Source organism: Coptis chinensis, chromosome 1 (assembly GCF_015680905.1).
Source record: "Coptis chinensis isolate HL-2020 chromosome 1, ASM1568090v1, whole genome shotgun sequence".
In the NCBI taxonomy this organism is placed as follows: Eukaryota; Viridiplantae; Streptophyta; class Magnoliopsida; order Ranunculales; family Ranunculaceae; genus Coptis; species Coptis chinensis.
The window spans coordinates 18,397,978-18,467,857 of NC_141456.1; the positions used below are offsets into that span (position 1 = coordinate 18,397,978).

Sequence of the window (69,880 nt, forward strand, 5' to 3'; positions counted from 1 at the left end):
TTTCATTTTCCACCCCCACCATCACCCTACCACCAACGAACCTTACCCACCATTAGTTTCATTAAACCACCACCACCACCACCCAAAAAAAAAATGTATGAAAATTTCTCAGTTAAATCCATAACAACTTCATTGTCAAATTTGTGCTATTGAAACAAAAATATGTGATCTACAAGACGATCTTCGAGATATTGATTTAGAGTATTATAAATCTCCTCACCATGATTACTATGATCGTTTATGGCATGAAAAAAACTATCTTGATTGTTCTTACAAGTTGTCTTGCTGAAAAGCTGCTCATAAAAAATATTCTTAAGCACTTCAAGATTATGAATTTCGTTGCCAAAAAAGTAGTAGACAACAACAATATAATTTGATGCACAAAGAGTTGTTGAAGAGAATTATCGTCGATTGCAACAAGAAAAAGAAGAGAATCATTGTAGATTGCAAAAAAAAAAAAAAAAAAAAAACAAACAAGAGGAACAAAGACAATGGCTTTTTGAATTGATCACAAAAGTAAAAGAGTGATTTTTGAAAGTCAAACTTCTGTTAGTTACTAAGAAGTTATCTCCATCTCTACCACCAAGTGAAAATGTATTTTCTCATCTACTCTTGAAGTTTGTGACTGTATAGTGCATTCTACTCCCTAGAAAGATGAAGTTCAAGTGCTTACAATTGTTCTAGTATCAAATCAAATTGTGGAGAATGAACAAACTATAGATATTTATTTTGAGGATGAGAAAAATATTCAAGAAAAGGTTAATGTTGCTAAAGTTTTAAGAGATGGTCTTGATTTGCATGAGATAATGTCATTTGTTACTAAAGAGATTGTCAATGCTTCTTGTTGAACACAAACTCAAGGACGAGTTAATTATTAAAGAGGAGGAGAATATGGTATATGTTGGTTATTTTAAAATATGAAAATCAGTTTTGGTTTGTTTTGAAACAAAAGAAACGTTTTGCTTTGACTGTAAACCTATAACTGAGACATTATTGTTGGAACGTTACTTTTTAACAATAACGTTGAGAGTTAACCAAACATTGAGAGGTAACGTTACACTCTCTCGAGCCTATATATACAAGGCTTTACAGCAGACCAAACACACCAGTTTTTCGCATATTCCCTCTCTTTAAGAAAAACTTCTCTCCCTTATAATGGCAGTAGACTATTAGTTCTTGTTCTCTTTTCCGGTTTTGGTTTTTGATGTGCAGTGATCATCAAGACATTTACAGAGGCTGTTGTATCCTGGAGGTTCCGTGTCTGTCTGCACTAGGAGGAACAGACCAACAATACCTTAAAGAGAGCGAGTCCGCGCCTCAGCTTCCAATTTCATTGTTAATCCTGTTTTTTGCATATTGTTTTCCAACAGTATATCTCAGTTTTCCAAAGAAATTTATTTTTGAAGACCGATACTTGAAGTTTTGTGAAAAATTGATTGATGTACATTCGTGTTTGCCTAAAAAAATTTGTGTCGGATTGTCAAAAGAAACGATAGAAGAATCAAGATATTGTGTTTACATCGCCTAGCTTGCTCCAATCAAAGAATTGTCATTCCTATGCATAACTCGAGAGCAAGTTATTTTAAAGAAGAGGAGAATGATATAGAACATAGAGCCTATGGTTATTGTCTAATTGTTTTTAGTAAATTCAAGTTTAATAAAAACAAATAATTTTCGTTTTTATTAGCCTAATTTAAAAGTGTCTAGAAGTCTAGTTTGTAAGTTATAGTAATCTTAGAAAGTTACTATTATAATATATATATATATTAGGAAAGTGTTTTTTAGTGTTTTAGTAGGTTTCTAAGATGATTTGATGAAGTTCTCTTTGTAAAAAACTTCATAAATGAAAATTGTAATCAACTATCAATAAACTTATGTTTCAATTTATTTCTTTAATGTTCTAATGAACTTTTAATATCGTTTCCGCTACCTCAGAAACCCTTCCTCGGTGTGTCAATTAACTTGTGTTTGTATGTGAAGTCAGCCTAAAAACACTGGCGTGCCTTGAGTCCTTGAGAGACATGCTGATGTTATGTGTCGGGCTAATGCGGCATACATAGCTAATGCGGCGCAGAACCATTTAAATTGGATTGTTTCTTTGAAATATTTTCTGACAGAATCCCCTGGATTTGATCATTTTACGTGATGGTTTGGTGTTCAATTAGTTTGTTAGAAACTTTTAGGAACATGAACATCTAACCTAGTAGAGAAATGAATGGGTAGGGCATAAGCAGCATGATAGACTGATAGTGGGCTCAAAGAATCTCAGAGTTAGCACTTCAGGTATTGGAGTCATTGAACACTCAGTGACATTATATCATCATTACCATGAGCCATGGCAGCTTTGTTGATCTATGATTACATCCAACACATCGCTATGTAATGCTTGAAGAGAATATTATGTGGAAGTGAACAGTGATTCATTTGAAGCTCAACCATCAAAAAAACGTTTACTCAATCACTATGCTGATTCACTCATAAGATACAAGGGAACCTTGGAACTAGACTGAAAATAGAAAGCCTTGAAGTACCAACATTATCATTAGCATATCTCAGATGCACAGAAACAATCTGATTCCTCATCAGTTAAGCGTGCCTGAAATATTCTTAATCTCTATGGTCTATACCCCTTAGTTACCACTCCTAATCATACCAATCTGAAATCTGAAATGCATGTGTATGGAATCAGAGACCCATTACGCATTGGGCCATTGCTTAATATTCTTTGTTGTGTAAGCTTATCTCAGCCATCAGACACTGGCTTTTGGGTCCATTACTGCAGACTGCTCAAATTGTAGATATATATATGATATAAAGAACCTGGTTTCTGACTCCCTTGGGGACTAATGAACCTTGTGGTGACTGGTGAGGGACCTGAAATGGTGTTGTGTATTTCTAAATTCACTATCTTTATTGAAAGTTATTAAAGAAGATAGAGATGGACGTAGCAGTTCTTTGAAGGTTTTCTAATCGCAGGCCCCCACCCTTTACTTCTTAAACCCTTGATAGTTATTGATCTGAAAATCAAGTTTTGAATGTGACACTATTTTCATTTTATACTTTCCACTGGAGAATGGACCGAGGGAGCGTTAACAACAATCATATAAAGATGAAATGAACCATTAAAAACTGAATTACTCACTAATCATACAAATATGGTTAACAATTTTTTGTTCTAGAATAAAATTGACAGGATTCACATTACATGAGTGTGTATCCATTATCACATCCAGGAGATGAATATGAACTTCAGGAACAAGTTCAATGCGCCCGGTAACACGCCCCTACCAATGTACGGTAGGGATATATATTATCAAATCATGCCCCACTAGGGTCATCTCTTTAGCTGCTAATATTGTTTAGAACATAGAGCTCCAATATTTCAACATTATCTGCTAACACTTTCATTGTCACTAGTGCACACATTTTGGCGGGACTAACATATTCAAAAGCATTTATTTAATTAACAATCCACTATTTTACTTAATCTTCCATTGAGCACAGCAAGAAGTTTCCACAAACCTAAATTTGACTGAACACATAAAGAGTATGTTAGCTTAATTATAAGATGTGCATTGGAGAGAATGTTATTGCATAGGATTCCTGCTATCTTTCTCTTTTACAAGAGCGTGTCACCAGTCGTGTATGAAAAAGAAAGGAGTGTTGTTGAACTGAAAAAAATCACCCATGTAAAGTTAGCTCAAATATCAAAAAATGTACCCACATGAATGTAGGAATCCCAAGTAAGAAGGAAGCCTAACACCTACATAAAGTTAAAAATCAGACAAAATTAAAATAGGGCGACCCCCCCTCATTTTCTCACACGTGGGGCCTTTAGTCATTGTCTTTTTATATGGAATCAAAGAATATTTCCGCACATAAAAATACCCATTAAAAACAAGCTTTTCATTTCAAAAGAGAAAAAGAAAGTAATAAAAGAAAAATGTAGGGCTACCTTTTAATTGGCTTTGTTTTACGTCAAGTTTTACCAAGCAAAAAAAAAAAAAAAAAAAAAGGACAAAGTTGTGTAACACACTTATACACTTGAGCTTTTAACAGTTCTTTCTCTAGCACGTCTTTCTTTTCAACATCCATATTAATTAAAACAAATCGAGTACCAAATTGCTAATCGAAACACGGATTGGAGCTTTTCAGAAAAGAAAAGTAAGGATTATTGTAGTGCCCAAACAACAAAACATGAACGAAAAATTATAATGTACTTACCAGGACAATTTTAAGTTGTATTCTCTCTCAGCTCGTAAAGTTGAACTTGTCCCAGACATTAATTTTCTTTTGAGATGATGTATATAATTGCATATATGATCCCTTTATTACTACATAACTTAAGGAAAAGTGATTGAAATTTATCCTATTCATGCATATTTTCAGATGATGTATATAATTGCATATATGATCCCTTTATTACTACATAACTTAAGGAAAAGTGATTGAAATTTATCTTATTCATGCATATTTTCAAATGTAACTATGTACGAACTTTTCTCTGATATGATCTATTCATATATTGAATTGAATGTCATTCTTTTTTCTTGTTCCGGCATCAAAATTTCACATCAACTATATATTCCAAATGGGACTGAAAATTGTCATGCTAGCTTGAACAAAGAAAATGTTTGCAAGAAGAATCTCGTTAGTGTTGTTTCATGTAACATTGCATACTACCTAGTCTATTATAACTTGAATTGCTTTCTTTAAATAAACGAGACTAGCTTATGGTGCTTCAAAACTCAAATATAGCTTGTCCATAATTACATAATTAGGGATGTAAAAAATACCCATGGGGACGGGCTTTATGGAGACCTGATTCTAATGGGGCGGGTATGTAGGGTGCTAAATGGGGATGGGAGCGGGTATAGGGAATCTCCGATTCTTTACAAGTGGGGATGGGGCGGGCTGGCCAACTGACTACTCGCATGTATGCATGGAAAACGATCTCTACCTGACCTGTCCCAATTAAGTTTGTTAAAATATTGTAAGAGTAAAAATCAAACAGAAGGCTTCATTTTTGAAACTATTATCATTTTTCCATTAAACTAATGCCAAATTCATAAAATGTCGTTAATATATAAATGAAAAATAGTTTAATTAGGTGATTATAAATAATAATTATTTTATAAAAAAATTGCTAATGAGGAGTGGGACGGGTCTGGGGAATAAATCGGGGATGAGGATGGCAAACCCGCCCCCGACCCCGACCCGCCCTATTTACATCTCTATCGACGATAATGAATGTGGACAATTTCAATGGTGCTCACATAAACTAACTTTTAGAATGGTGCCAAAAAGGTCAGTATGCAACTTACGTATTCCATAAAAATAGCCTATCCAAATTTGAGAGGCTTTCATATATATTTGTGCAAATGTGGTTCCTTCTGCTTTGTGGAGTCAGTAAGACAGTAACAAGCTATTAGAATACGCGACAATCTAGGTCGACATTTTGATTGGTTTTGGCCCATGATGCGTTGTAGGTGCAATATATATTATCGTAAACAAAGTATACGAAGTTTTTCTTAATTAAATCGTAACATCTACTTTGAGATCATGGTTTTTTAGTTTGAGTCTTTGAGACCACGAGAGTGTCAAGTTAAAGAAAAAAGGATTATTTGCTCATGAGAAACACCTTCAGAAAGCTCAGATACTAGTGCTTATTGGTGCTTATGTTCAAGGTATAGTAAAAAAAATTTAGTGGCTGCTGCTTATATGGTTTGATGGTTTCTTCTTACGTACTGTTCTCTTATTTTTGCTATTACCATAGGATCAGTTCACCGTTAAAATAAGCCTTTCTAGCAAGGTTGTTCGATTCAAAGAAGTTTTGCATTGGAGCTCATACCTGGAAAACGGAAAAATAACACGCACATTTCCACTTCTAGCTATACTTTCATTAATTGTATGAAAAAAGTTGATCTTAATCAGAATTTTTTTAACTTACAAAAATGTTCTAGAGCCCAACGAAACTTAGTCAAGGCCGGTATGAATCAAACTAGTGTAATATTTTCCTTCAACATATTTAATCACTTAATCATCACATTAAGCTTTTTGTTAAATTAAATTGTAGAAGGCCCATGTGTTGTTTTATAAGCACTAGTAGGAGCGTACACACTTGGCACTTGCCCATTTGTCTGGGGGTGGCTCGGCTGCAATTATGAGATTGAAGAAAAGAAGTGGCGTCAGCCCCACCACCCTGTGAATCTCTTTTGGAACTTGGGCCTCTCGAACTCCAACTTTGTTCTCCACTTGAGTGGTGGCTTAACAACTCAGTTCCGGCTTGATCTGAATTAATTAGCTATGCTGCCATCAAGTAATTGAATTTTCATTTCTTTGTAATGCATATGAAATCAAGGGATCGAGAGCATCCCAATAGAATACTAGATATGAGTACGTCAGAATTGCAGATATGCCATATTGCCATGTACATTATCAAGAGTGACACATTGCAATTTATAATAAATATGAAAGGAAGCATAATTGAGCCAAGCGAAGCCAAAGAAGAAGAGATGATTGTAAAGATGATTAGATCGACTTAATCAAAAGAGACAAGAAAATGACAAAATTAAGGCATAATGTGAGGGGGTAATTTTTCTTTGTTACGTTTTTTTAGACGAAATAATTTTCAAAAGGATACGTCTTTTACCTTGGGTTCCATCCGGGTCGGCCCTTTTAGAGGTTGCATTGCTGTTTGATGGCTGCTTGTGGGACAACAATATCACCGACCCCTTCCTTCCAACCAACCCTCTCTCTTTGTAACTTTTTAAGTAAGATTCTCTACACTTTTTCTCATCTATGTTCATTCGCCTCATTGTTTACTGATATGCTTCTTTCATAGTTTCATTCAAATTCTTTACAGTTCAGTGATCGATCAAAATATCCTCACTTATAAGGACAATTTTTTGGGCGGGAATTTGCTAACTGTACAAAAGTTGATAATGGAACAGTTGCCAATATTCCAATGGATCCCAAGTTGATTGCTACAGTTTTGATAAGATGTTTCGAGGGATTCTTGATGCCACTTGGGAGTAATTTACTTGTCCAAAGACTAGTGAACACTAGGTGATAGAGTTGATGATTGGTATAGGAGGATCTAGGTTTGGTAGGTACACTATTTCTCCATTCCTAGTTGTAGTAGTGAATTCAACCAGTCCATAGGAAGTATGAAAATGACATGTTCCTCATTCAAATGAACAATTTGAAAAGTAGATGGATAGACATTAATCTGAAGAAACGAAAATTTCGCTGGATCCAGGTATTTTTACACATCTCATCATGGTATACCGTATACCTAATTAAACCAATCAACGAAATTGGAATATTATGGCATGATTTACTTTGTGTGTGCTCGATTTCAAGTAAAACTTTATTTTGGTTTTAGGCGGTGACTCTTTCTAGCCAATTGCATTTTAGATGGATGCTCCAAAATATTAATGGTATCAAATCACCCTGATTAGATGTTGTATTGCCCAACCACTTTCGCTACATCTGGGCTGGTAACATAATCGAGCTACTCAGGCATGGCTTTGGAGTCTGATTAATTTTTGGTTTGCTCAAGTTCGCTAGCTAGTTTTATAAATTTACAGATATATGAGCTAAAGTATCTTTTGATTAATGAAAATGTCATTTATAATTAGGCGATTTAAGCGGAAATATAACATCCTACCTATAGTTTGATTGGCGGTACAACATTATACTAAAATTATAGAATTGCCAATGGAGTAGCTACTAAAATTAACTCCAGTTTTTCTGGAAAAATATACTAAAGGAGAAGGACATCTAACCAGATTACTACTGAGTGACGAATGACGATACCAGTAGTTTAATTTTCTTCAGTCCACTCGAAAGAAAACGCGTTGGGCACTGTATAGGTGCTCAAACAATTTTATACTGAAGTTCAATATGGCCATCATCTTGAATCTTGACCAAGAAAACATCTTCCCAAGAAATTAAAAATTCCAATAATTGGTCCTCCATACTATTTCTTTGATGCGATATTGCCATCACAAACATAACGGTCTACATATAGTATACTAGTAGTATCCACATTGCATCACCGCATTTCGAAAAGATACAATGGTAAACAAATGGAAAAACTGTTAAATTAGTACAGTTAGCTTTACATCACCTCGTGACTTCACTCATTCATCTAGAAATCCCAATTGACCGTTAATTATGTACTTTCAAAATCTGTGGTATCAACTGTAAATAAGCTTCCTCAACTGGTCTCATTTTCTGACAATTCTCTCCACAAACTCCACTTGTAATTTCGAATGGTTCTAGTGTTGATACACATGTCTATCCCTGGCTTATATAGTAGCATTCAGCATGGGTTCACAAAAAAATAATAGTGTATATATTTGGAATTAATTGACACCGGGTTAAACGTCCTACCGATCTTACATTTTTTGATGCAAGGATTTAAATATGTGTAATTAACTAAAATCCCCATTGGTGTCAAACCATGTTGAATGGACACGGTAACATTTCTGATCCAAATAATCCAAAACAGAATTCAAACTACACTGGAGTTTACCACACGTCCACACATATACACCAATATCAGAGAAATGGACAAGAGCGTGTATAAAATCAATGGGACCTCAGCAAAAGAATTTGCATAAACTGCTACGCTCCCAGTCTCCCACCAACATTAAATTTAGCAAAAAAAAATGCAGTAAAAGTTTTCACGAACAATGTCATCTCACGTTAAAAAATACAAACAAGATGATAATAAATCCTTCATTATTTCAAATATAGCTAGCTAGTGACAGAGAAACAAAGATAGTGACATTATTATCATCACTACTGCACTTAGTCTTCACTACTACTAATAACTTCTCTCGTGGATTTCAGTGTTTTCAAACTCACCATTCCCTTTAAACACGCGCTAAAACCAACCAACCTTCTCAAATCTCTCAAACTCTCTGTATTACTTTATATATATAGTGTTTCTAGTGTCTTCATGTATGTACAAAGCGTATATACAGATCTGTGAACAGTGAACTGTTCTGTTGTGGGTTGGTTTCGCCATAGAAAGTGAGTATCCAAGGTCATTGAGAGCAGTGGAGCTGATGTCGAGTTTCTGTAAAGATATAAAGATGTAGACCAGTTACCTTTTCTTTATAACCCTGAAAAGGAAGAGTTTACTTTAACATGCCGGTTAATGTTGATCATAAAGGAGTGAGGGTTGTTAAGAGAAGTAGTAGTAGTATAGAGAAAAAACATTATCAGATATGAAGTTTCATGATACTTCTAAGTCTATAGCTTTGAAGCAGAAAGAAAGACACATTGTTACTTGGACTCAACAGGTTTATTTTCTTCTTCCTATTTTTTTTTTTTTAAACTGTTTCATTTGGAATATTTTATTAATACATATGTGAGTGATTGTCTTTGGATTGATTACAGGAAGACGATATTCTTCGGGAGCAAATAGGCATCCATGGAACAGAAAAGTAAGAAGATTTGTTTATCTTTGTATGCTTAAATTGATTAAAAGAAACACCTTCCTTCAGAGATTAATTTTTGTTGTTTTTTTGGGCAGCTGGGCGATTATTGCGGCTCAATTCAAGGATAAAACAACCAGACAGTGCAGAAGAAGGTAGCTAGACAAATCCATTTTTTCTTGCATTGATTGAGAAGTTGTAGCCTACTTTTTGTAGTTTGGGTATAAGCTGATTATGATAATATTGCAGGTGGTATACATACTTGAATTCAGATTTCAAGAAAGGAGGTTGGTCACACGAAGAAGACATGATTTTGTGTGAGGTAATTTAGTGCTGAAACTGTATCAATATGAGAAGTCACTCTGCATTCAATCCATCATTAGAAACCTCAGCAAATGGGGATTTGTGCAGTGAATACTAATTGGTTTTCAATTCTCTTTTTCCCCTCTTTTGTGTTCTTCATTATGCATAAAGAATCCTGCCTTGTATTGCCATTCTTTGATAGATTATGTTCAAATGGAGATATCATCAGTTGTGTTTCTGTTTCCCAGAAGCAGAACATGTTTATTTTTCTTGGAACCCCTCTTTTGTAGCTTGATCATTCGATAAAGGATCATTTCGAACCTACTTTTGTTGATGAGAAATATTAGACATCCAGCAGTCTAATCACTTATAGGTAATATGCAGGCTCAGAAGATGTATGGTAACAGGTGGACTGAAATTGCAAAGGTGGTATCAGGCAGGTATAAAAGCATTTTCATTTTGTGGTTTATGAGATCTTATTTCTCTGATGAGTCTCAGTTCACAGCTTTACTTTCATGATTATTTTTGGAGTTTAATTGTTTAAATTGTATATAACATGTAATACAGAACGGACAATGCTGTAAAGAATAGATTTTCCACTCTGTGCAAGAAGCGAGCAAAGAATGAAGCTTTATCGAAGGAGAACAGCAAATTGTCATATATAAACCAAAACAGTAAGAGGACTATAATTGAAAATGCGTTTGTTACAAATGGAACATCTGATGCAGCTCCACCTCTCAAGAAGATGAGGTACAGTACATATCAATAGTTTGCATAGTTAAGAGAATCAAATATAACGTTTACATATTAACGCTCACTGTTGCATTTAGGACCCACATATTGGAAATGACAGAGAATTGCGACCTCAAAGGAAGATTACATATAAAGAGTGGAACTGTTGAAAATCACTCACTAAGACCTCCTTTCACTGTGTTGGTTGAAAACTCCCCCAATCTGAATGACTTGCCAGCTCAACTGAACTGCCAAAGCACCAGCATGATTTCAACTTCTGACAATGGTAATGCACATATCAGTAACTTGGTTTGAGATGTAACACCAACTAAACACTTCTATGCACCGAGGATGATAGAGACATAAGAAACATAGGTTGTCAGAGGAGAAAAATACTTCTTTCATTATTTTCTGTTACTAACATCATGTTGTTAAGTGCTCTGCTTGTGAAATGTCTAGGATTTTGATTCTTACATCTTCTCTACAACATACTCCAAAAGAAAGACTAACACTACTAATCCATTTAAACTTCAAGGAAATAACAAGACTCAAGGAACATTTATTAGAAGGGATGATCCGAGGATCACTTCTTTGATGCAACAAGCAGACCTACTCAGCTCACTTGCAATAAAAGTAAATACAGAGAAGAACAATCAGAGCCTTGAAAATGCATGGAAGGTGAGCCAATCTATCTTATATCTTCAACAAAAATACTTGTTAGCTAGTTTTCTATTGCTGAACATCTACCAAAACTAATCCAATGTGTGACATTGCGCAAGCATGGTACATGTCCCTTTTATTAATAACCTGTCTCCTTTGCCAAAAATCAATATATTTGCATTGATTTGGGCATGAGATGTACAGAGGGTGCCAATGTACATCAAATGAGGATTTTACCAATATATACTGCTGACACCTCACTTTTGACAAAAAACAACAACAACACTGAAAGAAATACAAGTGATATTCAAGTATGTTATTATCTAATTGCATCTTGTACTCAGGAACTCCAAAATTTCCTAAAGAGAAACAGTGAGAACGAACTTCTCACATCAGAGTCAGATTTTCCATTGGAAGATTTGTTGAACTACATAGAGGAGAGTAGTCACATGGAAAGTCTTCCATGTTGGAGGTATGGAGATTCCACCGACTACTAGTTGGACTTCTAACAGCTTTTATTCCTTTAACTGTACCTATAGGTGATGGCTTGTTTACCATATATATATAGGCAACCAAATCCATATGAATCTCCGGGAAGCTCTGGATGTAGTACAGGATCAAATCTCCAATCCCACACGGCAAATGATACAATAGAGAAGCCTCATGCAGAGAACTGTGCCCTAGAACAGGATGCCAGTGTTGCCCATCAGTCGGTACTATTTGAAGAGAATGGTGGCGGTGGTTGTGAAGCTGCATATGTTGGCTCAAGTGTTTCCTGTGTTGGGCCACAATCATTTCATACGGTAGAAAATGGCGGTGGCTGGTTAGATGGTTTTCACACTGGTGAGAGTGTTGCTCAAGGTGATCTAGACAATCTAGTATACTTGATATTCTTATGTATCTACTTGGACCTATTCTGATTGGATTTTCTACTAATTCTTATGGCAACCGGAATGGTTTTGTGGTTCCAGTGGAAGATATGCCGTTCTGTGAAGAATATAAGGAAAATGACATCATCTCTGCCTTGTCAAATACAGAGTTCCCATCTCCTGTTCAAGTAACTCCACTTTTCAAAACATTTGCAGCAGCCATTCCAAGCCCACAATTTTCAGAAAGCGTAAGTCATTTAATTTATCTAAACTTGAAATTCTTATATTCCTATGTTACATGGACACGCCATATTTTAGAAATAATCCGTGTCAGATATGTATCCATGTGTCATGGCTCTAAGTGTCAGAGACAAATCGGACACATATTGTATGTGATATGCCTCAACTTTTTATATTTCGCCGTGTCAAACACTTCGTATCCGTGTCAGATATGGACACACGTATCCGTGTCAATGTAACTTAATATTCTCATTTGTCAATTGCAAAAGGTCATGGCTCTAAGTGTTTGATAGAGTTCTATAGGGCACTTCCTCACGTTGCTTGCTGACAGTCCACACGTCACCCTCGATCCTTTTTTTTTTTGAATATTTAATTGTGTAAAACCATATTATTTTCTTATATGCAGGTGCATGAGAGAAGGCCGAAAATGATTTTGGCCGCATAGTCTTTTCTCTCTTCTTCTCCAGATTTTTGTCGAAAAAACAGAAAACGAAAAAGAAAATGTAGTGCTTTCCAAATGATTAAACCACTCTGAGATTGAGAAACATACACATAACAACACTACATGTGAATGCATACTGTAAACATGAACACCAGACTTTGGTCCATCCATATGGAAGTTGGGAAGGATAATTAGCAGTTCTATGATACAATGGTCAGCTGAAAGTAATTTAATCCAGTAGCTCACATCCTTACATATTAATGTATTCACTTAGTATTGTGCAAAGATCAAATATGCATTGTACCCAGAAAGTAATCCTGTCGGTCTTCCCGCCTCTGAGGTTAAGACTGCAGTATCTCAAGTTCTCAACTGATGCTCAAGAGCACAGAGTACGCCTAAAGGCCTAAGTAATCGTTCTCAAACATGGATGTCTGGTGCAAGTAATCATAATTTGTGGTTCATAATGTTCAGTAACCTTAAACCTTGGGATCTAATTATTTCACTTGTTTCTTTCCATCTTCCCTATTTGTCGACTTTACTTTACCCTCTGTTGCCAAAGTGAGACTAATTACTGTTTTGCAATTTGTTTTGCAGGAAAGAAACTTCTTGGTGAAAACACTTCTGGGATCCCCAATCCCGAACCCAAGCCACAACCCTTCCCAACCACCTCCCTGCAGAAGGGCCCTGCTGCACAGCCTCTAAGTATCAACTCCTACTATTACTCACAGAACTTGTTTTCTAAAAGTTCTAGCTCATCTTTACTTGCAACCTAGTTTTCATGGTTTGCGCAGGCCATATCGACCCAATTTTATCAAGAGGCGTTCTAAGTCTGCGCAGTTAACCTATTTTCTGTTCTACATTCTGCCAATCTCTGGCCGATCTTACTATGTGTGTGGCGGTTATTTTTTTATTATTTCCTCTGGTAAAGGTAGATTGACCAGTAGAAGTACTCGCATTGGATACTTCTTGTGTGTTGTTTGTCGAATTCCGACATTCTTTGATTTCTTTCCACCAACCATCTTCAGATAGAAGTGGTTTTGGTTTTTGTTTTAGGTCCAATTTGGGCTTGACTTGTCAGTTGTACATAGCCTGGAGTAAAACCCTAGTTTTCTTTTTGCAGAGTGTAACTATCTATACATAGACACCTCCCATACTCCACAAAAAACCACAAAAAAAAAAAAAAAAAAAACAAGGGAGGACCAACAAGGTGGAGTCCTATTGATTTTATTTTTGGTGTGCAGAGAGGGTATAGGATATAGAATAAGTTGTTACTTCTTAGTTTTTTTCAAAGTTGGTTTCTAGAGCAATGTAACTAAGATAATGAACTCATTATGAATGGAATGAGAATGTGATGTTGGTTTTGTGTGTTATGATACTTTTGTTGTCTATATCTCTCTTGGTCATACACTCATAATACTGTCACAACTTGACAAAGAATATACTAAACTAGAAAAGAGTGAACACATAGACTGGGAAAAGTGAGAAGGTATGAAATACTTACAGTGATCTGAATCTGTGGTTTTGAGATCTTCTCTCCATTCCCTTGGTGGAGATGAGAGTGTTCCGAGTAAGGAAAGAAATCTGGTTTGATCATGAGGAACCTTGGGCTTCCAGGGAAAAAGGTTTCTTGATGTTGTAGTGAGAGGGAAAGACAACACAAATTAAAGTACACAGCTAATTACTAGTTCGACCCCAGACAGTCGGTTAGTTGATTAACTTTGAGGGGTAATAGAGTCAAGTAGAAATCTCCTATTCTCCTTGCCTCCTCACACTTCCACTACCCCAGCATCACATTATTACTTACAAAGTTACAATCATGGACCATGCAAAATCTTTTGAAAAACCCTGTGAGGGAAATTCAGAGGATCCTGATATATACCCATTTGGTTGTGCATTTGAATATTTGATTAATCCTGAAAATTTGTTAATAAAGTCGACGATTCCCCACCAGAGTTCGTAAATTTTGATCCCGATGGGCGGGATAAAAATTTCTGGTATTCAACTATTTAATGTTGCAATGTCTTAAGAACCAAATGGAAAGCCTGTGAAATAGCTACCATAATGCTCATCAAAATTACATGTCCCTATCCCTGTGAAATAGCTTCTTATAGAAGTAGGTTGGGGTTGGCAACCAACCATGGAAAGGGACTGAATGATATGGTTTCTGGCGGAAAACCTCATTACATAGACCCAAGTACCAACACCCCCATCAAGTTAGGAAAGTAGGAATTTGCAACCAAGCATTTTTGTGCGCATGGTGATGCATCAAAGTATAGTACAACAAGAATCACTTATTGTTTCAAACCTACTCTTAAAATCAAATGATATTTTGGTGTTTACAACTAAGAGACACTGCTGAAATGTGAACAGATGCTTTACACTCCTTCAATTTACATAAATGATCGATTACATTTTACTCCACTCTGCAAAACTATCAAAACTGAACACTAAACCTTAAGGCTTAGACCCATCTATAATAATAGAAACAAAGAAGTACGATGAATTAATATCCTTCCTTACATGGATTTTCTTTTCTTCTGGAGCTTTCTCCACTTCAAATAAATCTGGTATGACAGACCGGAGAAGACCATTATGACACTACTCCACTGCTTTGCCGACAGGGGATTACCACTAAGCACTGAAGAAACCACAATGCTCACAAATTTCCGAGTAGTTGTGATGGTGGTGTTGGCAAGGGAGCCAAATCTGCTGATGGTCAAAAAGATAAAGTTCTGCCCAACTGCCCCGCACAAACAAAAGAGAAAAATATCCCATGCTGCCTCTGGATGATCTCTACAAAACTGGACTGCCTCAAATCCACTTCCACTTGGCCAGCTGAACATGTAGACGATGTTGTATATGGTACCCCATAAATTCATCCCCAGCATTATATCCCAAGCACTCGTTTTAGGGTACCTGTGTAACAGATTGCAAACTGGTTGAGCTGGGGAGCATGAAGTTATATATGCATTGATGTATTAAATGAATGTGTTTCGAGAGAGTAATTCACTGCATGAAAATCGATTTGCTAGTGATCTGTAACCCAGAGTTAGTAACTGTTTGTCATTACTTGTGAAATATCAAATTATATAAGTTTTTTTGCTTCATATAAAACATACTCATGCTCTTGTGAAGTGCAAACAGGAAGTGGGATTAAAAAGCGTTATCCTAAAATTTGTGCAAGTGCAAACATCAAAGGAGTGGTCTTTAAAAGGTTCAGGCTCAAACTTCATTTCAGTAAGTTCATAGATTGTCGTACAAGTACAATGGAGACTGAGATGAAGACCGGGTATTGCTTCACTGCCGGATGGGTAGGGCACATTAAGAACCTTCAATTCTCTCACCGTACAGGACTACACAACTAGGCATTTTCTTACGCATCACCTTTCAGGCTTGCAGTTGCTACTGAGGCTAAAATTTCCTGGCAGCCTGAGTATCAGCTACAATGGCACAAATTATGCATGATGGGCATTGGCAATGGTGATAACCACATTCTTAGTTATATCAATATATTAACAGGGGGAGGGGAGAAAATGGGGATGGGAGGGGGTGAGGTAAATGGAATTTACATAAATTGATATGCACAGAAGTGACTATCCAATTTCTGAACATTCATACCTTGCTGAAATTGAATCCTGAGTGGCATTTGTAAATCCGTCAAATGCTAAGTTCAGGAAACATAGCCCATATCCAAGAGGTGCATTTGGGTGAGCCAGCTTGCTTATGGTCTTTGAGCTCGTCTATTGTCAACAAAACAGAAGAAACAATATAATAGTTAAGAGAAAAGCTTATAAGTGCAACGCAAAGTTTATAAACTGTAATGGAACTTCATATGGATAGTTCTTCTACTCGTTAATTCCAACTCCAAGGACACAGTCGTCACCTTAGCAAGAGCAAATGCAGACACCCCTCCAGCAACAAGGAAAGTGCACAGGTACTCGGGAAAAGTATATTTAATGCCGTAAACTAGTGTACCCATCAACATAACTGCATGCAGGTCAGAGATCCATCAGTGAAGTTATAAAACGTGAACTACAAATCCTGGGTGAAAATACTAGTATTGTAACAAATTCATAAATGTATTCATACCTGGAATCATTTTTGAAGATTTAGCCAGGACCTGCAAAGGAATAATAGCAATGTGAGTAAAGTTATATGGACAGAAATGATGAAAGATTTTCAATAAAAGTATGACGTGCCTGGGCCGGGTAACTGATGTATTTTAAAGCTTGAATCCCCATGGCAGGACCAATTGTGTTTGTGATACCAGCAGTCCAATAACTCCAGCATGGAGCTCCACCACTGCTACTTCTGGACCATATCTTTAGCACTGCACAACAAAATAAGAGTAAACAAATTTGTTAAGAGTAAATGTGGAAAGGGAAGAATTAGTAAAGAAAACTTACTCATAAAAGACCAAATTAAACAAACTACATTTTGCGCAAGATTTAGGAATGAAAGATGCTCGAAGCGTTTCCCTTCAGGACCGAACCGCTTGGTTGATCTGAAACACAATATTATTATTATTATAATAAACACAGGTTTCAAAGATTGATTGCAATTAAGAAGACAAAAAAAAAAGCTTACATGGTCTCTTGAAGGACTCCTTGTGTGATATAAGCTGACCATATTCCAGCCATGCAGAATCCCAATAACAATACTCGCCCAACTCCACTCCCATGTCTTTCCATCCCCGCCTCGAATTTACACTTTTTTTTTCAGAATTGGAAAAAATGTTCGATTCTTCTTCGTTTCGACAAAGTTGAACTACAACTTATAAAGTACCCGCGAACAATCACACTGACACGTGGCGATGTTTCATTGCGTACTTGTCGTCACTCTCTGTTCTTATTGGTCGTTCACAAAATATGGGCCAGATGTCATATTGTTCATGCAACTCTTTGAATAAAAGGTTGCATATAAGCAATTCCCAAGGACAAAAAGCAGGTCCTTTCATACTGTTCTCTCTCGGCTCTCGCACACTGACTCCACAGTAAACAATGGCAGAAAAAGGAGGAAAGGGATTTTTAACGAAAAAATCATCACTTTCGTCATCAAAAGGAGGCAAAGGAAGCAGCACATTATTACCAAAGAAAAAAGTCCACTTCACCTCCTCCTCCTCATCAGGTTCAGATTCTGATGACAGCCTCCCTCCATCTTCAACCAAAGATTATGGAAAAGGAGGAAAGCCCAAACCTATAAACGACAAAGCAGGAACCCCCAACCCACCCAAAATCCCAATCTTTGACATCGAAAACGACCTTCCCAAAAACACCAAATGTTTAATGGACTGTGAAGCTGAAGCTATTTTAAGTAAGATACAGGAACAAATGGTCATACTTTCCGATGACCCAATGATTAAGTTACCAGTTTCTTTTCATAAGGGACTACAGTATGCGAAGTCGGGCTGTGGGTATAGTAATGTTGAGTCGGCCAGACGGGTACTTGAAACGCTTAAGGCCAATAATAAGGTTTCGGAGAGTGAGATTTGTTTGATTGGGAATATATGTCCTGATGGAGTTGATGAATTGTTTGCGTTAATGCCGAGTTTGAAGGGGAATAAAGGGAAGAATGAGAGAGCTGTTAAGGATGTGGTGGGTCTTTTGGCTAAGATGAAAGAGGTTTGAGTAAGTATGTTAGTTTCTGTAGATGGTTTTATGCTCACTTTAGTGCTTTTGGTAATGTATTATCCATGTTTTTGTTGTTGTTGGCTATTGTTAGTCTTTTTATAGTCTAGTGTGATGGTAAATGACCATTTACTTTGTTAATACATTCATAGCTCCTTGCGTGTTTCATAGTTTGGGCTATCATATGTTGTCACAGAATTTTATTACCATGGATAACACTATAACTAATATCTACAGTCTCGGTTTATCAACCGAGATTTGTCTTTAAGATGCTTTTGATTCATTAATTGTATCTTCATTGCGCCATATTGGATTTAGTGTCGAGTATATAATGTTTCTTTTTCAGGAGAAACAATAATTGACTCCTTTAAGAGTTTCTGTGTAGCATTCCTTCGTTGAGTAGGTTTGATCCTTAGACAGTGGCCGAGATCACATTAATATATACAGGTGATATGACATCTAGGTTACCAAGTGTCTGAACTTTTTACCAATTTCTGGTCAGAGTACAAGACCCGTGACTCGTGAGTTCCAATGGAAAATCTTCAAGGATATCAGTGGAGGTAGACTCCTGTCAAGTAGGAGTTGAGATATACATCTTGCATGGGTTGGTTGTGGATGGGGATTGTAACTTAAGCATGTGTGGGCCAACTTAGAAACAAGACGAACAGCTTGAAGATTCTCTTCATCTGTGGGTAGCAATAGGCGAGGATCTAAGAAGCAGCCAAGTATATATTTTAAGCCACTGTTTGTGATGCTAATTTTGAGATAAGCTCTCCTGTATTCTTCCTCGTCATTGTTTTCAGTGTTACCACCTACCCATAGCTATAAATATCACATCTTGGAGTTGCAACCATGTTGTAAGTGGGCCCTGCACAGAGACGTGAAATCTGATGTCTGTTACTTTTGAGTGAGAACCATGGTGCAAGCTCTCCTGATTATCTGTGGGAATAGAGAGGTAAGATTATGACCCGAGGTTGAAGGAATAGGACTGCTAAGCAGATTACCTCTTAGGTCTAACATCATTATGTATCTGAGAATCCCTATCTCTCAAGGTATTAAGCCTTTAGAATGGACTGGAGATAGGTACAAAGTAGTTAAGTCACTCATACGTATAGACTTTAGGACCACTGAGCCTGGTATCATTGAGGTCGAGCACAATTAGATTCAAGTTTTGCTAGGTTAGAAAGTATAAAATTATTTAACTGGTAATGTCTGAGGTTCAGTTAATTGGAGTTTCAGGAGCAGGCCAATTTCAGGTAGGATTCTCCTGGTGAGTTGCTCGTCCTTGATTTGAAAAGAAGTGAGTTTAGTACAACTGGCGAATAATTGAGGATTTAATTGACCGTGTATTTGTATTCAGAGACATTTAGATATCAACTATAGTGAGTGGAGTTTATAAGAATATTAGCTGAGGTTGAAGGAATAGGATGGCTAAGTAGATTACATCTTTGGTCTAACTCCAGTATGTATCTGAGATGCCCTCTCTCTGATAGGTACAAAGTAGTTAAGTCGCTCATACATATAGACAATTGGATAGGACCATTGAGTGTGGTATCATGGAGGTTGGGCAGAATCAGATTCAAGTTTTCTAGGTTAGAAAGTATTGAAGTATTGAACTGGTAATGTACCACTGAGGTTTGGATAATTGGAGTTTCAGGAGCAGGCCAATTTCAGGTAGGATTCTCCTGGTGAGTTGCTCGTCCTTGATTTGAAAGGAAGTGAGTTTAGTACAAGTGGCGAATAATTGAGGATTTAATTGACCGTGTATTTGTAGTCAAGGACATTTAGAGATCAACTATACTAGTAAGATATGCAAACGACAAAGGTATTACCAGCAAGATCATTGCCTGACATATCAAGGTGGGCGAGTTCAGATTACCAGCATATCTATACTGGAAGGGATGAATGCATAATGCATTGAACCAATTGTGAGCCAGGTTGTTCGCCAAGCTTACATTGGAATCTGCATGTTGCAAGTTTATCTTGGTACATGTTTGGCTTTGTTGCAAGGTATTCCTTACCAGATGCATGGGCTCAAAGTACTAGGTGTACAATTGTTTAGCATTACTTCTGGCATCTTCCCCCCTACGAAGAATAGTTGGCTGGTAAATGAGGTTGGCTTTCCATTTGGGTCAGAAATTATGGTTTTCTGTAATTTTTTAGAATGCAAGGACTCGGCATTGAGAGATTGCCAATTAAGTGGTAACCATGTTTAGTTGGAGGAACTGGGTCTTCTGTACATGTTTTAGATCTAAATTGTGCTCACATATTGCTTAGCATGACGATGAGCTTTTTGACTATTTCAGTGACAAACAGTGGTGTGGGATCGTACACTTATTGCTTTTTGACGATGAGTTTTCTGTAATTTTTTCGAATGCAAGGACTCGGCATTGAGAGATTGCCAATTAAGTGGTAATGCTAACAGCACAACGGAAAGGGTGTGGGAACCATGTTTAGTTGGAGGAACTGGGTCTTCTTTGCATGTTTTAGATCTAAATTGTGCTCACTTATTGCTTAGCATGACGATGAGCTTTTTGACTATTTCAGTGACAAACAGTAGTGTGGGATTGTATACTTGATTTCTATCTCCTTAGTGGGGAGACAAGAAAGACTTGGGAATTTGACACAATGTGCAAACTTTCTCTAAATTGTATGACACTTTGGGGGTAACAAGTTTTCGATATTTGACTACACAATTTGTCATCCCTTATTGCTTAGCATGATGATGAGCTTTTTGACGATTTTCCATGAGAAATAGGAGGGTGAGCTCGTGTACATGGTTTCTATCTGCTTATTGGGGAGACAAGAAAATCTTAGGTCGGAATTTGAAACTTTCACTAAACCGTGTGACACTTTAGGGATAACAACTTTTCGACATTGGACTGCAGCATCTGTTGTTGTAAGGTTAACAGTCTAACTAACATTTTCAACGTTCCCATGTTGTCTAACTAAAGTTTTCAAGCCTCTGCATTATTATTAGTAGCAACCATTAAGTATGTAGCAAAGTGAGTACTACTACCTAATGACCAAGTTTTCCCAAGTTATGATTGACATCGATGTACACTTATCTTTGTAAGAACTTGCATATGAGCATGAGATAAACCAATAACGACTACTGCCACTACTGAATTACTAGCTTCAGCCAAATGTTCCCCTTATTATTTTCTCTGATTTTACAAATAAGATTCTTTAATTCTCTTTAAGAACACTGCACCAGAGTACCAAATTAGGCCACATTACTTGCATTTAGCAGTGAACTCGATATTATTACATCTTGTAGGATCAATGACAGTACTGGGAGTTACACAGTAGACCATGGTTGTTAGGTTCCCATCCCTGTGTGAGTGGGTAGAGTAGCGGGAAAAGAGATGTAACTCAATGTTCCATAAGTAAGTTGTTATAGCGACGGTCACACAAAAAGGAGCACCTTGTCCAGTTGTCCTGGTAATAAGACTTTCAATCAATTTTGCTCTATGTTTTATGTTTACTTGAGAGTTGAGACTACTCCTTTCTTCTGGACGTTGAAGTCAACGGGTCCTGCCAAGCCCAACACAGAGTCCAATACACCCCTCACGAAAACACTCAACTTCATCTTCTTCTCCCCCGCTCAAACACTCAAGAATTAGTCTTCAAAATTGTGTTTCATATCATCCTCTCACTCTCACTCTCTCTCCTCACTTCTTGTTCTTGTTTTGCAACACCTCTTTTCTTCATTTTCTTCAATTGAATTTTTTTGAATCCCATGAACTAGTTTTTGAAACAAGGATGTCATCGAGTTTTTTAACATTAGCAGTGGCGGTGGTTAATCATTCAATTGGCTCAGTTTATGATGCAGGCGTGGGTATAAATGCACAAACTTTGCCATTACTCATTTTTCTATCTTTTGTGTTTCCATAGTTCAAAGATTGTTTCTTTGATGAAAAAAGTTAAGAGGTAGCCTAATTTTGGACTACTTTGAAGAATACCCTAGTTGTTAAAAATTTGAGTAATGGCTTCAATGGAAGACAAATGATAGACTTGGTGATGTCTATTGGACATTGGACCTTTTTTTTACCAAACGACCTGGTCCTACCGCTTTATATACTCTCAGACGACTTGGTGGTGTAGAATGGACCAAACGACTCGGTCATGTCTAGAGATGTCACTCTAGATCCCTACAAACGACCTGGTATGTCACTCTAGTGCCTTACCAGCGACACGACGCCGAATATTTATAATGGGTGACATTGATGTAATTGGGGGAGTGCCCAACACAAAACATGTAATGGCAAATTAAACTTGTAATAATTCTATATTTTTTGGGAGTGTGCCCAACTGCTGAACACAAAAGTGTTAACTAATGTTAAGTGAAAGCTCATTCCAGGTCACTGCCGAGTTCTACCAAAAGTTGGTAAATGGATGACTTGTTCAACATCTGGCATAACAAATTTGCTTAACCGTGAACTAATAATGCACATATGCCATAGATTTGAGTCAATGATATGTCGTGCTGAAACTTAGACGCTAATTCACTGGGAAGAAAAGAGAGTTCTTTGTTTCTGCGCGCTATTGAAACTCGAGGTTTCAGCATTAAGACATAGACAACTCTGCTTGGACCAAAGCTTGTCTTGGATGTTGCAGGATTCTTGGCAGGATTTTGACCTTCTAATCTTCTCTATGAAGATGAGTCCACTGTGATAGTGGTCGTCTTACCTTCGATCCAGGTAACCGTTATGGTCGTTCATTCATTGACCATCATAGTCACCCATTAACAATGCCAAAAGATTAAGCTGGCCAGCAGGATGCAAACATCTGTATTTCTGATGGCACAAATCAGTTAAGTAATGTGTTAGCTAGATGCTACGACATCAATAAATAAGTAAACAACAAACTAAGAGAACTTGGTTGCCTTAAAATGCATGCACGTTAATGTGGGCTAGGCGAGCTAGGAAGTTTCTCCTCAGTGTTTGGGCAATAAATCACCCAAACACACTAATAAATTTGTAAGGGGAGTCGTTTGTAATAGAGAAGAGACTCAACCATATTGATGGCTGCCCTACGTATCCAGAGTGTTCACTAGAATCAAGTCTCCATTTGAATAGTTCTTTGTAAATGAGGAATGATATTTATATATGAGTAAAGAAATTATATTTCTTATTGTTTAAAAAATATAATTTCCTTAAGAGTTGAAAAGTTTCTTTCATTGTTTAAAATCTTACCAAATTCTTTAAAAGGAAAAACATATTGCTATGTTTGTATCTAGATCAGATGGTCGATTATGTGGGTAATGTAAGTAGGTCACACTAGTGACAATGAAAATGGACCACACTAGTGGGTAGCGCAAGTATACAACCCTTGGTACCGAACGATAGTCGTTTGTAGGGGTACGAATATGGTGGTACATACATTCCCCATCTTTGTCGGATGAAATTTATTCCTTGCGGAAAGAATAAAAAATTATGTTTGATCCCCATATGTAATTAGGTTGTATGAAATTATTTTTGTCTGATGATTCACACTTTTTGGTATGGTATGACTTGTGATGCGTGGAATAAGGTGTTGCAAATGCAAACTCTACGATTTTTTATGCCTAGAGTAAAGTGTCGCAAACACAAATTTTAGAACTTTTGATATGTGGAATAAGGTGTCGCAAACGCAAACTCCACGAATTTTAATGCATTGAGCAAGGTATCGTAAACGCAAACTCCATGACTTGTGATGCATGAAGTAAGGTGTCGTAAATGCAAACTCCATAACTTTTGATGCATTAAGTAAGGTATCGCAAATGCAAACTCTATGACTTTTGATGTATAGAGTAAGGTATTGTCATCACAAACTCTACGACTTTTGATGCTTAAAATAAAGTATCGTAAACACAAACTCCACGACTTTTGATGCGAGTCAACTAAGAGTTTCTCTTTTTAGTGTAGATGGAAAAAGTTTGCATAAGAGAGGATCATCTCTATGCCAGAGAACTAGCTTACTTTTAAACTCCCTCACATGGTTGTTCGGTAGATATGGATGTTTAAATTGTTCTTGATGCTCTATATTTTGTATCATCAAAGAAAATCGTCTAACGACATCTTCATTTACAACTATTATTTCATTTGCACATTATTATTCTGTTAATGGTGTCTTTAATATGTTGATCAGTGTATGCAGCCCATGCAGCTTCGTGATTTTCGATGACTACTGGAGGAACTACTTGGTGTTGTGTCTCATTTAGTGGTCACCTCCAGTTGTTGCTTAACTTTAGAGTATGTTGGTTCCTTGAATTGCAAGACCTGAGTCTATAATACAGGCTATGATGTATAAGTTGGGAGTAGTTTCTCCGATGAGGTCGCATTCTGGGCATAGTCTTCAGTAAGTATTTTGTATTAGTTCTCTATATTCAAACCATCATGTTTAATTTTGTTTCCCCAAATTTTGAGTTGTTCATAAAGTACTAGTGAAACTTGAATTTTATTGTAATACAAACTTCTCGATATGTCTTCAGTTTTCTTCAAAAATGACTTCTTAACTGTGTCTTTGATTTGTTGGTCAGTGTAAACAAGTTAAGGTTCTCTACTGTTTTACGCCAGATTATACAACTTCTTGACATCGATTTCTTGCGGTCTCCCTCAGTTCTGCATTGTTGTCAGAGTACTACCTCTGAGGCTTTCATTGTAGGTCAATTTTAAGGCTATCAACTAGCTTCTAAGCTAGGCCAGTTGTCGAGACTTCCGGACTTGGAGTGTCTTCTTGAACAGGATAAATAATTCCTAATCGAGAGTAATTTAGACAATATTTTGGAATAAGCCTCACTTGTAAAAATCATTCAACACAGTGTTGCAATCGGTCAACACACATAGTTTTGGATTAAATTTAAAGGCTCTTCTTGTTTGGGTAGAGGCATTGTCTTTATCATCAGAGTTGTTTTCTTTGTTTAACCGCCGCTTTAAGTAGTTTATCAGTGCATGCACCTCTTATGCAATGTTGGTATCATATCCCTACATGAGTTGCTCTTCATTGTCATGTAGTAAGTCCATACACTAGGATTTGCACATTAAATTTCAAGGATCTTTTGTCCTCTAAAGTCAGGTTGTTGTTTCCATAAGATGCTTTGCATTTTCACTTCAATGTCGTGTGAGTTGTTCTTATGAGGTTGATGAGCTCTTGTCGCTTACTTCTATGTGATTGAGTAGCAATCATTGATGACACTTGGAGGTAATCGTGTGTTGTAGTCCACAACTTCCTATGAGCTCGTGCAGAGTGTAAAAAGGTGTCTTCGGTTAGACTCCATGTACTTTTGAAATAGTGGGCAAGTCGTGAGCCTGGAGCTCTATGTGAACCCATAGGGCATAGGAGTTGAGTTTTATGTGGTTAGACCCTCAGTGCTTCGACAACATAAGCGAGCACCATGTTAGCCTAGGGCGTAGAAGGTATCCTTGATTTCTCTTCTGCAACGTAGAGAAATGCAATGAAGATATGTGCTTAGAAGGCCAAGGCATGTCTTTTCTCTTTGTTCTGGTACTTGTTTGTAGCTAGAAATTCTTTGTATCTACTGCATGTCGCTTTTTATGGACTTGGAGTAGAACAGGAAGTTCTTTAGATCTCATAATGTTATCCACTAGTATTTACCCACTTCTGTTGCTCACTAGTGCTGCCTACTTTTGGTGCCTAGAAGTGTTGCTCACTAGTGCTGCCCATTTTTTATGCCTAGAAGTGTTGCTCACTAGTGCTTCAACTTCCCTAACCAAAAGTGTTGCTCACTAGTGCTGCCCACTTTTGGTGCCTATGAGATGGTGTCGTCTTCCGTCGTTCTGTTATTTGTTGTCTTGTATTCAGTCTATACGCTATGATTTACATTTAATATGATTATGTTATAGAAGTGGCAGCGTTGTTGTCATTGTCTATCTTGTGGTTGTTTCATTTGGTTTTACGCTGATAATATTGTAGTGTCTCCCTTATAACGATAGTATTGTCTTTAGGGCAGGGAATGGGTCGGGTATACCGAATCCGACCCGACCCGATTACTGAATATATCGGGTTCAGATGTATTTTTCGTATCCGTTTATTTATTCGGGTTCAGGTTCAGATAAAAATTTGGGCTTTTTTTGAATTTTTAGTGTTATCCAATCTGATCGGTCGAGTTCAGATATTAAATTTCGGTTTTATTCGGGTTCGGGTTCGGATATTATGAAACTATTCTAATTCGGATATAGCCATATCCGACCCGAACCCGACCCGATCCTTGCCCTAATTGTCTTGTGTGCAATTCTATTTTTCATCGTTGAAGCCTAAGGTATATATATACTAGTGAATGTCTGTGCCAGTCGGCACTCTAGACACAATATAGTAATGGGCACATTATATACGCCTATTTCATTTTGGGTACCCTTTCATTTTTCATAAACCAACTAACTTATACATTAATTAATTTAGCGCATATTTGATTTTCAAAGTTGGTGTTAATGTAGGCAAGTAGATATGAAACTAAAAGAGACTTTCAAATAGGGAAGAAATCAATTGAGAGTAGACATGGTAGCCTAAAGAAAGAAGGAACTAATTGGGTCGGAAAAGAAACTTCACAGATTCCATCATTCCAGGAGAAGTGGGGTGCTTTTAAAACATTCCAAATCTAATGCGTCAAGAGCAAGCATTATAGCCAGTGAATGAATTCTTACCACACTTTATACCATCTGTTTTTGGTAGACATTAAAATAGGCAAGACATCTGCAGTAAAAAAAATTGCTCAATCATATCAAAAGACCGCAAACTTATAAGGTTTAAAGTTGTCACATTTGGCTAGGCTCTGAACATACAATATGTGTCACGTAATATATATCATGTAATATTGTTGTTGATTAGTATATAGTTTAGTAGCCTTTTAACTTCGTTAATGAAAAACTCACAATTCATAGAAAGTGAAAGGAAGAGGATGGGAACACATAAAAACAAATAACATAATATTTGTTAATAATCGTATTATTTCATTTATTTTAATTCAATGTTAACATAAACACAAAGTGGTGGTTGAGGATAAATAATCTTATGTTAAAATGAATAAAGACTTATCATCATCAGCAAGTATAACAGCTACTTGGTTATTTAAAGAGATTGTGTCTACAGTGATTTGTGCCATTTTCTTCTTGGCCAACCATCTCTGGAAAAAGCTACAATAAAACAAAACAAAGACAACTCTTTTTAAGTTTCTACTGAGAAAGTTGAGCGCTACAAAGTAAGTTGTACCAAATTGGTCCGACACAATGATTATATTTACAACAAAATCAGCTTAAATATGGTTTTTTTTTCATAACATTATACTACACAAGATCAGAATTTCAGACAGAGACACTCATAGCAACCTTTAGGACCAATGTGGATTATCTCTTTCGAAAGTGGATTGATTCAAACTTCGGCTTGTAGTTAATTTTCTAATTTCTAAAATTGCAATAGAAAAAGAGATGTTGTAATACCTGAATTTGCATTAGAAAGCAATGACAAAGATTTGTCATCTAAGTCTACGACTTTAGCTGCTTCTTGCTAAATACTACCCCATTCTGATTATCCAAAAGACAAAGTATGATACTACCTTCACCTAAAATAACCTCACACTTAAAGGACATCAACAACACCATTAAATACCACATCAAATCAAATTCTTCACTTCTTAAAGTAAAATAGGAATACCCTACTAATAAAACAGACTATAATTTGTTAATATGTCATGATACATGTAACGCCCGTATTTTTAAAAGACATATTTAATGATTAATTAATTAATTAAAATTTTTTTCAAAATTGATTGTCGGGATACGTGGGCCCGGTTTTGATACGTGTTGGACTTGGGTTTGGACCCAAGAATGGAGAATAGAATAATTAAAAATCAACCTGGAGGCGTTAATGACGAATGGCTAGGAGGATTCATTACAAGTGAGTAGCTATTTTGCTATATCACGATTTATCGTTTTTCGATTATCCTTTCTAAGGTTTCTCTTTTTATTCATTATATTGTTTTTATTCGACGTCGTGTTTCGGCCGAATTGTTAAAACTCTAGTTAAACAATTAAAAAGTTAAACTGCGTGATACTATGAACTCAACCGTCCCGAAAAAGCTCGACCGGCGTCAATCAACGCTTTTCGCGGTTTCTGACAAAAATCGTTTTTGTCTTTCTTTTCTTTGCCTTGAGCGATTTTGGTTATTGTTGTTTGGGGTTGATGAATGGTGGTAGTTGGGTTGATGTTGGGTTGACAAACTATGGCGGCCCGGGCGATCCTCCGATAAATTGACTCTCCATTTTTTGGTTGATTGGTTAATGGATAATGGGTTTGATGAATGGTAGTGTGAGGGCTGCCCATGGTGGCGGTTGGAAGCTTGTAACAAGCTTTAATGGAGGTCGACATTTTTTGTAGATCTAGTTTTGGTGATTGTTTGATTTAATGATTTGAGGATTTGGTGTTTATTAAAGTTTGTTGGTTTTTTTTTTTTTGTCAAAAAATGAATGAGGGATGGTGGCGATTGTGGCCGGTCGATTTTTGGTGGTGGTGGAGGAGAGAAATGTTGGAGAAGAAGAAAAAGAAGGGAGAATCCATGCTACTTGGGCCTAAACCTTGGTTGGTTTCGGTTTGGGCCTTACCTTGTTTTGTATGTTGGGCCAAAAGCTCTAATTTTATGTGGCGAAATTTCAGTGGTAGGCTGGGCGAAATTTCAGTTTAATTTTCGGACCACATTAGTTATGTTAGGCGAGTTCTCTTTTTTTTATTTTTGGGCCAAATCCAATTATTTTTGGGACCGAACCAACCCTAATGCGAGGCGGTCCATAGGACTTAAAATAGATCAATTGGGTGGGTAGAATAAATAAGTGGACTTTTTAGACTTTCGGGTTTAGGTTTGGGCTTGGCGGTTAAACAAATGAGCCCACGAGCCATGCACTTTGACCTTAGCCATGAACCATGGCTATGACCATGAACTGTCGCGAACACAGTTTGACGGTTTGACTTTGACTAGGACGGTTTGACTTTGACCATGACATTTGACTTTGACGGTTGACTTTGACTACGGATTGACTTTGAACGGTTGACTTTCACCTTTGACTTTGACGAAACTTTGACTAATGACATGTTGAGTTTGACCTTGACCATGAGGTGTTGATCTTTTTTTGACCAGATTGACTTTGAATGTGAATGTTACTTTTCCAGTTTTCATATGTTTGTTTATATGGATATATATATAGTAATAAAATATTGTCGGATATTGTATGGCTTGATTTGGTAAATTATCTAATTTAGATTTGTATGAGTAGTGTGTAAAACATATTGGGCTTCAATTTGTTTATTTGTCTTACGTTTATGTGTATATTATATGGACAACATATAGTAACAAAATCTTTGTGGAAGCTAGTATATATTTGGTTGTCATTATCTAAGAAAGATTTGACATTGATGTATATTTTGACACGTGGCGATATTGAGATGTTAAGAGATATTATATTCTAATACATTATAATAAAATGTACGACATCGTTGAAGCATTGTGACATGATATAATATCTTTGGGATAGTTATATTAATGCCATATCTTGGAGAAATGTATATACACTCCATTATTTTATATGTGAGATGCTAATAAAAGTATTGGTGAATATTTTTTCAAGTGCAATAAGATAATGAAAGTATGAAATATGGTTATGAGATATATTGAGATATTTCTAGAGATTGTGGCTTAGTGCTTAATAAGGATGATATAGTAGAAATGTTTATGAGTCATAGATGTATGACACTGAATAAATTACGTAACGAAAATCCTAGAACCGACTACCACAACTCATGTGATTGGCCCTTCCGGCGCTTTTGAGTTAATGGCCTTGAACCCATTAACGGGCTATTTCATAATAGCTTGATGATTATTCCGTTAAGCAAAAATAGAGCGATGACCTTAATATTTTATAGGAATAGTGGCGGTGCTTACATAGATTTGGCTTCCGTGTGAGGATTTACGGTGTCGCGGCATCATTCCCAGGGTGGTTAAGCCTAAGTGGCTCATTATGTAAGGGAGGCATGTGGATGTACATGTTGGTTGGGTGGCGATTGTGGTAAGGGAAACTAGGTAAGACATAGATCTGACGTGATTTTAGGGACACACAAAGAAAACCGAAATAATCTAATTATGGTAATATGTTGGTAAATGATATATCTCTAGATAGATGATTTGTATATGGTTGGTGGTTATAGTTTAGTTAGAACCTAAAGGCCTCGATGGAGGAACTACATGCCTTATTTATTATGAGTATAGTTTGTTGTGTTTCGATTGGAGGAACTACCGCCTAGATTATTGTACTTAAGAATGTTTATTAGTCGTTGAAAGTTAAAAGCCTCGGTGGAGGAACTAAGCTGCCGTATGGATTGTATATATATATATGTATATTATATGTTGTATTTTAGGACTACTGCATTTTATAATCTTTGAATCCGATTTGCATGTTTGCTTATCGGGTGTGTTCATTCAATGAATATAGTTGATAAGTTTTTGAGTTTAGTGATGAAGAAGATTGGTTCTTTGCTTGTGGTTTTGCGTTAGGGAAGGATAAGTTTTGTTTTCCTTGAGGTGATATAGATTTTCAGTTGAGATAAAGATTATTTGCATTTTCATTTGTAAATTGTTTTGGTAATGAAGATGACTGTTATTTAAGTTAAAATTTTTATTGGTTTTAATTATCATATTTAAAACTGTTTATGGGTTTTGGGAGTTGAGAGTCGTCACACCCGGAGATCGAAAAGTCGGGGGACAAATAATGTTTTTTTAAGATCTTCCGAAATTAAAGGTGTGTGATTTGGTATCGAGCATTTGGTTAGCTTAGACTTAGGTGAGTCTAGGTGATTCTCGGATCGTAGTTTATGGGTAGTGTTTAAGGAGTATTATTTTCAAAACTATTTCCATTTAGTTGTTTTATTTGTTTTACAAAGAAAATGAAAGAGATATAAAAAATAAAGAGAGTCAATATTTTTCTTGATTTGATTGTATGTGTAAAGTGTATATTTATATTAGTTACTCTTGTGGAGTGCATGGGAGATGCTTTTATTTTTCCTTATCATTTGAGGAGTGGTTATTTGTGTAATATGTTAATTATTAATGGATTTGATCAAGATGAACGTTACAATATCGTTTTATTGTTGGTGTTCATTTTCACATGGATTAGGGATTAAGTGTGATAACATGTTTGTGAACTTTGTATTTGAGTGTTATGTTATTATTCAAGAAATAATAAGATATTTTAATTTATATGGAATGAGTTGTATTATCGATGGCTTAGTGGCGATCTTGAGTAAAGGAAACTAATTGCCTCGGTGTTGGAGGAACTATCTAAGCCTTCATCATACACGTTAATGGATGAATAGTATTTTAAAGTATAAGAGATTAATCTGTTAGAGGTGATTAGTTAGAAATAGATTGAATATAATAATAAAATACGTGTATTCTTTTTGAGATGTGTATACCTTTATACACGCGTGTATTCTTTGAGGCGTGTATACTTGCGTATACACGTATATTCTTTTGAGATGTATATATACTTGCGTATACACGTTGTTATATTATTGTATATAGGTGAACTATTACCGTGCGTATGTGATGATTAATATTGTTTTACCAAGAAAACATGCATGTGTAGGTTGATTTTCTTAAGGTCACGTTATTAATGATTAATTAATATAATGGTGATAATTGTTATTTTTAAACTATATTGGAATTTATGTAGAAGATGTCTTAATATAATGATGATCGTATTTCCACAACAAACGGATTTTTATTTTGTCTTATAAGTGTGTCGTGCCTATAAATTATGACATGATTGATTAATATCGTTAAATTAGTTTCACATGATTTTGGCATATTCGAGTATTTACTCTTAATTGTTTTGTTTCAGTCTATATGATTTCGATAGAGGAATATGAAAAATTATTTTTTTTGAATACGTGCTATATTTGATCCAGTTGCAAGCATGAATTAGGATTCAAGGGTGGTTTTAAAATTTAACTTTTCTGAGAGCATGACTAAAATAAATATAGAGTTTTATTGTAGTATCAATGACATGAGTGATTTTTATTTTTAAGTGTATCAGGACACTAATTTTCTTTTATACATGATAATGAAAACTCCATAATGTTTTATGAACTTTCTCCATATTATTGATTAGTTAAGTAGAATATTGATTTTTTTCGTAGAGTTTGCTACGTGTTAAGAAACCTGCATGCTAAAAAGATATGATATATTTGTCTTGTGTTTAAGTGACATGTAATAATTTGTTTTAATATAGACAGTTAAACTGTAATAGGTTTTGTAATGGCATGAGGATATATATTCGGGTATTATTTAAAAATAATTAATACCAATGTTATCTTGTTTAAGTTTAATCAACGTGCATTCTTGTATAGGTTCTAAGTTAATAACCAACGTTTCTGTTCGTATAGCTTTACTTCCGAATCTCGGGACGAGATTCTTTTGAGATGTGTATAGCTGTACGTAACGCCCGTATTTTTAAAAGACATATTTAATGATTAATTAATTAATTAAATTATTTATTTTCAAAATTGGCCGATTGGACTTCGGGGATACGTGGGCTGGTTTGGGCCCGAAGTGCGTGTTGGACTTGGGTTTAGGACCCAAGTATATAAACACTTTTTTCTAGAAAATAGGGTTCCCGGAGAATAGAATAATTAAAAATGGAAGAGAGAAGCCGGGTTTTTGATGACAATTTAATCGGGCTAGGAGGAGGATTCGCCGAGCCGTTCATACAAGTGAGTAGCTATTTTGCTATATCACCGGATTTATCGATTTTCGATTATCATTTATCTTGTCTAAGGTTTCTCTTTTGTCTTGTTCATTATATTGTTTTTATTCGACGTCGTGTTTTCGTCGAGTTGTTAAAACTCTAGTTAAACTGTTAAACTGTTAAAAGCTAATTTGATACTATGAACTCAAATGAAAAGCTTCGACCCGAAGGTCAATGGCGTTGTTTAACTTTTTGTGGTTACGAAAAATCGTTTTTGTCTTTCTTTTTCTTTGCCTTGAACGATTTTGGTTATTGTTGTTTGGGGTTGATGAATGGTGGTCATTTGGAAGCTTCGGAGGAGCATCAATAAGCCCGGACGGCCGATCCTCGATAAATTGACTCTTAACCGCTTTTGGTTGATTGGTTAATGGATAATGGGTTTGATGAATGGTAGTGTGAGGGCTGCCCATGGTGGCGGTTGGAAGCTTGTAACAAGCTTTAATGGAGGTCGACATTTTGTAGATCTAGTTTTGGTGATTGTTTGATTTAATGATTTGAGGATTTGGTGTTTATTAAAGTTTTGTTTTTTTTTTTTTGTGTCAAAACCGATTTGATGAAGTGAGGGATGGTGGCGATTGTGGGGCGGCCGATTTTGGTGGTGGTGGAGAGAAATGTTGGAGAAGAAGACCAGAGTGGTTGGGCCTTGGGCGAATCCACTTGCTACTGGGGCCTAAACCTTGGTTGGTTTCGGTTTGGGCCTTACCTTGTTTTGTATGTTGGGCCAAAAGCTCTAATTTTATGTGGCGAAATTTGATGGTAGTGGGCGGGCGAAATTTCGGTTTAATTTTGGACCACATTAGTTATGTTGGGCGGTTCTCTTTGTTTTTATTTTGGGCCAAATCCATTATTATTTTGGGCCGAACCACTTAACAATTTTTGGGCGGCCCAAGATTATAAGTTTTTGGCCCGCTTTTAATATTATGCGAGGCGGTCCATAGGACTTAAAATAGATCAATTAATTGGGGTAGAATAAATAAGTGGACTTTTTAGACTTTTCGGGTTCTAAGGTTTGGGCTTGGCGGTTGGGTCCGAACGGGATTTTAATGCACCTTTGACCTTAGCCATGAACCATGGCTATGACCATGAACTTTGTATGAACAAAAAAGCAGTTTGACTGTTAGGAGACGGTTTGACTTTGACCATCGACCGTTGACTTTGACGGTTGACTTTGACCTTTGACCATGGGCCGGTTGACTTTCACCTTTGACCATGGACGGTTGACTTTCACCTTTGACTTTGACGATGACAGTTTGACTTTGACCATGACATGTTGAGTTTGACCTTGACCATGAGGTGTTGATCTTTCCGATTGACCGTTGACATTGAATGTTCTTTTCCAAGTTTTCATATGTTTGTTTATATGGATATATATATAGTAATAAAATATATCGGATATTGTATAACTTGGTTGGTAAATTATCTAATTTAGATTTGGAAGTAGTGTGTAAAACATATTGGGCTTTCCGTGGATTTGTTTATTTGTCTTCGTTTTTATGTGTATATTATATGGACACATATAGTAACAAAATCTTTGTGGAAGCTAGTATATATTTGGTTGTCATTATCTAAGAAAGATTTGACATTGATGTTTGTATTTTTGACACGTGGACGATATTGAGATGTTAAGAGATATTATATTCCTAATACATTATAATAAAATGTATCACGATACGTTGAAGCATTGTGACATGATATAATATCTTTGGGATAGTTATATTAATGCCATATCTTGGAGAAATGTATATACACTCCATTATTTTTATATGTGAGATGCTAATAAAGTATTGGTGAATAACAATAAGATATTGGCACGTGTATGAAATATGGTTATGAGATATATTGAGATATTTCTAGAGATTGTGGCTTAGTGCAATAAGGTAATTGCAATGATATAGTAGAAATGTTTATGAGTCATAGATGTATGGAATAAATTAATAACGAAAAATACTACCACAACTCATGTGATTGGCCACCGGGCGTAGTTAATTTGAATGGCGACAGACTTCACGGCGTTTATGCTGAATGGCCTTTGGTACCGGAACGAATAGTGTCTTGATTATTCCGTTCGCAAAATAGAGCGATGACGTAATATTTTATGCCGAATAGTGGCGGTGCTTACATAGATTTGGCTTCCGTGTGAGGATTTACGGTGTGCGGCATCCCATTTGACACGGAGTGGCTCATTATGTAAAGGGAATGTGGATGTACATGTTCGGCGTTGGGTACATTGGTATGGGAAACTAGGTAAGACATAGTGACGTGATTTTAGGGACACACAAAGAAAGCCTGAAATAATCTAATTATGGTAATATGTTGGTAAATGATATATCTCTAGATAGATGATTTTATAGTTGGCTGGTTATAGTTTAGTTAGAACCTAAAGCCTCGATGGAGGAACTACATGCCTTATTTATTATGAGTATAGTTTGTTGTGTGGTTAGTGGGAAGTTAAAGCCTCGATTGGAGGAACTACCGCCTAGATTATTGTACTTAAGAATGTTGTATTAGTCGTTGAAAGTTAAAAGGCCTCGGTGGAGGAACTAATCATTATGGATTGTATATATATATGTATATTATATGTTGTATTTTAGGACTACTCATGGCATTTTTATAATCTTGACCCGATTTGCATGTTTGCTTATCGGGTGTGTTCATTCAATGAATATAGTTGATAAGTTTTGACGAGGTTTAGTGATGAAGAAGATTGGTTCTTTGCTTGTGGTTTCATTTTAGCATTGCATCTCGGGATAAGTTTTGTTTTCCCTTGAGGTGATATAGATTTTCGGTTGAGATAAAGATTATTTGCATTTTCATTTGTAAATTGTTTTGGTAATGAAGATGCTGTTATTTAAGTTAAAATTTTATTGGTTTTAATTATCCGCATATTTAAAACTGTTTATGGGTTTTGGGAGTTGGAACCCGGAGATCGAAGAGTCGGGGACAAATAATGTTTTTCCGAATTCTGTCGAAATTCGGGGTGTGACAATACATGTGAATGAGAAAGAAATTCAACCTATAACAGCATGGAGAGTCATTATTCTGAACACATAACCTTCACCTATTCATCATCTATGTCTTATGCAGTAATACAATTTTAAAACTTAACAATTAAAGTGTGCTACATAGTCAACTATGCAAAACTTTTGATCAATATAGTTGACAAACTATTAACGAAGCCTCCTTGTAAGCTATTGACTCCAATCCTGTAACTTGGAAGTAAAAAATAAAATTTAAGTTTCAAATATGATCCAAGCTTCAAAGCAATGAAGGGAGATATGCGTATTACGTTTTATGTAGCAAGCTACAACTTATCAACAATCTAACCCTAACTCTAACTCTGATTCAGGTCAAACAAACACTGCGACCATATAATATGTTATACAGTGCATTTTAACATACGAAACATTTTATTTCAACTAATGAATGCACCTTCCCCAAACCTAATGATCATATCCAACTATGATGCTTTTTGTGGAATATACCATAACGTGTTTCAATGCACCTTTTGTATTACCCCATACCAACAATCCCTATGTTCAATTATGTCAAATGAACCTCAAGTCTCCTTTCAAACGCAACAGTCAACAATACTACAAAAACTCTAAAAAGATAGTTCAAACGAACAAATGCAAAGGGCTGCGTTTAAGATTGGAGAAAGGATGCTTACATTTTTTCTCTTTTTTACCCATTAGGCTATTTCATCATCAAAGAACATAGGAAAAAGGAACTATAATTCAGTAATCTAGCCATCCCAAATTAAGCCTAAAACACTACTTTCATAAAGCTTTTATGAAGGCAACTCAATATATATACCATGAAAAACACATTTAATAGAAATTAAGGATTTGAGTTTTTGGGATTTGGGGATTTTGTTTCAGGAGTTTGTAGCGAGTGAAAAAAATTCAAAATTGATCACATTTCAAAACCACAGTGAGAAGATGGGAAACACCGGAACTAATGTTGTTTGGGCTCGAGCCCACGAACTGGTGTGAAAAAGCCCATAGAAATCAAATGGGAGTCGTTCCGTCAATGTCAGTTTTGCACAAAATCATTTGAACTCTATATCTTCCCTCAGCAACAGTTAGATCTTACTCAAAATGATCTGGACCGTCCTTTGTGTGTTATTTTGTCTTGTAGTGGGAAAAGAAACCCTAACTTATTATATATATATATATATATATATATATATATATATATATATATATATATATATATATATATATATATATATATAAAAAAAAATTAAACAAAGAAAAGAAAAAAAGAACAAATTTGAACTTTAGACTATAAAAGTCTAAAGTCTGGATCTGTATTATTGTGGTAATTAATTAAGGCAGTAGAGGATGCAAAAATTGAGCATTTTGGCTTATAGAGTCTCTTGATCCAGCGAGTTGTTGTGTTAGATTTATGAGCACTTGTTTGAATGTTTGTCTGAGATGAAGTAACAACTATTAATTGAACTTGAAAGTGGTAGATCTGTGGAAGCGAACACTTTTATAGAAACTACGACATATGAAACCACCTATGTTTGTGCGACGCAGTTTCTAGTTGAAACTTGAATGCTTGCTGAATTTCTTCATTTGGCTTTTCGCCATGATTTACTTTGGTGTTCTTATCAATAAGAGTTTGGGATTTGATAACGTCTTGGAGCACTTGTGGAGATTCTCTTGTGTTTTCGCCATTGTTGATAATTGACACATTTGTCTTACTTTGTTTCAAAATTTTAAGATCTAAAAACTTTCGGCAAGAAAAAGATAAAAAAAAATCTTTTTGTGGTTGTGGATCTCTATATTTTCTGGATCTGCCTCGTTTGGATTTGTAGCATCTTCAATCATGAATATAAGATGTTGGAGGCCGAGATCTACTTCTAGATCTGGGTTGTCATGGCACTTGCGGTTATAGATCTGGTGGTGCTTGTTGATCTAGTGGAACCTGATTTATTGGAACTTCACGATTCACTAAGTTGTCTTCATATTGTTGTTGTATATGTTCTTGTCTTCTTGCTTGCTTGAGACCTTACACTTGTTGCCATTAGTGGAACTTGAAGGAAAAACATGAAAGAGGGCATGTTGATAAGGATCTTGCAGACGGTGCCAATTATGTTTGGACAATAAATTACCGAAACACACTAATGGATCTGTAAGCAGGAGAGTGGTTTGTGGTAGAGAAGAGACTGAACCATGTTGATGGTTGCTTACATATCTAGAGTGTTCACTAGAATCAAACCTCCATGTGCATAGTTCTTTGTAAATGAGAAGTGATATATATATATATATATAAGGAAATTATTTAAGAAATCAAGTCTCCACTTTCCTTGTTCTTGAAGGAATATAATTTATTTAACAGTTGAAAAGTTTCCTTCATTGTCTAAAATCTTACCAAACTCTTTAAAAGGAAAAACATATTATCATGTTTGTATCTAGATGAGATGGCCGATTATGTATGCAATGAAAGTGGATCACACTAGTGGACAATAAAAGTAGATCACACTAGTGGACAATGCAAGTATGCAATCTTTGGTACCGAACAATGGTCGTTTGTGGGGCAACGAATAGGGTGGTACGTACACTAAGCACTCGACATACTAAGCCATTTGACACTTGTTTACCAAAATGCCGATATAAACTAAAACACATTGGATCGATTGAATGTGATTAACAGTTAATAAAATCTATCTGTATTTTAGTGACTTAGCTCGTGTAAAATGAAATTCGTGTTGTTAGAATTATGAGGGTCTTAAGAAAGTGTATGGCATATTGCTCATTGATAGAGGAAGAGTCTCCGAACTAGCGTGTTCTTTGTTAGAGGGGGCGCTTAGGAAATAGGATAACAGTTTCTAGCTCATTACTCGTGAATTACGGCATGGAACCCACAGAGAACCATGAAGGGTGTTCAAGAGTTTTTTCGGTACTTTTTGCCAATTGAGGTGGTCCATTTGATGACACACCAGGGAATCCATTTCTAGTCAACTGAATTGGAAGTTGGAGAGGACAGTGCGTCAAATCGTCAATGCCGATATGCCCATTGCCGGAATGTCGGTTGCCCAATAAAAAAGGTAAATCTGAAAATAGGCCTAGATGAATTAAGAAGTTTTTAGTTAATGAAAAGGTTTTCAGATTTGCAAAGCAAACAAGCAGAGTTAAGATTAATTTTGGTGGCTGGGTATCACTGTATCAGTGTATTACACAGTAATTTCCTGTTAAGAAGAAAATTAAAAGAGGTCAACAAGCATCATGGACTCCTTAAGATGATACTTTAGTATTACCAGCAATTGCACGCCACTACACAATGTTCATTATTAGTGGTTCCATTTAGTTTACGCTAATCCATTTGCCATTACATTTTTTTTTTGTTTTTTCAATAATTGACTTCCTTCCATTTCTTTAAAATCTCATAAGAAGAGTTACATACTCAAAAACCCAATTTGGAGGAGGTCTAATTCATGCATATCTTGCTGCCCACTTGGCCAGTTCATAGGCATCTCACTTGGCCACAAAATTACGTCTTATCCAAAAGAACTCAGTATTGAACTCATTATTACAAATTTGAAATAAATCTAAGATTTTCTTCATATGTCCCTCAACTTGCCAACACTTTCATCAACAAACGATTATCTCCCAAAACTATAAAAGACCCTAGTTTTAGCTTTTGAATTAGAGCAGTTGTGACTTCTGCTCCATGAGATTATGTCTGTATAACTGTTTGGCAATTGAATTTCATGTATGCTACTCCAAATAATTTACCATATGTGCATATTGTGCATCAAAGATATCTTGTCAGAGGTCAGAGGCAAGATCAACAATCACGTACTATTCAATTACGAGGAGATCATTGGAACGTACATTGGTGTTAAACCGGTACTCAACTATTACCCCATGCGTGTAAATGAAGAAAGCCATCTTGATTATGTCACCACTTAAACATTGACGTGTTCAAAGTTGAAACTAACTAACTCGTGGTCATTTTGGTAATAACAACACATAAGTCGTCAGTGTTACATCAAATATATTTCCGACAAATAACACACTTGTCGTTATTTGTTAACTTTCTACTTAGAAAAAAGCCGTCATTTTCCTCTTCCCTTTCACACCCTGTATTTTTTTCTTTCCCTTCACACCTTGTCAACTTGAGAAAGAAGTTCCCTTTCCTTTTCCTCTTTTTTGATGATGATGATGATGATTATTATTATTATCTCGAGGAGGTACGGTTAGTTCTAGAATCATCAAGAATGTAACTTTGTTCATCATTTCAACAACTACTACATCAGAGAATATATATACATATTCTTTTTTGGTTGTTGGAAGAAGCAGATAATAAGATGGGTAACTGTATGGACTCTTCTGCAAGAGTAGATACTGCTAAAAGCAGCTCTCAGCATACTAATTCAGGTAAAGCTACTGAATATAATTTTTGAGAATTGGGATTTGTTGTGGGCTTTGAATTGTGAAATATAGTCCGTTCAAATTGGGAAGAATAAAAAGGATCCTGTGATTTGTGATTTTTATATCTTATATAAATTTGGGTTTTAATTGGAAATGTTTGCAATTTAGATGTTGATGTTAACTAGTGATTATAATCTCTTACCAAGTTTGTGTTATTTTAACTTTTGAAATGTATTTGGAGTTGGGAATTTAGGATTTCAATGTCTATACTCTATACTCTATAATGGGTAAGCTTTGAAGTAGAAATTTGAGTTACTCATCAAGTTTTTCAAGTTCTTTTGGTGTTGTACATTCTATGTTAAATATAAAATTTTGATAAGATGGACATATGGTACTTCTTAATTAGTAATATTTAAGGATAAAATGAGATTATAGTTGTGACTTTTAGGGACTTGTATATGCCTACCCTTGTTGAAGTTCATGTTACCATGCTGAATGCAACAAAAAAGAAGCTAAGAAAGGTGTATGCCATCGCCTACCCGGCGATGCATTTTCTGTGTATTGATATGTCTGTGGAAAACTTACCCTAAATGAACTTTATGGGGTGTGTTAGACTTTTGGTAAGTTTTCCCCCATGAGGAATTTTGGGTCAAACTCTTGATTTTGTGGGAGCTCTTCACAACTATTTTGTAATTGAATATGCTGGTTAAAATTATATCTTGGAGTAGCTTGAATAAAATTAAAAAAAAACTATGTCCTAGATCCCTTGCATTCATATATTTGTTAATGTGCTCTATGTGAAGAGCTCCATTGATTTTGTCTATTGATAGAGCTTAATTAATCTTCTTCATTTTACTTGTTAATGCATGTCTCTGAGTACCGACTTCTAAATGAAATTCCGATGCTTGTTCCTGTGTTTTTTACTTATTAATTACGTAATCATTTTACACCGACTATTTTAATAGACATTCAAATACCAGCCGTAGCTCAGAATGTTTCCCTTAAATTCAGGGCAATCAAAACCTACTGGCAGAACAAGTCTATCATCTTCAGCTCCATCTAGTCTTACTCTCCCGTCTTTCAGTGGCAGCAGTACTTCTGGAAGTCTTCCTACCCCAAGAACTGAAGGTGAGATTTTGTCTTCTCCGAATCTGAAGGCCTTCACTTTTAGTGAGATGAAGAATGCCACTAGAAACTTCCGCCCGGACAGTCTTCTGGGAGAAGGAGGGTTTGGTTATGTTTTCAAAGGATGGCTCGATGAGCAAACCCTAACTGCCGCAAGGCCTGGTTCTGGGATGGTCATCGCTGTCAAGAAGCTTAAACCTGAAGGTTTCCAAGGTCACAAAGAGTGGCTGGTAGGCTTCATGTTTACTTTCTTCTCGATTCTATTTACCTTTATCAATTTGGTGATTTTTGTTTTCTTGTGACTTGATGGATTAACTCTTTTCTGATTGGTTGCAGACAGAAGTTAACTATCTTGGTCAACTTCATCATCCAAATCTGGTTAAACTAGTCGGGTACTGCTTGGAGGGTGAAAACCGGCTTTTGGTTTATGAATTCATGCCTAAAGGAAGTTTGGAGAATCATCTTTTTAGAAGTATGTACTCAATTTTCTTTTATATCATCTGTGTTGGTAAAACCTTAATTAAGAATTGTATACTCTCATCTGTTATTTATTTTTAAAATCATTAGACTGCAACTCATGGTCTGTTGATCAGCCTCTTTATGTTCTTCGACTTTAGTCCCATATGATTTTGGTCTGTTGATAAGCAGCTTTTCCATTATCCCAAGTGCAGCTTTAGACATTTGTCTTCTATTTACATTTCAGTTTGCGTAAGTTTTTTGGTTATTCCCTTACAAGTCTTTTAGGTGCCTATAAGGCTGTACATATCTATGTATGAGTTATCTTTGATAGCACCAAGTGCCCAACACTAACTCTCTTGCTTCCTTCAGCATCTAATATTTCCCCCTTCCTATGTCAAATGCACCATGAGTTAAAAGGATTCCTTGGGTGAAATTTGATCCAACGCTGTAACAGGAGACTGGGCAATGGTTTAAGTGCATCTCATAAATGTGTGCCTTTTAAAAGTATCACGAGATATGCTATATATGGTCCCCAATGCAAAAGGCATCACGACCAAACTTTACATGTCTATTTTATCTCTTTGTGAAACTTGTCTTACCGTCCTCCAACAATTATTACCACAGTAAACTGTCCAATGCTTCGTTATATATATAATAGGACATGGTGCATCTTAGGATCCATGTATAATCTGATCTAATGTATAATAATGTCACGTTCTTCAGGAGGTCCACAACCACTTCCATGGGAAATAAGGATCAAGGTTGCGATAGGTGCTGCTAGAGGTCTCTTTTTCTTACATGATGCACAAGTTATATATCGTGACTTCAAGGCATCTAACATCCTTCTAGATTCGGTATGTTGAATGAACAGACAGTTTTACCTTACTACTTTTTGTATGTGCTGTGGCTATTATTCTTCCGGATCTGTTGAAAAGCTTACATTTATTTTTTACTGATACAGGAGTATAATGCAAAGCTCTCTGACTTTGGATTGGCAAAAGCAGGACCTACAGGTGATAATACTCATGTTTCCACCCAAGTCATGGGTACTCAAGGCTATGCTGCTCCCGAGTATGTTGCGACAGGTAATTGCCATAATTAAAAATTAGAAAAAATGTTCTTACTGTAGTATTTAAACATGTGTATTGTTATATATCGTGAATCATAGAGTGCTAAATTACTTCCCAAAGGAGTGTTTACCTCATAGAGGAAAACAAGTATGATTTCAGAAGCATATACTGTCGAACCCCTTATATGACGCAAAATTCTGATGTCAATAGAAATAAGATCCGACGATTTCAAACTACCTCTTCCAAAAAGGATGGAGTTTGCATAGATGTTTCCCTAGGAGAGTAATGTCAATGACGCGTGCACCTTGGCAACCTACACTGATACTAATTTGTTAATATTTTGACAGGTCGGTTGTCTGCAAAGAGTGATGTTTACAGCTTTGGGGTTGTTTTGTTGGAACTACTATCTGGGCGCCGTGCCTTAGATAAATCAAAAATTGGTATTGAGCAGAATCTAGTGGACTGGGCGAAGCCTTATTTGAATGACAAGCGCAAATTATTTCGTGTTATGGACTCAAAGTTGGAGGGTCAATACCCTCAGAAAGGTGCCTACTTGGCTGCCAACCTTGCTCTACAGTGTATCACAAATGAAGGCAAAGCTCGACCGCCTATGTCTGAGGTTTTAGCAACTTTAGAGCAGCTCCAAACCCCAAAGAATGTGCCCAAACACTCCCACTTAGATCAGAAAAGATTATCCTATCCGGTGCGGAGATCGCCAATGAAAAATCAGCCTTCGCCTCTGAATTTGACCCCAGGTGGGTCTCCATTGGCATCCTACCGAAGATCACCACGAGCTCGATAGAAAGCGAGTGCATTTCCTCAGTCCCATATTCTCATGTAAATTACTTTCTCCCCTCTTCATCGTGGCAATTTACAGGAGCTAATACAGGTTTGTGTTTGGACAAAGTTGAGTCATGAAGGACAGAAGTCACAGAACCTTGGGACAAAGCACATCCTCCAAGTGACGGTTTCTGTCTATTTGTATTTATGCCACGTGTCCCTACATTCTCCTCTTATATTGTTGTTGTGCATTTTGAAGACCACCGGCTGATCTTTCTGGTCAATCAATTTTTGTATTCCCTGATAAACAGTTGTATATTAGTTTTACTATATAGTCTTTCTTTAAAAAGTAGCTACTTAAGTTAACTTTAAAATAAGTACGTAACTAAAACTTCATTTACAAAATGAATTCAAACCTATTTTTTTTTTTTTAGATATGATATACTCAATATTAACATCATTTTTACAAAATATCAGTTCATTTGAAAACTTTTAACATAGATAATTCTCTAAAAAGTAATTTTCTAAAAAATGAATTACTGTATATATACAGTAATTCTCTAAAAAATAACTACTTTAGTTAATTTAAAATAAGTATGTATGTAAAATTTCACCTACAAAATGAATTCAAATCTAATTTTTTGTGGTTATAATGAACTGATTTGGAAACTTCTAACTTAACATAGATAAAAATTGTTGTCATCTTTAAAAAGAAATCTAACGGTCCAGAAATGTTGAATTTTTATAATCGTTTTTTGCCAATATTAGAAGTTTTCAAATGAGTTGAAATTTTGTAGAGATGATCTTAATATTAAGTATATCATATCCACAAAAAAAATAGGTTTAAATTCATTTTGTATGTAAAATTTTATTTACGTACTTATTTTAAAGTTAACTTAAGTAGCTACTTTTAAAAAAAGTATATATATATATATATATATATATATATATATATATATATATATATATATATATATATATATATATATATCTGGGTGGGTTCGACATATGGAATTGACATACGCAATTATACCTACATAATGAACTAAAAGCTGATTTTATAGGGATATGGTCTCCACAATATGGAGATCATCTCCACAAAAAATCAACTCCTTTGAACATGTCTAACCCTACCAAAAATTGAGTTCAAATTAGAAATTTATCTGACGGTCCAGAATTTTAACACTCTTTTAACAAGGCTAGACACATCCGATTGAGCTGATTTTTTGTAGAGATATTATCAATGGTAGGGAGATAATATCTACCAAAAATCAACCCTTAGCAGCAATGTACAAGTCTGCTTTTGGATTGTGTATGTCAATTTCATATGTCATTTCTGTATGTCAACGTAGTCAACCCGATATATATATATATGGAAGGGATCCGTTTACCATGGTTTTTTATACCATGCCCCTTTACAAGATTAGTTAAAAACTAATATTTTGTGGATATGATCTCCTAACTATGGATAGATTTTCCACAAAAATTCGGATCATTTGGAAATCTCTAACCTAATTAAAAATTGTTGACAACTTTAAATTTTTTTTAACGACCCCGATTTTTCGATTTTGCAATCATCTTTTGATATATTGTTAAACATCATCAAATGAGCTGAAATTTTGTGGATGTGATCTTCAAGGTTTGTTGGACATATCCACAAAAATTAAGTTCTAGTTCATATTGTGGGTGAAGTTATGGGCCATGGTATAAACCATGGTATGAAAACCATGGTATATTATATATATATATATAATTTTTTTTCTCACTAAACGACAAAATAACACACAAAGGATGGTCCAGATCTGTTTGAGGAAAATCTAACGGTTGTTGTGCGTTGTATGCGAAATTTTATTCACGCCAAGTCGCGGTTCAACTCACCGTATGCGAAATTTTTTTGGGGAATTAACTCTACACCCTAACCTTCGTCACTTCTAAAGAAATGGTTTTAAACCATTGGTTCTTCCCAAATCGACGTTGCCCCAAATCTCATCTCTCAAAAATTAAACCCTACAATCTCATCTCTCTCGAAAATCAAAAGGAAAGACTTGAAACCATTACTTTAATTTTGATTTTAACCTTGGTCAGTTTCAAGTTGAATATTGAAGCAATCAAGGTATATATAACTTACTTTATTTTCATTGTTTAAGAAATGGGGATGTGTCAAATTATGATTTTTATACGTCTTTTGTGTAGTGCTTGATGTCGACTAAAGAAGGTTGGTTTGAAAACTAAATAAGGTGTTGTGCTTGCTGTCGAAAAGAGCATTACTTCGCCATTACTGGTAAAGTTTATTCGTTGGAATGGTTTTCCTTCTTCATTGAGCTATAGGCTAAATTATATAATTTTAAGTGAGATCAGGGATCTGTGTATGCATGATATGGTTAAGGACTAATAAGTTTGGAAAGTTTTTGGGCATAAAAATAAGTTGATTACATTGTTACTAGGTTGATTGATTCATTAAAAAAGCACGGAGGATGCCAGGAGGTATTGTTGTTTGCTGCTCCCTTTAATAGTGAAGAAATAGTCGAGTGGGACGACTTGGGATGTAACCAGGGGTTGGGAGCTTTATGTGATGTAACCAGGGGTTGGGAGCTTGCAGTCCAAAATTCTTTTGCTGAGATTTCTATTAAAATTTCTGATGAAATATGACTTTTATTATTTGCATAAATTGATTTATAGTCTTCTTCAGATCATTGGTGTTGAATATATTGTATTTTATCCCAAGCACTAGCATAAGTTGATTTATATTCTTCCTTATATCGTTGGTGTTGAATATATTGTGTTGATTATATTGAGTTTTATCCCAAGTGATTGATGTCATTGAATGTTTTCTTTTCTACTTTTCCACTAGGGTTTTATACCCATCTTCTCACCTCATCGTCGAGCACTCGAACTCCCCTTATCAACTCAATTCCAAAATCCCCAAATCCCAAAAACTTTTGATTTTATCGGTCACATATTCTTAGTTATATATTTATATAAAAATGATGTTGTGATTACCAGGCTTAGGTTTGTACTTCGTAGCTGGCTTGATTCTCTCAGTATGCTTCTTCTCAATATCTACCATTACTTTATATATTTGTTTATTGCTTTGGACTACTTTATATTGGTGCTGTTTTCGTTAGATATTTGTCAATTATATATCAAACCTGAATAGAAAAAAGAAAAACATAGATTTGGCAAACTGTTTTACTTCATGTTATTAGTCAACACCATTTTTTTAGGTAGTATTTGAATTTTATTTTTTACTTCCAAGTGAGAATATTTGAGTTAATAGCTTACAATAAGGACTGTAGTGGTGTGGTTTTGTTCAGGAGAATATTCATGAGCTTCTCGAGTTTCACAGAAGTTGGTTAGAGCTCTCTTAAACCAATATTCCATGTATAATATTTCATCCGCTTTTGTTCATAGGACTCTCCTTATTAAACCATCATTTCAGTTATGATATCATTTAATTTTATGCATAATTTCCTTCCTAGGCAATCATAGTGAAAGAGCGAATTGCAACAGTATGAAATACTATTATGTGATTTCACTGTGTATCACTTGAACATAGTCCACACACACACAGTTACATATCTATCATTATATTGATTGTTTATGAGTACAACTATATCAATATATTAACGGACGTATCTTAGGTCGCGACTTCTTAGTTAAAGTCTTTGAAATGTTGATAGGTTTTTGAAACTATACCCAATTGGATGTTATGACAAGATTTAGGTTTTTGAAATGTTGAAAATACAAAAGAGACTTTGATTGATTTTTTTTTTTTTTTTTTTTAAAAAATGATGATGCTCGTAATTGAAGACTCTCTCCCTTTATTTTCCTCATTCTTATTCTGATATGTATTGAATTAATGAATGTGTAAGGGTATGTGTAATGAGTTGGTTTGTGAGAAATGAAATGCATAGAATTGCAATAATTAAGTTCACTTGAGTATGTGTATGAAATGATTATGAAGTATAGAACTGTTGGAAATGGTTATATCATCGATCCAATGCTACCATAGAGATGGTCTTTTGAGGTATTGTTCAAAAGCAATATGTCTAGAGTGTCAACTGGCACGGGCATTCACTAGTATATATATAAGGGAGGGTTTTAGGGACGTATCTTATCTTAACACAACACGTAAATAAACTCAAAATCGTTATGACATTTATAAGTTTTGGATTAGGCTAATTTGTTATAGATATGATCTCCTAACTATTATAAACATTGCCACAAATAATCAAAAATTATCAAAAAAATTCAAACTTGCCAAATATAATATAAAAAATGGTGAAAATGAACGGTCTACAATTAGTCAAATTTTGTAAATTGTTAATTACATTTAGTAAGTATTTAGTAAGTTTGGAATTTTTTGATTATTTGTGATAATGTTTAGAATAGTTAGGAGATCACATCTATATAAAATTAGCCTAATCCAAAACCTATAAATGTCATAACGATTTTGAGTTTGTTTACTTGGTAAGATAAAATATCTGGCTCGAACTCCTCTCTCATTCCTCTATTAATGTCTATCTCGCAATAAATTATGCCGACATAAAGCGGATTTGAGACCATATTCTACTATATCGGAGTTAGAGAGTTTAGAACATTTTAATTTTGAAGAAATTGGTCGGATCGAAAAAAGAAGAAGAAGGAGATGGTGTTGGTATTAGCATTAGGGGATCTACATATACCCCATAGAGCAGCTGATCTTCCTCCCAAATTCAAGTCCATGCTCGTTCCGGGAAAGATCCAGCACATCATCTGCACTGGAAATCTCTGCATCAAGGTAATAACTCAATCGAATTTGTTTTTTCTACATGTCGACTTATCAAGTTTTTGTAACCGAATAATTTGAAATAAACAGGAAGTTCATGATTACTTGAAGAGCCTTTGCCCTGACATGCACATTACTCGAGGTGAATATGATGAAGATGCTCGCTACCCCGAGACCAAGACTCTTACCATTGGTCAGTTCAAGCTTGGTTTGTGCCATGGTCATCAGGTCTGTTTCTTCTTCTTATATCTCTAGATTTCGTCTTGATTTTAGATTTGCTCACATGCTTCTGGCTGTCTTATCAAGGTTGTTCCATGGGGCGACCTGGATTCTCTGGCCATGCTGCAGAGGCAGTTGGATGTGGACATTCTTGTGACAGGCCATACTCATCAATTCAAAGCCTACAAGCACGAGGGTGGTGTTGTTATAAATCCAGGTTCTGCAACAGGCGCCTACAGTAGCATTACTTATGATGTTAACCCTAGTTTTGTCCTCATGGACATTGATGCACTGCGTGTTGTGGTCTATGTTTATGAACTCATTGACGGAGAGGTCAAAGTCGACAAGATTGATTTCAAGAAGACAGCCACATCACAATCTGCACACTGAACTCAACCCAGCTTGTTGCTGTGTACTGGAACTTTGTTTGTTTAGTAGACCTTGTCTTATGTAATTTTTTTGCTTTGTTTTTTTCTACAAAATAATTCAAGGTGGTAAACTTAGCTTTCAGGAAAGTGGCAGAGTCTCTAATAATGCATACATGTTACTGAATTTACAGTTCTACAATGTTTATCAGCATTGTTTTGTAGCCATGGTGTAGAGGTTTTGTTATGTGCTTCTATCTCACAGAATTTGTGCAAATCAGGCGTGTTTCATGAGACTGTTAAAGCTGCGGAAAAAACTTTGGAAACCTGAATTACAAACTCTATATTTTCACTTGGAGTAGATGATGGTCATTGCATCACATGCTAGTTTAGCAGAGAGCACAAGTAACCTCTAAGGCTGTTATTACATTTGCATGCCCAATTTATAGGTCTGTGGGTACATAACAAAGATCATAGTATCAGGATTTCTTGTGATAGACACAAATTTCCTCTCGTTTCTGTGATCTAATACATTAAAAAACCATATCACACCTATTACAAGGGGTAGGTCTGCAACATATCTCCCTGAGAAGTTTTTTCTCTTTTCCGTTTCCTCTTTCTTTTGAAAAGTATTTATCTGAGTATGAAGGGAACTTTAATAATCAACCTGCGGATCAGTGATGTTAGGAACCTGCTCTTTCCTGATAAATGATCAGTGCAATACGTGTTAATATGGAAGATGCATGAAAATAAAATGTCTAAGAGTGGACAGCTTTTTATGCTGGCTGAGTTCCAATAGTGAACTCAGTTCTGCAAAAGGCTACCCGGCATTGGGAAGAATGTATCCAATGTGTTTAAATTAATATTTTAAAGACCAAAATACATGATTAGTCAAATGTTTAAATTGCCAAGTACACAAGAAATATGCTCTTAACATCATCTGCAGAGAAGTACCCAAAGTGCTTCAATATCATCTTAAGATGGGATTATGTCTCGGATATCAATTCCTGTATGTCGACTCTCACCTTGCACTCTTAACATAATTTCATCTCCAACAACAAGCGAAGTCACTGGAATTACCATTTGCGAGGGACTGACAAGGCCAACAGTTCCAGTATTATCTAAAAGGATGCTGTAGAGAGTGTGGTTATCTAAACTACTCTGCGTATGCAAAAAAAAAACTGTAAGATCCAAACTACTCTAGTAATTCACATAAACATAAACAAATCAGGTTAAAACGGAATTAAGAACAAACTGAAATATATTAGCAAATCAATTAGTGTATACACATTCACATTACATATGACCATTTTGAGCATCTAGAATGGTTGTCTCAAAAGAAGTGCAAACACGTGCATTCAGGATGACATGCTCGCATTAATAAATTGTGTAACCATGCTAATGTATTACTAAGAAAAGAAAAAAATGTCGAACAGAAATTTGATTATGTTTGTTTTTTATTTCTAGAGCAGATTGGGTGATCATCAATACATTTTTTTTCTTCTCAATGTGTTCTTCTATCACAATAGTTGAGAGGATAATGTGTCTGTATTTTGTTATTGAATGTCTGTTGTCATTTATATCTTTTCCTCACTGTAATGTAAATTAAGTTTCATCAACATAATATCATAAGCACTTTTTATAGCATATTCTTTTGTATACTTATTTACATAGGTGGTGCAAGGGTTCCGGAAACTGGTTCTAGCCTATAGGAACTTCTAGCAAAACTTATGTTTTGCTCAATGTCAGGCACTTGGAGCATTATTCTGAGCTAATGAAGAAGTTCACAAAATTGATGCAACAGTCTAAAAAATTATGCTCCCCCCCCCTTTTTCATTTGCAATTTTTTAAAGCTTGTTGCTTGAACATCAAAGAAAACAAGATCTCTGACTAATTCAAACCTTCGCCTCCACAAGTATCAGTGGTCTATTCTCTATAGTAACACGTCCAATAAGTGCTGTCCTCTGTTGACCACTTTGATGTACTACGAGAACCTCTTTACCTTCCTGCAACTCTGAGAGGTAGCTGGTCTTCCCTCCTGGTATAGCTACATAGGCATGTACTGGCCCCTGCAAATCCGAAAGAAAGTGATGACTAGTTTAAGCTGGTTTACCTAAAGAAATAAAAGCTGATTGGTAGTAAAGTTATTTCCCAAATTGTATGCTGGATATATTATATTATTGGGCAAAAGCTTCACTATTGAGGCACGATTGAAACCAAAAAGTGACAAAATTTCGAAAAACTTTTTCCTAACTCAGACGTAAAAAAATAGCTCATGCTTGGAGAGAAAACATGAACAGAAACCCAGTCAACAAGACATCAGTTCCAAGAAACAAAAGCATTTAGCAGTCAACAATCAAATAGAGTCAAATTTCGAAGTATACTCACTGCATTGACTCGGAAAGCCCTGCTGGCAACATAGTTTGCTTCCTCACTTTCTGGAGGAACAAGAAATAGCCCCCTGTCATGGGATCCAACCTGATATTGTAACAGGGATCATAAGTAAATTATAATGACATGTTGACATCACAAACTAACAGTTGTAAATTGGATCTTAAGTAAATTGGAGTGCCATGAAGAAATATTAGTTAAGGACAAACCAGAATTCCTTCGCCAGGCCTCATGAGACTACATAAATCCATGCATACCCGATCACCCATTCCAAGTACTTGAACACGTGTTACAGTAGCTTTAATCAAGTTTAACAGATTTACCATTTCATGTCTTTTATCAACAAAGCCCTGATAATACTAAAGCATATTAGAAGCAATACCTCAGTACAGTCAAACCTCTAATACCAGAACAATTACCTTCAATTCGTGGACAGCATCAACATCTTCAATTTTCAAAACAACTCCACCCAGTCCTTCGTCCAAGGCCTGAAGGGAAAGTAGGTGCAAATAAAAGGTTGAGACTACGATCAGTCGGTCACTACGCAGTTAAAGACGCATAAACTACCTAAGACGTAGCACGAGCCTAGGTGACAGTAGGTTCCCCTAGGAGTGCCTAGGGGCGCTCTTGACTGCACAATGACAACATTCCTGAAAGTCCACAAATCTCAGGAGGTTTCCTGCTTAGTCTTTTCTTAGTTCATATTCAGGAGTCTAAAAAGCATTACCTCAAGAAATATCTTCGCTTCAGAGGGAGTATTTGAGATGGCAAACACTGCCTTCTGAGTGTCTTGCAATGCTGCAACAATGTTCTCAGAAGAAACCGCCTGGTGGAATCACACATTGGGAAAAAGGAAACTTTAAAAGTGAGTAGAGGAAATAATGCTATGAATCATAGGTTTAGGGAGTTGATGTTTTATGAGTTTTGAGAAGATTAAATAAAAGAGACACTTTTAGGGTTCTTGATTTGTTTTAAATTTTTGATGTAAGTGTGAATTTAATTAAGTTGTTACAAATTACTTGCTGCATTCAAGGGGGGTGTGAAATCTAACATGTGCATGCAAGAACAGTACCGTTAAGCAAATAAAATGCAAAGGGTCACAACCTTTTCGAGAATCTTCCTTGAATTGTTACCCCTCAGATGCTAGATGAAGTGGAATATACTACTGCAGCACTCTAAAGACATTTTCTAAATTACTAATTATTCATTTTGTTTGCCAAGCTGCTAAAAGCAAGGTACAACAATATATATCATCATATCGATACTTACAATTCTAACAAGAGGATGTTCATGCCTAACGAAACCTCTGGGGTGGGCAACACTCAAGGTCATAAAAGGATCGTGTCACGTACACAAATCCTAACTATCGCCAAATCCGCCAATAAACTTGTGTAACGAAATATTAATATACATTTATAATAATAATAAATATCCATGCACATAAGACTTGACAAGAATACACAGTAAATACCTTTAGTTACATCGTAATGGTACTATATCAAGCATAACACTAGTTATAGCTGAATCCCCACACATGCGGAAATAAGGGAATGGGCTGGAATGGGACATACCTGCCTGTCAAGCAGATCAACAACTATATTCTTTACTTCTTCATCCACAACTTGAAGTTTGTTTAACTCTTCCGGGGAAGATATCTCATAAAACCAAGCAATTCTTCTGTTTTCAACGTCGAAAAGTCCCCCATCTTCAACAAAGAGAGGGCATATTGTTGCTATTGCTGCCACAATCAGAAAAATATGTGTTCATTTAATTATAAGCATTATGAATATAACAAATCTAAAGACAGATTGCAATTCAATTCACCCTTGACTTCTTACATGACCACTCATATGCAAGGTCTCTCTTTTGAGCAGGGAAAATGAAAGTGTTCCAGCCGTTCTCGACAGCTGCAGTCATGACTTCCGTGCTCTCAGTCCATATCAACACCAGCTTCGTTTGAGACCCCCCTGAGTCCAGACATGCAACTGATTGGCCTTTTGCATGCTGAATGGGAGTAGACAAGGCACTCGTGGCACGCTTCCGTGCACCACGTTTGGTTCTTTTAGAATTTCGATACCCATCAAGCAAAGCTTTGAACAAGTCACTAACATCTTCCCCACATTTTGAACACTTCTCCACGTCGTAATAACCTCCGGCCAGGTGGCGCTTCAGTCGGGTTATACCACCACCATTCATAATCTTATCACAGTAATTACATCGTGTCTTGTTTGAATTTCCATCAATTCTTGAACAGTGCTGCCACCCAATATCATTCTTATGCCCCGAGCCACTTTCCAAGTGGTCAGCAACTATTAAGGCCCTTGCATGCTGACGTTCAATATCAGACACGACATCTGAGCCTTCTTGAGTGGGAGTAAGCAAGGCACTTGAGGTGCGCTTCCTTGGGGTAGCACGTTTAGTATACTTAGACTGTTTCTCCTCATCAAGCATATATTTGAACAAATCCCTGACTTCTTCCCCACATTCTAAGCATTTCTCGACATCAAAACCTCCAACCAGATGGTGCTTCAGTCTGGTTATCCCACCACCATTCATAACCTTATGACAGTAATTACACTGTGTCTTGTTTGGACTTCCATCGACCTTTGTACAATGCTGCCAACCAATATCATTAGTATGTCCGTGGTCACCTTCAACCTCTTCAGCGAGCACTATAGCACTTGCATCCGGAGTTTCCTCATCAGACTCCTTATCGAAGTCTTCGTGCATGGGAGTACTCAGTAGAGCGCTCCCATCCTGAAGTTCCAAAACAGCCTCCCCACTTAATCCTTCTTGAAGAGGAGCACATATAGCTTTGGTATAGCGTTTCCGCGGGGTAGTCCGCGCATTACGACGCTTAATATACTTAGACACATGTCGCTCATTAACCATGTGTCTAAACAAATTGCTTACTTCTTCACTACACTTAGAACATTTCTCAACATCAAAACCACCAACCAAATGGTGCTTCAGTCTAGTTATACCACCACCATTCATAACCTTATCACAGTAATTACACTTTGTCTTTCCTGTAGTCCCATCCACTATAGTACAATGTTCCCATGCAATATCTTTCTTCTTACCCATTCTGAACAAACATTAACTCAGTCATTAATATCATTAATAAATTAAAATTTCATCACATATATCTCCATCTTTTAACTAAATATTTCAACCAGATCAAGTTACATTATACAGAATATACACATAATTATTCATGTTTCAGTTGAAAGGAAAAGATAAATTATCAAGTTTTGTTCTTGGTTCTTACCGATATCCACTAAAAAGTTTCGTCCCGGTTTCCGTATTTCGTCGATACTAAGAAGGAAAACCCTTATTTTGGTGTTCTCGTTTTGAGTCGAAAAGAAATACCCTTTCTATTTGTTTTACGATACTTATAATCTTTTCACGATATATTTCATTCCTTTTTTAATTTACTAGTTTACCCTTGTTTTGCTTTGGGTTAAAATTTTCAATCCCCCCGCCAATTTTTGTTTGACTTAACCAAACGAGACATCAATATCCCATTATAGCTTTATGGAAGAGATTTTGCTTGTTGGTGCTACATTATGAAGAGGAGTCCAATCTTTTTGGTGCTATCTTAATAAGAGAACAACCTGTTGACGTGCATTCGAAGCTTATTTAACGGATGTTATCATAATTTATTCATGTTTATTTGGCAGCTGGAGCTTCACACTATGTTAATTTCTACCAAGCTCTTGGAATAATATCTCAACTACACATGGTAGGATAGGAATACAAATGTTGGAGTATATTTTATATGTTTTACTTCCATGTTAATGTTAAAACGATGTAATCTCTTTATTTAAACTCATAATGAGTTGATCAATATAACAAGAATTATAAAGTTTGCTTTTACTTTTTCTTCTTGATTTTGTTATACTTCTCGTTCATCATCATTTCTAAATGTTATTTTTCATGCATTTCTATTTTTTTCTAGTGAAATAACCTACAATTTAAATAAGCGTAGTAAGCTCAATCACCAGTTAGAGAGAGTGTTCCCATTGAATTGGGATGGAACAAAAAAAAAAACAACAACAACAACATACTACCTCATCAATTGATTTTGAAGTTTGAGATGCAACAGCCAAGAAATTTGTGGCTTCACGATTGTAACCTCCTTCAAGAGAAATGACGAGTTTCCCAACTGCAAATGGAAAAAATTGAATAAGAAAATCAAATTCGAATTATGATATTCAAGATAAAGGACAAAAACGACCACAAAAAAACAACAACGAATACCTTTTTAACCAGATTATAATATCCAGCGAGCCTTTGTCTGAACAGAGCCACCCAAGTCATTACCTCTAGCTGCCATGTAATTTATAAACTTGAGAATTGTATTTTATACTAACAAAGATTGACTTACAATAGTATAAAATGGCATAGTCATATTCGTTGAGGAAAATGTTGTAATGTTACTAGATGACAATTTTTGAGGTCTAATTTTTTTTTTATTCAAGTTTTATTTTTGTGAGATCTTTAAATAGCTGCATCATTTTCTTTAGTAGTTGTTTTTTCCCCTAAATGGCTAAATAGGAAGAGGTGAACAAAAAAAATTGCTGCTAAATTTTTTAGCTTGAAGATCGATTGAGCTCTCGATCTAAGTAACTAATAAAATCTTCAACTAATTAACATCCAAACTGTATGTAGATATTCAAAGGCACACTTCCACTAATTTTAAGGTCTCCCGTTTTATTATGTTTAGATAAGAACTCATAAAAAAATTTATTTTCGTTTTCGTTGTTATTTGTTTGTTTGCTTTTTTATAAGAATAATACATTGGGATTGAATGAAAAGAGTTTGTGGGCTTGAAAGTTTGTTAGTGTTTTTAAGAACACATTATAATTGAATGAAAAGAGTTTAGGAAGAAAAAGAATTTGTTTGGGTAGAATTGAAAGATTTTTATTTTTATTATTTTTTTGTTATTTTTAAATATTTCGTACGGGATGTTTTAATTAGGATTTAGTTGAGATATAGTTTACTTGTTAGTTGGGTCACTCTTAATAAATTTTTTTTACGATACTTAAAATATTTCCACTATATATTTCTTTAAGGTATTTGTTACTTACAGACCCATATTGTGTTACCCAAAAAAAAAACAATTATTACTAGTGTCATTGGTCCCAAAAAGTCAAAAAAAAACAATTATTACAAATGTGTCATTCCAAAAAGTTGAATTCGACCCGACTAAGTGGATTCATTTGTGCAAACCAAGCGATGCGGTCACATTTGCCGAATGCGGACTAAGTCCAAAACGATGTGGCCATGTCATTTGGGATTTGGACTTAGAAAAAAACTTACCAGTGTGGTCACATCGTTTGGACTTTGGACTAAGTCCTAAACGACTTGGCCACACCGTTAAGTTTGGGACTTAGTCCAAACGATGTGCCCACACCGGTCAAGAGACCAAAAACAGAACTTTATATTTTTCAAAGTTCAAATCCCAAACGGTGTAGTAATATCGTTGGGGACTTAGTCCAAACGGTGTGACCATATCATTGGAGACTTAGTCCAAACAGTGTAGCCATATCGTTGGGGATTTTTCTAAGTCCAAATCCCAAACGACATGGCCATATCGTTTTGGACTCAGTCCAGACGGTGTGACCAAACCGTTTGATTTCTTGTAATGAACGACCTGGCCAGGGTCGTTTAAGCAGGGTTTTGAATTTTTTCTCATTCGACCAATTGACACATGCATATTCAGCCCTAATCACGTGCATATTCAGCCCTAGTGTTTAATGTTAGTGTTAGGATATAGTTTTCATAGTTTAAGATTTAGGATGGTGGAAGAGAAGAGAATAAAATAGAAGAGAAAGGTTGAAAAGTGAAAATTCACGTTGGTTTTGGGAGGTGCCCAACACAAAACAACTTTTTGGGACTAATAGCACACTTGTAGTAATTGTTTTTTTTAGGGTCTGCCTAGCACAATATGGAGTCCATCAGTAATATGACTCTTCTTTAATTTTGATTTTATTATTTTACCCTTGTTTTGTTTTCGGTTAAAATTTTCAATAGTATTTGTTATTGACGGACCACAATATATATATATATATATATATATATATATATATATATATATATATATATATATATATATATATATATATATATATATTACAAATGTGTCATTGGTCCCAAAAAATTGAATTGGAAAACCCAAGCTTAAATAACCAAATTTAGGTGGATTCATTGTGCAAACCAACGATATGGCCACAATAAAAAACTAAGTCCCAACGATGTGGATTTTTAACTTAGTCAAGCGATGTGTGCCCACACCGGTCGAAGGCCAATTGAACTTTTTGTTTTTCAAAATTGGGGACTAAGTCTCAATGACACGTTTGGGATTTGAACTTGAAAAAATATAAATTGTTTTTTTCTTGACCCGAACAATGAATTCCGTCGTGGGACTCTTTGCAAGGGTTTTGAATTCAATTTTTTGGGACCAATGACACACTTGTAATAATTGTTTTTTTTTTGTCTGCCGAACACAATATGGATTCCGTCAGGACTCTTTTCACTCCCCCACCAATTTTTCAACTTTTGTTTGACAAGTTTTGAACCGAAATATATAGACTTACGGTGGGATTTAGCATTAATTAGGTTTTCTACATTAGCCATTCCATTTAAATTTTGTTGAAGATCAGAATTGATGACCATCAAAGACTTTTGAGGAAACGCCAATAACCCATTATGGCTTTATGTGATGATGTCCAACTTGTTGCTTGGAGCATGTAGGAACAATGCCACTGTCAGTCTCGTGAATCAAACATGAGTACCTTAGGCAAGAAATCCAAGAATAAACTATAAATCTTAGTATATTGGTAATTGTTATGTATTCCCGTATGTCGTATCCAATCTTGATGCATAAAAATGAGTGAATGGCGCCAGTTTTAAAAATGTAAGAACAGATGAGAAAATAACGGGGATTCTGGGTGAGTACCAGAATTAAACTGAATTGTGCATAAGTGACCGACCGAGTACACAGGCAAAGAGTTGGAACTAAACTTTTAAAATTTAAGAACTAGAGTAACGATAATTTCACATATCCCCAAAACAAAGGTTACATGTTAAAGTTGCTAAGCAACTAGAGCAATCCCCTCTAAACTTCATCTGACCTGGGAAGACTTACATCTTCTTGGATTATTTGTGGGGGTATAAGACTTCCATCTTCTTGGATTATCTGTGGGGGTACAAGACTTCCATCTTCTTGGATTATCTCTAGGGACATATGACTTGCATCTTCTTCAATCATCTCTAGGGGGATATGACTTGCATCTTCTTGAATTATCTCTGGTGGTATAAGACTTTCATCTTCTTGGATCATCTCTGGGGATGCATTTTCTAAGATTCTTTGTGGGGTTGCATCTTCTTGGATTCTTTGTGTGGGTGTAAACTTTGGGATTTCTACTCCTGTATTTTGAGTTTGAGTTCCACCCTGCACTTTTAACATAACTTCATCACCCACAACAAGTGAGGTCACCGGATGTACCATTTTTCTAGGTTTATTTCCTGTCAAAATCAATGAGCACAAAAAAACCAATATGAGAATGAATGTGACGCACTAGGACAGTGTTCTCACTAGAAAATAGAGCAGACCTTGAAAGGGACAGACTAGCCCAACTGTCGCTGCATTCTGCAAAAGGATGCTGTAGAGGGTTTGGTTATCTGAACTATTCTGCAAGAGCCAAACATTTGTATGATTCGAATGCTTTGTGTTTCAATAATTAACAGAACAAGATAAAGATACCTAAGCAATACAAACCTTAGCCTCCACCAGGATGAAATGAGTTTTCTCTATCATTACCCGTCCAACCATTCCTGTCCTTTGCCGTCCACTTTCGTGCACTACAAGAACCTCTTTACCTTCGTGCAACTCTGAAAGGTAGCTGGTCTTTCCTCCTGGTACAGCTACATAGGTATGTACTGGCCCCTGTAAATCACAAAAGAAACTTAAAGATTACTTCGTGCTAGCTGATACTGAAGTCCGTTGCCAAGATGTATGCTGAACTTGACAAATCAACAAAGATGTACAAAATATACAAACAGATAAAAGATTCAGTATATGTAGCATGACTGAGATCAAAGAAGTTTGGAAATGAAAATCACTTTTTAAGGTGACAAAAATTCGAAATAGGGTTTGTTACTCAACAGCAGATAACTAATTCATATGTTTAAGGACAAGAGTCAAAACGGGAATCCAGTCTAGTGTGCACATCAGCTCAACAAGAAAATAGCAGTTTTAGAATCAATTCGAGTCAAATTTATAACTAATACTTACTGCATTGACGCGGAAAGCCCTTCTGACAACGTAATTTGATTCCTCACATTCTGGAGGAACAAGGAATAGCCCCTTATCATTGGATCCAACCTATACAACACATTGTTCATCAGAAATCTAATATTATAGAAGAGATTTTACATTAATTGGAGTGATGTGACAAATTCGGAGTCTAGGACAGACCAGAATGCCCTCGCCGGGCCTCATGAGAGTGCACAAATCAACACATACGCAATCACCCATTCCAACTACTTGAACACGTGTAACAGTAGCTTTAACCAAGTTCAATGGATTCCCCATTTCACACCTTCTGTCAATACAGTCCTGATAACAGCAGCCATGATTAGACACAACACCTCACTATAGCAGAAACCTCTACTCCAAGATAAATTACCTTCAATTCATGGACAGCATCAACATCTTCGACCTTCAAAACAACTCCACCCAGTCCTTGCTCGAAGACCTAAAAGACAAAGGAAATTTATGATGTAAAAGATGCAGGGACAGGATAGGGTCTATTTGCAAGTCTAGGCAATACTAGGCTCCCTCGCACGAGGCAAAAAGGGTAAGCTAGAGCCTAGGAAAGCCTAGGTGCAGTTTGACTGCATAGTGCATCACGGTTGAAATAACATTATTTCAGAAAGTTAACAAGTTTCAGGCTTTACCCTCAAGTACTTTTCTTAATTCATATTTTAGAGTATATGAAAAATTACCTCGATAAGTATCTTTGCTTCAGACGGAGTTTTTGATATGGCAAACACTGCCTTTTGAGTGTCTTGGAGTGCTGCAACGACAGTCTCAGAAGGAATCACCTATTGAAATCATAACCAAACGTTGTGAAAAAGGAAGCTCAAAGTGCGAGTAGAGAATAAATGCTACATCCCAAATGACAACTCACTTTCAAAGGGGTTAGTTATTCTTAGAAAGAAGCAAGAATGGATATAGCACTGAAATAAGAAATAGTACGAGACTACACATCATTGCATCCAGGGTTGTGTATCTGAATTAAGTGTGCAATAATAGAACTGTTAATTACGTAACTAATGTGCAAAGGTCCAAAACCTCTTCCAGAATCTTCACATGCAACATAATAAGTGGATTCGATCATGTAATTAAAACCTAACTGCAGGCACTACAATCCGACAACATAAAAAACATGGTGTTTACATACAGAAAACATGACATGGTAAACACCATTAACTACATTGTCAAGGACTAGGCACTCCACCAAATTTAAAGAAATTCCAAAGGCTAATGATACCTGCCAGTGCAAATCTAGGACAACATTCTTTATTTCTTCATCCACAGCTTGAAGCTTATTTAGCTCTTTGGCGGAAGATATCTTATGAAACATGGCGAGTTTCCTATTTTCACTGTCGAAAAGCCCCTCACCTTCAATAAAGAGGGGATATATCGATGCTATTGCTGTCACAAAAAACAAAACAGTGAACTTTTCAGCAATAATTTTCTTATATATCCAAGTGAAATATTAAAAGCAATATCAAATTTCTTTAACTTCTTACATGACCACTCATTGGCAAGGTCTCTATTTTGAGATGTAAAGATGAAAGTGTTCCATCCTCTCTCAACAGCTGCAGTCATGACTTGCTTGTTCGTAGTCCATATCCATACGAGCTTTGGTTGGTTCTGGCAAACTGTTGGAATATAACTCATCCTTTTAAGTGAACTAGAGCGAAAAGTTCCCTTAGGCTCATAAACAGATTGTGTCCTAGCAAGATGAAGTTCAACATCAGACTCCAAATCATAGCTCACTTGAATAGGAGTTAAATCCGCTCTTCGGTAACGTTTACGAAGAGTACCACTCTTATTATACTTAGACTGTTGATGCCCATCAAGCATAGCTTTAAACAAATTACTAACATCTTCCCCACATTTGGAACAACTCTCAACATCATAACCCCCCGCAAGATGGTGCTTCAGTCTAGTTATCCCACCACCATTCATAATCTTATGACAGTAATTACACTGTGTCTTATTCGTATTCCCATCGATTTTGGTACAATGTTTCCACCCAATCTCATTGGACTTATGCCTATGGTCTTTATCCAACTCGTCAGAAATAGACAACGCTCTAGCATCCTCAAATTCCATAGTATACTCAAACTCTTCTTGACTAGTAGCAACAATAGCTTGGGAACGACGTTTCCTTGGTGTACCACGTTTAGTAAAATTAGACTGTTGATAACCTTCGAGTAAAGCTTTAAACAAGTTACTAACATCTTCCCCACAGTTTGCACACTTCTCAACATCATAACCTCCAGCTAGATGGTGCTTCAATCTTGTTATCCCACCACCATGCATTATCTTATGACAGTAATTACATTGTGTCTTGTTTGTACTTCCATCTACTTCTGTGCAGTGTTCCCATGCTATGTCTTTTGATCTAACCATTCTTTTCTTTTTCTTTTTTTATCTAAACTCTACAAACATGAAATTTTATGTTAATTTCAATCGATATTCCGATTTATTATTTCATATCACAATTAATCAAATAAATTAAAGATAAAGATTGAACCTTTTTGAGCTTTGCTTCTGCCAGAAAATACCAGTGTTTTGGTTTCGGAATTGAAATCCGGCACGAAATTCCGGTGGAAGTCAGTAAACTGAGAAATCTCGGGTTTGAAAAGTTGAAAGACAGACGAAACCCTAGGTTTGTTTCGGGTCGAAATTATTAGGGTTTTTGAAGACGATATAATAATGATATGTCATTGGACGTAGATCTCGCGAGAATTACGAGATTGTTTATGATGGTCACAAGGTTAGAAATTTAGATTTCCATGGGCCTCGTTATGAGCCCAACGCTTTTTACAAACTAACCGACCCACCGTTTTGAAAATGTTATTTGTGTTTGTTTCCAAAATGTTGGATGCGTGTTCACATAAACATGCTTTCTACTGTGATAACTTTATTTTCTGACTTGTTACCTTTATATCTATTCATATTTAGCCTCACTTGGCATTGAATGGCGGAGCGGAGGGGAATTGCAAAAGGTTTAATTCTGGAGATATTGGAGCAAACTAAAATTTTCATATATCATCATATTAGCATAACAAATAATGATTTTGTAGCAATAGAACACTACCCACGAACATAAAGAAAAATCACTGCAAAGTAGTTTTGTCATGTTAGAATCAAGTACACTACTTTACACTTTTGAGTTCAGCTTGCATGGTTAATTGTGTACCGGATTTAGCTATAGGGGATTGTGAGTGAATAATTACAATAATTTTTCCTCTCCAATTTTTGGATTTGGATTAATGAACTGAAATTTTCATCAAAACAAATCAAACGTGGGGTTGTTTCTTCTATATAGAAGTATCCATTCGAAATTTTAACCAAACACCTTCACCCACTACAACCACGGCAATCAACATTTTAAGACCATTTCTAGGTGGTAGTATAATATGTATTTTTCTTCATATTTGAAGAAAAAATTCGGAATTTCTCAGAATTCCATCTCTAGATGGCCTCATTCATGGTTGCATAATCTGTCTGTTCGCATTTTTGTTCGCAAATTTGGCAATTTGGATGCGGATGCGGAGCGACAATAGTAATGTCGCGCGCTAGTACTAATGTCGCCCCATTTTTTTGACTTTGACCACAACTACGGCGCGCCACTACCACTGTTGCGCGCCACTCCTACTGTCGCATGCTCCAACGGGCAAAAAACGGCCGGATTTCTACCAACTATATCTACACTCATTTCCTTCTTCATTTTACATACACTCTCAACTCAAATATTTTTATCAAACAACTTAACCATTTCACATCAATCCTTAACAAACAACACACACACACATTGCCAAAAAAATGGATCATGAAGTGTATGAGATGTTTCCCATTCAATCTTCATCTTCATCTTCATCGTCGTCTTCTTTTTCATCTTCTCCAGCGGAAGACTCGGTAGATAGTCTTGATGAAGAATTTGTTAACGTCATTCTCCTTATAAAGCACCATTTGGCTGTACTTGCACAAGCACAACTACATGCTCCGAAGGCACCACATGGTGGTTCAAAGAAGGGTCGAAAAGTAAAACATAGAAATTATGCTCTGACTTTGCAAATCTTGAAAGCCAACTACTTCGTCGATCGTCCTGTCTTTCCGAAAGAGGATTTCAAACGGTGCTTTCGTATGAAAAAATCTTTATTTCTTCACATCTTCAACAATATTCAGACTCATTTTAAGTACTTTCAGCCTAAATTTAACAATACTGGTAAACCTAGTATAGATCCTCTGATCAAGGTGGCTGCAGCTTTGCGTATACTTGGTTATGGTACGGTGGCTGATCAATTGGACGATCAATTATACATTTCCGATGATACTTGCAACCAGGCATTTCTGTGATGCAATTATCAAATTGTACGGTTCAGTCTACTTACGAATGCCAAATATTGCAGATACAGAATGGTTGTTTGCACATTCTACCATACGTGGATGGTCAAGTATGTTGGGAAGCATTGATTGTATGCATTGGGAATGACATAATTGTCCAACTGGATGGCAAGATGCTTACAGTGGTGGAAAACCATCTGTTATTCTCAAAGCTGTTGCAACCGAAGACCTGTGGATATGACATTCTTTCTTTGTGATGTCAGGGTTACACAATGACATCAACGTGTTGGACAACTTGCCGGTATTTGAGATATTTCTCCACCTATTTATTTTGATGTAAATCAGCATAACTATAATATGGGTTATTATTTAGCTAATGGTATCTATCCTGACTATGCGGTATTTATACAAACAATTTCAAACTCTAATGCTCTAAAGACGAAGTGGTTCGCGACGATGCAAAAAGCTGCAAGGAAAGATATTGAAAGAGCTTTTGGAGTTTTGCAATCTAAATTTGGGATTTTGGCAAAAGCTTGCAAATTATGGTATGTGAAGACAATGGAGTACTGTTATGAGAGCATGTATCATATTGCACAATATGATAATCAGAGCTAAAAATAAAAATTATGAAATGAGGAGGTACATTCCTGATCCAGAAGGGCAACCACAAATCCCACCTACTCGGGAACACTACATTGAGGGGACTCTACGAGTTCAATCAAAGACTATGCATGATAGACTTAAAAGCGACCTTGTCGAGCATCTACGGAGCATTAGGGGCCGGTGACCGACATTGATTGTTGTAATTCAATTTTATAAGTACAATTCAAAGCCTGATTAGCTGAATCCACTTCAAAGACGCCAATAGAATGCGCTGAATTGCGGATACCTGCGCACTGAAGTAGTTTTGTACTTGTATAAATTAGTGAACAGTAATCCAACCAAAGCACTCCATGCCTCCACATCCATCTAACGCAAGTACTTCAATCATCATCAAAGCCCTTTCCACCCAAATCAAACCAACGAAATCTCAACGACCTATAACTGTAATAACCACCAAAACCCTCTCTAATGACCTCATACCCCTCTTACAAAAATACAAAAACAAAAACCAACTTAACCAAATCCATGCACAAATGATATCCACAGGTCTCATTCACAACCCACCTGCATCCTCAAAACTCATTGCATCTTTTGCCACTAGTAAAACAACTTGCGTCGCACGTTTAATAGCTGAGAGAATCAATGGACTAGATACTTACACTTGGAACACTATTATTAAAGGTTATTTAGAAGAGAAAAACCCAGTAGAAACAATATTAGTGTATGCCCATGTTAGGAAAATGGAGTGGAGTGTAGATAGTTACACTCTTTTATATGCCATTAAGGCATGTGGACTTATGTCATGGAGTTTTGGTGGTGGACAAATACATGGACAGATTATGAAAATGGGTTTTGATATAGAGATGATTATAGTCACTTCACTTGTTAATATGTATGGTTTGTTTGATGACATGGATTCAGCGCAAAGGGTCTTTGATGAAACCACTGAAAGAGATGTAGTTTTGTGGAATGCACTTGTTACTATGTATGCCCAGAGGAGTTACGCTGAAAAGGCGCTTTTAGTTTTGCGTTATATGGTTAAGGAGAATGTGAGAATGAATGTGGTTACTGCAGTTAGTGTTCTGTCGGCTTGTTCTTGTTTGAGAGCTTTGAGAGAAGGAAAACAGATACATAGTTATGTACTTAAAAACATTTTCAACATTGATGTGTTTGTTTATAATGCGTTACTACACCTGTATTCGAAATGTGGAAGTTTGGATAGTGCTCACAAGCTTTTCCGAAGGATGCCGGTAAGGAATGTTGTTTCTTGGACAACAATGATGAATGGTTGTAGCGATAATAACCGTCCAGGCAAGGCTTTGGGTTTGTTAAAAGAAATGGACTCTGTGAATGTGCAGCCTGATGAGGTTACCATTTTGGGTGTTATTTCCATGTGTGCAAAGTTAGGAACCTTTGAGCTAGGGGAGTGGATAGATAACTATGTCAAGAAGAATGGGTTTGAGGGGAATGATATTTGTATGTCAAATGCTCTTATTAATATGCATGCTAAATGTGGCAACATAAAGAAAGCTTGTCAAGTTTTCGATCAGATGGAAGAGAAAACGTTACTGTCGTGGAGCACTATGATACAAGGGTTAGCAATGCATGGTCATGGGGTAGCCGCTCTTATCCGATTCTGTCAAATGCAGAGGGAAGGATTCAGACCAGATGAAATTTTCTTCATCAGCCTCTTAGCTGCATGTAGTCATTCTGGTTTGATAGATGAGGGGCGTAAATGTTTCCGATCCATGATAGAGGACTATGACATGACTCCAGGACTGATGCACTACGGATGCATGGTGGATCTTCTATGTAGAGCAGGGCTAGTTGGTGAGGCATTTCACTTTGTGGAAGATATGCCAATAACCCCAGATGTGATCATGTGGCGTATGTTGCTTGGAGCTTGTAAAGACCAGGGCAATACCAGTCTAACAAGTAAAATCGTAAATCGCTTACTCGAACTGGACCCTTACGATAGTGGTAATTGTGTTCTCCAATCTAATGTGTATGCAAATGCGGGTGATTGGGATAATGTAAAGGATGTAAGAACAGAAATGAGGATTAAGGGAGTGAGTAAACAAGATCCTGGTTGTAGTTTGATTCAAATGAATTGAATTCTTCATAAGCACTGTACATTACGAGATCATGAACACTTATACGTACCATTACTTGATTAAAAGTGTAAATAAGTCCATTACATGATTAAAATGCTTAATATTCAGATGTGTACATTTATGAAATGCTGACCACAAGCTAACAAAATCTTGTTAATGTTGCTGATCTAGTAAAACTTGCATGCTGCGAGATAGGCAGGTCACAGGATTACTTCTCAAGGACGAACTCTTGGATTTCTATTCCTGTATGTCTAGCCTCACCCTGCACTCTTAACATAATTTCATCTCCTACTTCAAGTGAAGTCACAGGAATTACCATCTTCATAGATCCATTTCCTGTCAACCACCAATGTACAAAGAACCTTTGAGAGAGAATGAACTGTAGAACTTGATAAACAGTGTGTACTGGACAGAAGTTAAAGCAAACCTCGTGAGGGGCAGACTAAGCCAACTGTCTCTGCGTTCTGCAAAAGGATACTGTAGAGAGTTTGGTTATCCGAACTATTCTGCAAGTGCCATGCATTAATAAAATCCAAACTTTTGTTAGTCATCAACACCTTATCACAAGTTCAGCACAACAAACTGAAAAACAACAGCGTATCAGAATCACTTGTGCATATCCACATTAGATATGTGCAATTGAGGAGTCGGTCCGTGTCTAGATATAAAATGCAAACATGTGCTCAAAATTATATGCTGGGGTTAGTAAATTGCATCTTCGTGTACTTGTCATACATAAATATCATAAGTTACCCTGTTTTTTACTCAGAACACTCGTGCCTAAATCTTAAGGCGTCAAACAAGTTAGATAAATGCCAACGTTTTGAAAATAAATTCCCGTTAGTTTGAACCAAGATAAATGCCTCCACAAATACATTTTTTAGCTATTTTAATCAACAGTATATGGTTCAGTGTGAATATATTGTATTATGGGTCTCTCAGCTGGGCTTGTATCTGATACTATGATAATTAGTCTGTCTGGTGAAACACATGAGCTAATTTAGGCCAGCAGATACTTATTGACTTAGAAAGGGAAGAGTTTTAAAAAAAAAAATGATACAACCTTGTTTAAAAGAACCATTTTGCAGTTTCAATCCCATAATACAAGTGAAGCAGAATCAGATTTGAAACTTGTACAAACCTTAGCTTCGACGAGGATGAGTGGTCTTTTCTCTATCTTTACCCGCCCAACAATTTCCGTCCTTTGCCGTCCACACTGATCAACTACCAGAACCTCTTTACCTGTCTGCAACTCTGAAAGATAGCTGGTCCTTCCTCCCGGAACAGCTACATAGGCATGTATTGGCCCCTGTCGAGACACAACATAAAATTCAAAACTTGGACGGTAAGTTCAATCAAATTTACAACTGTTACACACCGCGTTAACTCGGAAAGGCCTGCTGGCAATGTAATTTGACTCCAAGCATTCGGAATGAACGAGGAATAGCCCTCTAGCAAAGGACCCAACCTAAAAACACCTTGTTCATCACAAAATTTATGTGGTATTGGGATCTCAAGTATGTAAGTGTGACATGAACAAGTAAAGAGAGTCCAGCACAAACCAGAAGTCCTTCGCCAGGTCTCATGAGAGTACACAAATCCACACATACCCGATCACCCATTCCAACTACTTGAACACGTGTTACAGTGGCTGTATTCAAGCTTAACAGATTCCCCACTTCATTTCTTCTGTCAACATATCCCTGATAATACTAGCCATGATTAGAACCAATGCTTCATTACAATAAAAAGCTAGATTGCCAGGGAAGCTACCTTCAAATCAATGACAGCATCAACATCCTCAACCTTCAGAACGACTCCACCCAGTCCTGTTTCCAAGGCCTAAAAAAACATAAGCTTTATAATAATTAGGTGCATTTTAAATAATCAAGTGTTTGAATCATTAAACAATCTTAAAATGATACAGAAACTCTCATCTTAATACAGACTCTAGCGTACATAGAAGTTACCTCAAAAAATATTTGTGCTTCAGAGGGAGTTTTTGAGATGGCAAACACAGTCTTCTGAGTGTCTTGGAATGCTGCAACAATATTCTCAGCAGGTATAACCTAGAAAAATCATAACTAGTAAATGAGAGTATATAAGCTGGATAAGCAATAATTTCACACAAATTACTAATGTACACTGCATTTAGGGAATTTTGAACATACATAAGGAATGACTTCTGCACAGTCTGAAATATCGAACATAGATTGATTGCATTAGGTAATTAAAATCACTAAACCTGCAAAGAAAAGAGGACACACCTGCCAATCCAGCAAATCTATGACAATATTCTTAGCTTCTTCATCCTCAGGTTTAAACTGATTCAGCTCTTCAGGAGAAGATATCTCCGAAAACGAGGCCACTCTTCGGTTTTCACTGTCAAAAATCCCTCCCTCTTCAATAAAAAGAGGAGATATCACTGCAATGGCTGCAAAACCAATAAATTAATTCAACCACTAAATTTTCTTATATATAGTAAACAGAATTAAACCAAATGTCAAAATCATATAATACAAAAGTTCTAACATGACCAGTCGTGGGAGAGTTGTTTATTTTGAGAAGTGAAAATGAAAGTGTTCCATCCTCTTTCAACAGCACTAGTCATGACTTGCTTGTTTTCAGTCCATATCCACACCACCTTTGGTTGTCCTTGCTTGTAATTATTCTCATCAACTTTTGAAACATCACAACTCATTATTCCTTTATGTAAATTCGCTTGATATTTTTGACGGGGTTTATAAGTTGTGATTAGAGTTGCAGTGTGAACCCATCTGCTCCACCACCTATGTCCTACAACTATAATTAATTAAGTGTGGAAACATATTAAAT

The 69,880-nt window shown here is 36.1% G+C and overlaps 8 protein-coding genes and 1 pseudogene across 16 annotated transcripts in view; 5 read left to right on the forward strand and 4 right to left on the reverse strand.

Moving 5' to 3' along the window:
* The first annotated feature begins 8,611 nt into the window (after nt 1-8,611).
* Nucleotides 8,612-14,068, forward strand: LOC147522651 (transcription factor MYB124-like). 2 transcript variants are annotated; one of them, XM_086594593.1, is made up of 12 exons: nt 8,612-9,317; nt 9,415-9,461; nt 9,551-9,607; nt 9,702-9,774; nt 10,140-10,195; nt 10,323-10,505; nt 10,586-10,773; nt 11,023-11,165; nt 11,492-11,619; nt 11,716-11,990; nt 12,119-12,264; nt 13,293-14,068. In XM_086594593.1, exons 1-12 carry the CDS (start codon nt 9,243-9,245, stop codon nt 13,398-13,400), a joined length of 1,479 nt encoding a protein of 492 aa, XP_086450719.1. In that variant the 5' UTR covers nt 8,612-9,242; the 3' UTR covers nt 13,401-14,068. The 2 variants fall into 2 exon arrangements, with proteins under 2 accessions (XP_086450719.1, XP_086450715.1); XM_086594589.1 differs by having other exon boundaries at nt 8,625-9,317; nt 11,716-12,008.
* Nucleotides 14,069-14,989: 921 nt separating this feature from the next.
* On the reverse strand, nt 14,990-17,562 carry UTR3 (UDP-galactose transporter 3). Its single transcript, XM_086594601.1, has 7 exons — nt 17,286-17,562; nt 17,105-17,202; nt 16,898-17,028; nt 16,788-16,818; nt 16,582-16,685; nt 16,317-16,438; nt 14,990-15,614 (listed from the first exon to the last, which is right to left on the reverse strand). The coding sequence occupies exons 1-7, from the start codon at nt 17,387-17,389 to the stop codon at nt 15,215-15,217; spliced, it is 990 nt and encodes a 329-aa protein (XP_086450727.1). The 5' UTR covers nt 17,390-17,562; the 3' UTR covers nt 14,990-15,214.
* Nucleotides 17,563-17,648: 86 nt separating this feature from the next.
* Nucleotides 17,649-18,499, forward strand: LOC147522653 (DNA-directed RNA polymerase II subunit 4-like). Its single transcript, XM_086594607.1, has one exon. It carries the CDS (start codon nt 17,699-17,701, stop codon nt 18,323-18,325), a length of 627 nt encoding a protein of 208 aa, XP_086450733.1. The 5' UTR covers nt 17,649-17,698; the 3' UTR covers nt 18,326-18,499.
* A 21,638-nt stretch (nt 18,500-40,137) lies between these two features.
* LOC147522654 (putative serine/threonine-protein kinase PBL3) lies at nt 40,138-44,279 on the forward strand. Of its 2 annotated transcripts, none has more exons than XM_086594616.1 (6): nt 40,138-40,502; nt 41,508-41,851; nt 41,958-42,093; nt 42,804-42,934; nt 43,042-43,165; nt 43,498-44,279. In XM_086594616.1, exons 1-6 carry the CDS (start codon nt 40,433-40,435, stop codon nt 43,950-43,952), a joined length of 1,260 nt encoding a protein of 419 aa, XP_086450742.1. In that variant the 5' UTR covers nt 40,138-40,432; the 3' UTR covers nt 43,953-44,279. The 2 variants fall into 2 exon arrangements, with proteins under 2 accessions (XP_086450742.1, XP_086450747.1); XM_086594621.1 differs by having other exon boundaries at nt 40,362-40,502; nt 41,581-41,851.
* Nucleotides 44,280-48,261: 3,982 nt separating this feature from the next.
* Nucleotides 48,262-49,506, forward strand: MAG1 (Calcineurin-like metallo-phosphoesterase superfamily protein). The gene is made up of 3 exons (XM_086594634.1): nt 48,262-48,710; nt 48,789-48,926; nt 49,005-49,506. Exons 1-3 carry the CDS (start codon nt 48,579-48,581, stop codon nt 49,305-49,307), a joined length of 573 nt encoding a protein of 190 aa, XP_086450760.1. The 5' UTR covers nt 48,262-48,578; the 3' UTR covers nt 49,308-49,506.
* A 606-nt stretch (nt 49,507-50,112) lies between these two features.
* Nucleotides 50,113-55,074, reverse strand: LOC147522656 (uncharacterized). The gene is made up of 9 exons (XM_086594630.1): nt 54,945-55,074; nt 53,512-54,761; nt 53,245-53,411; nt 52,401-52,499; nt 52,093-52,161; nt 51,883-52,023; nt 51,671-51,760; nt 51,184-51,351; nt 50,113-50,443 (listed from the first exon to the last, which is right to left on the reverse strand). The coding sequence occupies exons 2-9, from the start codon at nt 54,758-54,760 to the stop codon at nt 50,258-50,260; spliced, it is 2,169 nt and encodes a 722-aa protein (XP_086450756.1). The 5' UTR covers nt 54,761; nt 54,945-55,074; the 3' UTR covers nt 50,113-50,257.
* A 3,613-nt stretch (nt 55,075-58,687) lies between these two features.
* Nucleotides 58,688-62,712, reverse strand: LOC147522657 (uncharacterized). Of its 2 annotated transcripts, XM_086594636.1 has the most exons (10): nt 62,512-62,712; nt 61,499-62,416; nt 61,237-61,400; nt 60,689-60,787; nt 60,370-60,438; nt 60,159-60,299; nt 59,976-60,065; nt 59,460-59,627; nt 59,294-59,372; nt 58,688-59,206 (listed from the first exon to the last, which is right to left on the reverse strand). In XM_086594636.1, the coding sequence occupies exons 2-10, from the start codon at nt 62,385-62,387 to the stop codon at nt 58,797-58,799; spliced, it is 2,109 nt and encodes a 702-aa protein (XP_086450762.1). In that variant the 5' UTR covers nt 62,388-62,416; nt 62,512-62,712; the 3' UTR covers nt 58,688-58,796. The 2 variants fall into 2 exon arrangements, with proteins under 2 accessions (XP_086450762.1, XP_086450763.1); XM_086594637.1 differs by having other exon boundaries at nt 61,499-62,557.
* Nucleotides 62,713-65,464: 2,752 nt separating this feature from the next.
* On the forward strand, nt 65,465-67,045 carry LOC147522658 (pentatricopeptide repeat-containing protein At2g29760, chloroplastic pseudogene; annotated as a pseudogene).
* Nucleotides 67,046-67,072: 27 nt separating this feature from the next.
* The window catches only part of LOC147522659 (3-dehydroquinate synthase), a 3,012-nt gene continuing 204 nt past the window's right edge, over nt 67,073-69,880 (reverse strand). Inside the window, exons 2-10 of one of the 6 annotated variants that reach the window (XM_086594645.1) lie at nt 69,578-69,847; nt 69,313-69,479; nt 69,016-69,114; nt 68,819-68,887; nt 68,608-68,748; nt 68,424-68,513; nt 68,187-68,354; nt 67,473-67,509; nt 67,073-67,381 (exon numbers count right to left, since the gene is read on the reverse strand). In XM_086594645.1, coding sequence (XP_086450771.1) covers nt 67,254-67,381; nt 67,473-67,509; nt 68,187-68,354; nt 68,424-68,513; nt 68,608-68,748; nt 68,819-68,887; nt 69,016-69,114; nt 69,313-69,479; nt 69,578-69,847 — 1,169 coding nt within the window. In that variant the 3' untranslated portion in view covers nt 67,073-67,253. Of the gene's footprint in view, nt 67,382-67,472; nt 67,552-68,186; nt 68,355-68,423; nt 68,514-68,607; nt 68,749-68,818; nt 68,888-69,015; nt 69,115-69,312; nt 69,480-69,577; nt 69,848-69,880 lie in introns of all 6 variants that reach the window. The other 5 variants (XM_086594649.1, XM_086594641.1, XM_086594643.1 and 2 more) reach the window with 5 other exon arrangements.

Excerpts from the sequence above, each read along its gene's own strand:
- LOC147522656 (XM_086594630.1), bottom strand. The coding sequence starts at position 54,760 with ATGGGTAAGAAGAAAGATATTGCATGGGAACATTGTACTATAGTGGAT. Across the intron at positions 52,024-52,092 it reads ATGCTGTCCACGAATTGAAG|GGCTTTGTTGATAAAAGACA; the intron begins GTAATTGTTCTG and ends TAGTATTATCAG. Across the intron at positions 51,352-51,670 it reads GGGCTTTCCGAGTCAATGCA|GGGCCAGTACATGCCTATGT; the intron begins GTGAGTATACTT and ends TCGGATTTGCAG.
- LOC147522653 (XM_086594607.1), top strand. The coding sequence starts at position 17,699 with ATGGCAGAAAAAGGAGGAAAGGGATTTTTAACGAAAAAATCATCACTT.
- LOC147522654 (XM_086594616.1), top strand. The coding sequence starts at position 40,433 with ATGGGTAACTGTATGGACTCTTCTGCAAGAGTAGATACTGCTAAAAGC. Across the intron at positions 42,935-43,041 it reads CTAACATCCTTCTAGATTCG|GAGTATAATGCAAAGCTCTC; the intron begins GTATGTTGAATG and ends TTACTGATACAG. Across the intron at positions 43,166-43,497 it reads TCCCGAGTATGTTGCGACAG|GTCGGTTGTCTGCAAAGAGT; the intron begins GTAATTGCCATA and ends ATATTTTGACAG.
- LOC147522651 (XM_086594589.1), top strand. The coding sequence starts at position 9,243 with ATGAAGTTTCATGATACTTCTAAGTCTATAGCTTTGAAGCAGAAAGAA. Across the intron at positions 9,775-10,139 it reads AAGACATGATTTTGTGTGAG|GCTCAGAAGATGTATGGTAA; the intron begins GTAATTTAGTGC and ends GGTAATATGCAG. Across the intron at positions 10,196-10,322 it reads GCAAAGGTGGTATCAGGCAG|AACGGACAATGCTGTAAAGA; the intron begins GTATAAAAGCAT and ends CATGTAATACAG.
- LOC147522657 (XM_086594636.1), bottom strand. The coding sequence starts at position 62,387 with ATGGTTAGATCAAAAGACATAGCATGGGAACACTGCACAGAAGTAGAT. Across the intron at positions 60,439-60,688 it reads AAGCAAAGATACTTATCGAG|GTCTTCGAGCAAGGACTGGG; the intron begins GTAATTTTTCAT and ends TTTGTCTTTTAG. Across the intron at positions 60,300-60,369 it reads ATGCTGTCCATGAATTGAAG|GACTGTATTGACAGAAGGTG; the intron begins GTAATTTATCTT and ends TGCTGTTATCAG.
- MAG1 (XM_086594634.1), top strand. The coding sequence starts at position 48,579 with ATGGTGTTGGTATTAGCATTAGGGGATCTACATATACCCCATAGAGCA. Across the intron at positions 48,711-48,788 it reads CTGGAAATCTCTGCATCAAG|GAAGTTCATGATTACTTGAA; the intron begins GTAATAACTCAA and ends TGAAATAAACAG. Across the intron at positions 48,927-49,004 it reads GTTTGTGCCATGGTCATCAG|GTTGTTCCATGGGGCGACCT; the intron begins GTCTGTTTCTTC and ends TGTCTTATCAAG.
- UTR3 (XM_086594601.1), bottom strand. The coding sequence starts at position 17,389 with ATGGAAAGACATGGGAGTGGAGTTGGGCGAGTATTGTTATTGGGATTC. Across the intron at positions 17,203-17,285 it reads GGAGTCCTTCAAGAGACCAT|ATCAACCAAGCGGTTCGGTC; the intron begins GTAAGCTTTTTT and ends ATTGTGTTTCAG. Across the intron at positions 16,819-16,897 it reads ACATCAGTTACCCGGCCCAG|GTCCTGGCTAAATCTTCAAA; the intron begins GCACGTCATACT and ends ATTCCTTTGCAG.